At 28.5% G+C, this 67842-nt stretch overlaps 7 protein-coding genes across 7 annotated transcripts; 5 read left to right on the top strand and 2 right to left on the bottom strand.

Moving 5' to 3' along the window:
• The first annotated feature begins 8640 nt into the window (after positions 1 to 8640).
• LOC106758292 (dehydration-responsive element-binding protein 1F-like) lies at positions 8641 to 9526 on the top strand. The gene has a single exon (XM_014641229.2). It carries the CDS (start codon positions 8735 to 8737, stop codon positions 9524 to 9526), a length of 792 nt encoding a protein of 263 aa, XP_014496715.1. The 5' UTR covers positions 8641 to 8734.
• Positions 9527 to 18634: 9108 nt separating this feature from the next.
• LOC106758889 lies at positions 18635 to 20687 on the bottom strand. Its single transcript, XM_014641891.2, has one exon. It carries the CDS (start codon positions 20393 to 20395, stop codon positions 19493 to 19495), a length of 903 nt encoding a protein of 300 aa, XP_014497377.1. The 5' UTR covers positions 20396 to 20687; the 3' UTR covers positions 18635 to 19492.
• A 14983-nt stretch (positions 20688 to 35670) lies between these two features.
• On the bottom strand, positions 35671 to 38799 carry LOC106758798 (probable ribosome biogenesis protein RLP24). Its single transcript, XM_014641786.2, has 5 exons — positions 38650 to 38799; positions 36582 to 36689; positions 36321 to 36434; positions 36106 to 36242; positions 35671 to 36015 (listed from the first exon to the last, which is right to left on the bottom strand). The coding sequence occupies exons 2-5, from the start codon at positions 36660 to 36662 to the stop codon at positions 35847 to 35849; spliced, it is 501 nt and encodes a 166-aa protein (XP_014497272.1). The 5' UTR covers positions 36663 to 36689; positions 38650 to 38799; the 3' UTR covers positions 35671 to 35846.
• Positions 38800 to 40542: 1743 nt separating this feature from the next.
• LOC106759124 lies at positions 40543 to 42185 on the top strand. The gene is made up of 5 exons (XM_014642129.2): positions 40543 to 40781; positions 41019 to 41113; positions 41207 to 41251; positions 41616 to 41756; positions 41847 to 42185. Exons 1-5 carry the CDS (start codon positions 40655 to 40657, stop codon positions 42000 to 42002), a joined length of 564 nt encoding a protein of 187 aa, XP_014497615.2. The 5' UTR covers positions 40543 to 40654; the 3' UTR covers positions 42003 to 42185.
• Positions 42186 to 43521: 1336 nt separating this feature from the next.
• Positions 43522 to 45268, top strand: LOC106758995. The gene is made up of 2 exons (XM_014642008.2): positions 43522 to 43902; positions 44595 to 45268. Exons 1-2 carry the CDS (start codon positions 43634 to 43636, stop codon positions 45136 to 45138), a joined length of 813 nt encoding a protein of 270 aa, XP_014497494.1. The 5' UTR covers positions 43522 to 43633; the 3' UTR covers positions 45139 to 45268.
• A 2521-nt stretch (positions 45269 to 47789) lies between these two features.
• On the top strand, positions 47790 to 54148 carry LOC106759567 (nucleobase-ascorbate transporter 12). The gene is made up of 10 exons (XM_014642792.2): positions 47790 to 48588; positions 48742 to 48839; positions 49142 to 49312; positions 49467 to 49567; positions 50639 to 50774; positions 50868 to 50918; positions 51011 to 51298; positions 51992 to 52226; positions 52646 to 52932; positions 53501 to 54148. The coding sequence occupies exons 1-10, from the start codon at positions 48096 to 48098 to the stop codon at positions 53720 to 53722; spliced, it is 2082 nt and encodes a 693-aa protein (XP_014498278.1). The 5' UTR covers positions 47790 to 48095; the 3' UTR covers positions 53723 to 54148.
• Positions 54149 to 63744: 9596 nt separating this feature from the next.
• Positions 63745 to 65392, top strand: LOC106758099 (arogenate dehydratase/prephenate dehydratase 6, chloroplastic). Its single transcript, XM_014641015.2, has one exon. The coding sequence runs from the start codon at positions 64026 to 64028 to the stop codon at positions 65301 to 65303; it is 1278 nt and encodes a 425-aa protein (XP_014496501.1). The 5' UTR covers positions 63745 to 64025; the 3' UTR covers positions 65304 to 65392.
• The last annotated feature ends 2450 nt before the right edge of the window (positions 65393 to 67842 follow it).

Here is a 67842-nt window from a genome sequence, read left to right as displayed (position 1 = left end):
ATATATATATATATATATATATATATATATATATATATATATATATATATATATATATATATATATATATATATATATATATATATATATTAATACGTTATATTTGTAAATAATATTAACACAAAATTTAACTAAAAAGTCATATTTCTTATTTTTTTTTTACTAAATAGGATTCAATTTAAAAAAAAGTAAAAATTTGATTGAATAAAAAAGTTAAATATAGAAATTAAATTATGGGTTAAACATGTTTTTAGAGCGATTTTGGTTTTACGCTCCGTTCGCATGAACAGATTTTACTGTTCATGCGGATTTGGAAGCGATGAATTCAAACGCCAGCGTTGTTCGCTTTTGTGGATTTGCGACGATGGAATTGAGAAGATTTGCGGGATACCTCCTTTTTGCATCACCCGCTATGTTGAGAAGATTTGCAATGAATTAAAATCAAATGACTTTTTTATCCTTCGAGTTTCAGGTAAGAGAGAAGAAGTGACAAAAGAAAAAGAAAAGTTGGAAGATTACAGAAATGGCGAGAGTAGTTTCTAGAAGCTTCGGGGAGGCACGAAGGTGGCCTTGATCTTAGAAGGTTCGAAGATGAGATGCTGAACGACGTCGTATAAGTTCTCCTTGCTCTCCTATTTCGCTTCTTCTCCTTCTCCGTCTGGTTTCTCCTCCGCCTTCTTTCACCTTCCTGTGGCGGTTGCAATTGAAATGGAACCAAACAAAGCAAAATTTCAGAGTAGTCAGAGGTTACTATTTTCTCTAAATAAAAAATAAGAAAGCGTTCCTCGTTGTAGGCATAGTTTATTATTTTATTAATTTTTGTGATTAATTATGTGGCGATACATAAGACTCTTATTTTTTTAATATTTTTTTAAACCATTTTATTACTTTCACTATTTTTAATTACTACTAAAATAAATTTATTTTATTAAAATAAATTTTTTTCACAATATTAAAAATAATTCTAATAATTAATATTAACTTTTACTCCTTATATACATTTTTTCAATTAAATATAATATTAATAATTATCATTTTATATTACTTTAATAACTAGGGACATTTTGGTAATCTTTTATTTTTAACAATTAAACAAATTTTTTAAATTTATCACATCAATCAAATCTTACACTAATTCTCACAAACTTTACCTTCAAATCTACTCTTAATTACCCACAAATCCACTCAAAAAAACAACAAAAAAATTACCCTCAAATCCACTCAAATCCATTCAAATCATTTCTCCCAAATCATCTCCTTCAAATCCTACCAAGAGAACACAACCTTAGTCTCTCTTTGAAACTAAGGTACAATTTAATCCTTCAACTTTATAAAACTCTGGTTTTAGTCATTTTTACCAATTTTTTTTAACTTTATATGTTGTTTCAAGCATGTTTCATTATAGTATTTGGATTATTTACACTGTTTGACACATTTTTGTTTCAATGTTAACTGAGAAACGTGTTTGAAACAATAAATAAAGTTAAAAAAAATTTGGTAAAAAAAACTAAAACCAGAGTTTTCTAAAATTGAAAGACTAAATTGTACCTTAGTTTGAAAAAGGAACTAAAACCAAAATCATCTCAAATATAGGGATTAAAAACATATTTAACCCTTAAATTATTAATTAAACTTTTTTTGACTGTGCTTTGTCTCTGGACAGATCTCATCATCAACTACGTCTTATTACGTCTTCCAAGACTTTTGTGTAAGATGGGACTAATGTGGTGAAACCCACTTATACTATGGTCGTAAATTCAACGCAATCATAATATTTTTATTCACTTATTGGAATGGTGGAAAAGTTTAGCGAACTAGACTCAATTAATTGACTAAAGTACATACCATTTATAGTAAAACGATAAATTAGTAAATAATTAGTGGAAGATGATATAGATGGAAAGAAAAAAATAATGTAATTACGTCTTAAAACGTCTTCATGCATGGTCTGAGCAATCGCATCAGAATACAGAGAGCCATGAAAGTCAGGGATGAACAACTGATGTCAGAGTAACTTTTGCGAAATACTACTGCTGTGTTCTTTTGTGAAGATTTGGAAAAGATGATTTGAGGGAGATGATTTGAATGGATTTGAGAGTAATTTTTTTGTTGTTTTCTTTAAGTGAATTTGTGGGTAATTGAGAATGAATTTGAGAATAAAATTTATAAGAATAAGTGTAAGATTTGATTGATGTGATAGATATAAAAAATTAGTTTAATTAATAAAAATTAAGATTACCAAAATATCCCTAATTATTTAAGTAATATAAATGTTATTTAATAATAATAATAATAATAATTATTATTATTATTATTATTATTATTAAAATAATAATAATTATTATTATTATTATTATTAATTATTATTATTATTATTATTAATTATTATTATTATTATTAATTATTATTATTATTATTATTATTATTATTATAATAGCACTAACAGAAGGGTGATATTGTAAAATGTATTAATTCCCTGCAAATCTCTTCTATTTGTAGAGATGTGAATAATTACATTATCTCGCAAATCCATCTCTTCAATCACCTGCATTTCATCTCAAAGGAACAAAAAAAATTTCAAATTCCATCCTCTCAAATCTTCTGCTACAGGGAAATATCCTCGTGCGAACAGAGACTACATGTTTTTCTCAGGGTAATTTTATTATTTTATAAAAAATATTCATAAAAGATAAATATATTTTAAATATTACTTTTTATATAAAGCTCATAATTTAGGTTTTTTCTTTTATCATCACATCAACCTTCACTCAAATTATCTGACACAACCACCTCAAGTCAAAAATAATTCTTTTACTTTATCAAAAGTTCTTCTAATAAGCTAACTCAATTTTATATGTTTAATATGTAATTTTGTTAATGTTAAAATGATAGCTGATTTATTAAGAAATTTGTGCATGGTTATACTAATTCAAAGAAGATTAATGATGGTTACATTAATATGTATATTAATATATAGATTTTGTACTAGAAGTTATCTTATCGTTTTAATAATCATCTAATCAAAAGTAAAAAAGGGTGAATATGTAGTGAAAGGAACAAGAGGTAATAATTTAAGAGTTTTACCTTGGCCAAAGATGTTAATGACAACATCTTTCCCCATCCTTTGAAACCCAAAACTCTTATTTTCTAACTCAAACTCTAACACTACATCTCCATATTTAGAGGAAAAAACATTATCTCAAAGGCCTTAACCAATATTCATAAATGTATGCAGGTTAAGTTACCTTTGGATTTGCATTTCTCTATCACTATATAACACTTAGCGCTACCATAAAGACAAGATCATGACAATAATTGTTATAGAGAACAAAACTAAAACCACAACTTTACTCTCCCTCTAACAAATCTAACTTTTCTTTCCTTAAGCCTCCAAAATTAAGAAAGCAAACTATCTTTGATATAATCACGAGTGTGCACCCTTATTACTCTTATCAAAACATTTTTTGTTTTTAATATTTTCAATTACATACACAAATGACATAATACTATATATAAAGTTCTATATTATTAAGAGTAATATTACACCGAGTCAAAAGAGTAATACTATTTTCAAAAAATGTTATAGATCTACTGAAAGATCCTCATCTGCTCACACCATTAAAGTGATCATTGCAAACAAAAAAAGTCAAACTGATAAATAAACAAAGATGAAAAAGTAAGCTAATGTATCATAAAGTCAATCATATAACATTTATAGAGATATCAAAACAAATAACATTCACATCAATAAATCCTAACACATGTAATCATTCATACTAGGCTTGACCATCATGATACACATATTGATATTAGACTCTCGCAAGTTATGCACTTGTGATGACCTATACTACTCTACAAAGCTATTACACATGGGTTTCACCCCACTACACACAAAGTTAGTCTGCTAACGCCTTCAGCCAAGGTAAAATCCCTAAACTAAGACCTCAAGCTCCTCTCACCACATACTCCACCTTCCTCTACTTGAGTTTAGATGGTTATTAGAACGTCAAGATAACTTCCAATAAGAAATGCATACATCAATACATACGTTATTAAAATGCCACCATAGAATCTCCCAAGCTTCTCGTTAAGCGATGTCATTATATCACTCAACGACTTGAAAATAAAGTGGTTTAAACCTACAGTGAAAAGTGATATTCAATGATGCCCAACCACCTCCCAACAATAGATCATTCACAAAATGGTCGCACAACAGTGGGCACTCAACGGTCTAGAGCAAAAATGCTTTCAAACTTGCTCAACCAAGCTTGCACTTAACACCACACTAGTACTGTTCAATGTCATACTGGAAAACAACCAATTCTATTATGTGACTATTAAGTATTAATGATATATTATGATTTAATAATTTATCCTTTATTTCTCATTCGTATAAAAATCTATTATGATTTAATGATTATATTTTATTCATGAAAAGGTATATGTGCCGAAACTAAACCTCAAAGAGATTGTGATAATAGATGTTATTACACTTTTTATAAATGTATATACGTTTTATATATACTATTTTTAAATATGCCTTATATTTTGTAAATTATGTAATGGAAAATACTATAAGAGTATGTATAGGTTTATTTTAGCGGAATGGGTTGATATATATGATCATTATTTTGGTTGTTTTTCTATTGTTTTTTGTTTACTATGAGTTGTTGTGGACTGGAAAATGTTTTATTATACACTGAAACATATAAAAGGTTTTGGAAAGATGAAGATAAACATAAATAAAAATGTATTCTAAAACAATATGCAATTTAAGGAAATTATACTTAGTACATTTGTTGTTGTATCATATTAACACAATTACATGTACCATAAAAGAGTGAGGTGTATGCATAACATTTATATATATTAGGGTTAAATATGTTTTTTCTTTATCTTTTAGTTAAAATTAGAAATAGTTCATTTTTAAAGTTTTGATCTAATTTAATTCTTCAATTTTAGAAATAGGTAGATTTAGTTCTTTTAACTAAATTTTGTTAAATTTATTTGATGTTTCATGATAGTAGTTTAGTTATTCACAAAGTTTAACATATTATTACTTCAATGCTAATTGAGAAAAATATTTGAAACATTAAATAAATTTAACAAAATTTGATTAAAAAGATTAAATCCACGCAATTCTAAATTTTAGAGACTAAATTAGCCCAAAACTTAAAAAATAGATTAATTTCAATTTTTTACCGAAAGTTAATATGGACTAATTAAAAACATACTTAACCCCTATGTATTAAAATAGGTTTTTGGTAAAGCTAGAAGGAATGATATGATTTCACTCCCTTCTACTAGTACTTAGGAGTGATAATATTGAAACAAGGATGAGAAAGGTTTTAGGTTTAATTCTCTCATTACATACAATCTATGTTATTATGAGGTGTGCGGTTTGTTTAAGATTAAAATATATAAAATTATCAAATGAAAGTTTATTCATATAAGTATGATTTATGTTATTTATGTCCCGTAAAGACTCTCATAAACATAATATTAATCATTAACATTTATTGACAAAAATAAATAAATAAAAATAAAAACATACAATTTTTATTGTTATGAAATGTGAAGAGTTTATATAAGATTAAAAAATATAAAATCATCAAATGTAAATTTATTGATAATTTATGTTGTTTGTGAGAACTTTTAGATCTAACAATATTAGACTAATGGGAACAAATAAATGTCAATCATTATCAATTTGAACAAGCTTCTCATTTTGCTTTTAAACATTTATGTTATACACACCTCTTATAATGAATTCGGTTTATCCAAAAACTTTATTATAAAATCAGAATTTTATATAAAGTTTTTGAAACAACCCTAATGTGTATATATTTGTGAGGAATGAGATAAATGAAATCAGATCAGTTTCTCATAAAAAATTTGTCAGAATTTCGGTAAGTTTGTGATAATTTTTAATGAATTTTAAATATAAAAGGGATTTGTAAAGTAATTTTTTGATAAGATAAACAGCTATTTATAAATCTACCTTATTTTCCAATAATAATAAACAGAATATTGATTATAAAAGTCACGCGCTTTTTTTCTTCTTGTTCATTAATTGTTATTTCTGAAATCCCATTCTCATTCCCATATGTAAAACATATTATAATTTTTATATATGTTCATATATACTAGGAATTATAACATTCGAACTTTTCATTGTTTAGTTTGAAATTTTAATTGCAATATTTTATTCTTTTTGACAATAATCTTAAAATTTTATAAATAATTTTGAAATTAAAAAGATAAAATAGTAGATAATACAAAAAATGTTGATTAAATTGATGAAAATATAGTTATCTCGTCCTTATTCAGAAAGCGTGAAGCATGTGTGTGTGTGTTCAAATGCACTTGACCATGATCTTTCGAATACTTCACTATCAGTTTCATGAATCTATATTTTAAAGTCCTCAATATTTTATGGATTCAGTATGCGACGTGACATATTGTTCTTTTTCCTTTTCTTTTTAACTTTTATAATAGTAGAAGAGTGCTATAAGAACTCTCTAAGGAATTGTTTAATATTTTTCATGTGACACTCGAACATTACAAAGGCAGGAACTGATCGTCGGTGTAAAAGGTACAAACAAGGAGTGACTCTAGCATACTTCTAGTAGAAGGAGCACATGGAAGAATTAAACATACACCGGAATAAGAGGGATCTAGAGACTGTATAAGTATGAGACTATACGGTTGAAGAATAACTTAAAAAAAATTAATTTAACTACTCATATTAACAAATACATTTGTTTTAAAAAGGTTAGAAGACAAAATTTATTAAATTATTTTTAAATTTCATTCCACTCAAAACTTATCAGTCAAAGATTAAATTTTATATAGCACATAGAAAGAAAAACTTCCTCTCCTTCCAACTATATAATATATTAAAAATTCATTAAATAAAAGTTTATTAAATCAATTTTCAAAATTAGCGATCAAATTTTTTGTTGATCACTCAAAAGTTTTAGTTGATCTGAATTCAGAGTCTGGTCTAGTTTATAATTATTTTAACATTCTTTAAATTTAATATCATTAATTAAATCTCTAAAATTAGTCTTCAAAAAGATTACATGTTTAGTTTTAAATTAAGAGAAAATTATTTGCTCACAAAAATAAATAAAAAAACACTTGTTTTCCTTTTATAAGGGAAGAAAAAGTAATTTTCATCGCAAATTTAATGTATATTCTTATAAGATCTAACATATAATATACGAGTATTGAGAAGTATAAGTAGAAGTTTCTAGTCTAAGTTTTGTATTAAATAAAAATGAAAAAATATAACATTCTGACTCATTAATTTATTATTTTAAGATTTTTTTATAAAAAGTAGTGTTAATCACTTATATAATACTTATATGATTGGACTTAAGTCTTATTAATCTTATATAACCCCTCCTCTTTGTTAGACCTAAAAGGTTATTAATAGGTTGATGTAAAAATTTTATAATTCCTACTCATTTTTTTTTTTCATTTTTGCGATTCGGTTTTTTCCTTTTCTCGTTTTTAGCAAATGATGCATTGATTGAATCATTTCTTCTTTTATTGGTAAGGAAAATGAAATTTTAACACCATTTTTTGACATTATTTTGACACTGCACACGTGTCAAAATGTGATTGGACGATTTTAAATTAAAAAAGTTGAGGTATGGGTATATTTGGAAAAGAAAAACCAAAGTTTATTTTTTTAATTTGAAATCGTGCAACCATATTTTGACACGTGTGCAGTATCAAAATGATGTCAAAAAATGGTGTTAAAATATCATTTTCCTATTGGTAATCCAAAAGATGTTCTGCTTTCATTTTTGTGAGTGATTTTGAACGAGAGGTTTATGTCCAATTGGTTTTCGTTTGAGTATTATTGATTGAAGTTGGTGATCTAAATCTCTATTATTATTAAATGAAAAGTATTGTTATTATTAAATGTTTAAATTTTTTATTATTGAAGCTGATGATTATAATAGTTCCAAAAACTTCAAACTCGAGCTTGAAGACATAAACAAGTGCCCAAAAGCAATAGTCTTTTGTTGGCACTACGAGGCTTTTGTAAAGAATATTGAAACACAAACATGAACTAAATATTATTATTTTGAAATTTACATTAAATGTCTAGACTTAACATAAATTTATGTCAAAGTTTAGGTACAACATAAATTTACATCATCCACGTACACATTGAAATAAAATTACATGATTTACAAAAAATGATTTAGTAAAATAATTTAATTATTGAAATATGATTCTTTTATTGTTATTTCGACCCTGCGTTATTTCGAAGACTTGTTAAAATTCCTCTCAGTACACAGTACACAGTACAGTTTCTTTATAAAAAAGATGGAAAAGCATAAAGAATGCATCTAATGAGAAAAGTTCATCCTAGCCATTCATTAAAACGTTTTACACACATATTTATATATTACTGCTTTTTTTTTCATCCTTTTAATATCTCTTTTTCCTTAACAAAAGCAAATTCAAAGCACAAAGAACACAATAGATGAATTATTCAAAACATAATGTGAAAATAAAACAAAAAAAAGTAGGTTGAGTCTACTCTTTCTCTATGAAAACGATAGCTCTAGAAATTATTTACAGCACATGCAAACGTCAATGTCAAATCATTGTACCTCCAACACTACACTTTCCTCTTTATAAACCCTTCTCTCCATGAACCCTACCTATCAAATTCTCTTGTTATCACCATCAAAACTCATCACAATCTACCATGAATTTTGAGATCGAATACCCTTTTTCATTTCAATCTTCTTCTGCCATTTTCCAATCATCATCACCCACACCACCTAATAATAATAATAACCCTAACCTACTTTCACATCCTTTAGTTCATGCACAATTTGTAGTTTCACCCAAAAGGAAAGGTGGGAGAAAGAAGTTCAAGGAAACGCGACACCCCATTTATAGGGGTGTCCGACAAAGGAAGGGAAAGTGGGTTTGTGAGCTCAGGGAACCAAAGAAGACCACAAGGATTTGGTTAGGGACATACCCTACACCTGAAATGGCAGCTAGGGCACATGATGTGGGTGCCCTAGCAATTAGGGGCACGTCAGCGATTCTAAACTTTCCAAACTCAGCTTCTTTTCTTCCAATCCTTAACTCCTCTTCACCTAAAGATATTCGAGCAGCCGCAGCAGAAGCTGCTGAGAGTTTCAGACCGATCTCGCTTTCTTCCTTGTCCAATTCTCGTAACAAGAAAACCGGTCGCAAAACTAACTGCAGGAGGGTTTGTAAAAAGGTTTCACCAATGGAGGAAAAGACACCGGAAACAGTGTTGGACACGTCCTTGAATAATAACATGCACAATTTGGATCGTGAAAAATGTGATGTTATCAACAATTGTGATTTATCTTCGACTGTGTTCTTCGATGAGGAGGCATTGTTTAACATGCCTGGTCTCTTGGATAGAATGGCAGAGAGTTTATGTCTTTTTCCATTACCTTCAGTGGATTATTGGGATGATCATGCTTATTTCACAGACTTCAATTTGTGGACTGATTGATCGATTAACCTCTGGGGAATTTCATCAAACACTTTGCAATTGAAGAAGAAAACTAAATATTACAAAAGATAAAAACAGACATATAGGCATGTACTAATGTTTTTTTCACTTCATCATGTCTAGATGCATGTACTAATGTTTTTATCATGGACTTTTTTTACTTCATGTTAATTATTACTTTAAAAAAACATATTCATAATATTTTAACTTTTAAAATAGTACTCTTTAACTCTTATTAAAAGTATAAGATGAAATAGGTAATAAAAGTATTAACATAGAATAAGCATTAACTAGGCTGAATTTCGTTCACTTTTTAATTAAAATAATATTTGATTCAAACACACAAATTATATGTTAAATGACAGTTTAGTTAAATTTGGTTAGTGTTATAGTGTGTTGTTATTTTGGTCTGAACATATATCCATTGAGACTTTTTCGTTCTTTTGTTGTTAGTTTATGTAATTTTTTTCTTTAATGGTTAATGAGAATGCATGGAGATATGTTTAATTGGACTCTGAATAATATTGATGTGTTTCCTTAAAAAAATTTACTCATTTGATATGGAACGTATAGTAAATTTGATTTAATTAAATGAATTATTATCAACTAAAAACTTTAGTTCTTTAAAAATTGTTGTGTCATCGTTTATCTATTATTGTATAGTTTTTACTGACAAAAAAATCGTTTAACTATTATTGTGTAGTTTTTACTGGCAAAAAAATCGTCAGTAATTATTAATAGATATTTATCAACAAATTTTTTTCGATTTATAATTACAGACAAACTTGTAATTGTTTATAATAACTAATAAGATTTTTAATCCATTAGTAAAATTTATCAACAAGTATTATGAATCGATTTTTTATTTTCGTCTCATTAATTTTAATTTATGAACAAATTTTGACATTTATAATAAATTTTTACTATTGATATATAATATCAATTTTTTTTATAATAATTATATACTTTATTTCTAATAATATATTATAATTTTGAAAATATATAACCAATTACCTCTAAACTCATACGTTTTTTATTTCTAATGTGAGCATACCAAAGAATTCAACAATAATCATCACAAAATGTATCATGACTTAACCCTGAAAGCGATATTGGATAATTAATATATATCGTTTTATGTCCTTTTCATTGTAAAAAAAGAAAAAAAATCAATGTTTAGCAACTCTTAAAAATTTCTACGTTACTAAAGGCAAAGCCCCAAAACAAACAGAAGAAACGCAAGCAAAATGACACAAGTTTCTTAAATCACATAATAGATTCAACACATTTTTTTAAAGGATCACGATATTTTAACAATTTTTTTTAATAATTTTTTTACAAAAATAACTTTTCCCTTTTCCAAAACCACAGTTCTTCCATATTTTTATTTTCTATTATTAAAATATTATATTTTAAATTAATTTTATCTCTTATTATAATGTGAGTTTTTTTTTATAGTTGTTTATTTTCAGTTGTCAGAAATCGAAATATATAAACATGAAAAAAATGAGTAGAAGATTTTCTTTTTATAACATGTGGTGTACTTTTACGTAGTTTAAGAATACACGTCACTTTTAACAAATAATAATGTAGTTGAATTTCTCGTACCGTAAAAAAAATTATATTTGACTATATATCATAGATATAAAAATATAAGAGAGATAGTTTAAAAGAATATTTGTAACGTGTGGCGTCCATATTCAATACATAGTTACGATTAATTATCATATATGAGATGAAATATTGTTTAAATGATTTTTGTTTTTAGAAGAGACTTTCAGAATTAAAGAAAGAAGATATATTTAAATTATTATTTATCTTAATTAAGTAAAGTGATATTAGTAAAATAAAGTGAAGCTATATTAGACATATTAGAATAAATAATAATAAAATAAAAATAGATATTCTAAAAATTGTATTATGAATAATATTATAAAATATTATTATAGACTAATCACTAAAAAAATATGTTCATTTCATTTAAGACCGTTATTTTGGTCTTAGAGAAAAAAATTCTGTCGTTACTTATTAATTTCTTTAGTCTATTTTATTGTTTCAAATTTAATTAAGAATATAGACTGACTTTTAGTTTCTAATATGAAAATAACTAGACTTATATGGAATCAAGATTCAGTCCCCAATAGAAATGTAAATATCAGTAAATGTTTACAATAAATAAATAATTTATAAGTAATAGATAGAAATATTTTAAATTTTATTATAATATGATATAAAAAATGTTTTTAATGTAATAAAATAGTGAAATAATATAAAATGAATAACATAAATTTACTTTTTTATTTCCAATGAGAGATGATTATTTTTTTCCTTCAGTTATATCTTTATTCATAAATAAAAATATATAATAATATTAATATAATTGATTAAAAATACTTATTTTATAAAACTGGAAAATTTAAGTAATCATAATATACTAATACGATTCAAGTATAATTTAAATAATTAACATTTATACATATTTTAATAAGTAATGCAAATACATTTTTTTTAACAATTTTAATAAAACTATTTTGATTAGGAGAAACAATCCTACTATCACTCACTAAAAACAAGTCTATCATACTAAAAACAAACCTATCAGCCAAAACAAATTTAAATAATTTTTAAATGAAAATTAGTTATATATATTGCTCAATCAATATTCAAATTCATATTAAGATAAATCCAACTTTGTTGAAAGAATTTTTCGACAACGCTACAAATATCAACACCAACAAGTGATAGAAACATTTATCAAAGTAATCTAAACCACAAACATTATCTCATTAAGAGAAAAAGAAAACACATACTTCAACTTATTAATATCATAACATTTAATAAAAAAAATTATTTTCATTATCGGTCATCAGAAAAAAATATATAAAAAATAACAAAGACTTTAGTCTTATGTAGTGGTCAATAACTTAGTAACTTGTGTAACTAAAATTTAATTTCTCCTTACTTTAGTGATAAATTTATTCATTTAAATACCACCAATTCTGTCTTTAAAAGAAATCTTCCTTATAATAACATTTGTAACAGTATATCAAATCGTTTCAAGTAGTGTAAAAGATAAGTTTAGATTATCGTTTTCTCAAGGAAATTCAGTAACATTATGTGATGAGAATTATTTACCAAAATCAATTTAGTAACAATGGAAATTTGATTCATTTAAATTAGAGTAATGAAATTAACAAAATATTAAAAATTGAAATTGAAAGTTTAAAGCAAGCTTCGTTAGAATTGAATTCATGACTAACATTACAGTAACTTTATGAACAATATTTCACGTTCAAACATTAACACATCACTGTATATTGGTTTAATCCCTTAAAAGAAGTTCTAAAGATATATGTTAAATTATTAATTCCTTAAGTAATCAAACATATCATTTGCATTAAGATTTGACGTTTATAAATTATTAGAAGAATTGAAATTATTCCTATAGTCGTTCATTTTGTTTGCTTTTCTTACGTTCATATTCAAATTTACTTCCCAGTACAAATGAACATATAAAATACATAATACTTCCGTATAATGACAAGTAAATCAAGAAAAACATATGAACGCAAATATATATTGAACAGAAAAATTACATCAACGATCAATCATTACATTCAATTCCAACGAAAAAAAAAGGTTTAGCTCCTAGTAATGTACACATTTTAGCAATTCCTTACATACATGGTGTCTGAATCCCTTGAAGTAGTCTCCTAAAGTCTTCAATCTTTTTCAGTTCTTTGCTCTCTGTCAGAAGTTTTCAATTTTTGTTTATTTCCCACTTTAAAAGCCAATTCAATTTAACTATTTCGCTCAGCAGTTATGTATGCCATGAGCAAATAATCAATTGCAATCCTTTAACAGGCTATAATGAGTTCAACAAGTTGTGCTAGTGTGTTGAAACTCTTTTCAACTGAGCGATTAAAAGTTGGCTTAGCAAGAAACATCTGACAACACTCTACTTAATATATAAATTCTTGTACAATTTACTACACAACTTTCCTATTTCTTATTAAATTTTTTTACAAGGAACACATTAATTCAAGAATAAATAAATGTAATTAATAAATATAAAAACATGTATTTTTCATATTTATCACACAACAACTATCTTGTGTTTTACTTCAAAAGATAAATCTATTTATTTATAGATAAGAGCGATAATTTAATTTAATAATTGATCACATAGATTCGTTTTGAAAAAAGAAAAAAAAAAGTGGTGCAAGTGAGTTACCATTTCTAAAGTGGAATGGTAAATACCAGGTTCCTATCTTCAGTTCTTATTTTATACATAAAATTATCATCATAAAAAAAATGTCAGCATAAAAAATTAATAAAATAAATGAAAATTCTAACCAAATAATAATTTTAGTTTATAATTTATTTACCAAAATGGTGGATATCGGCAATCACGAATTTCTCTACATCAATATTTTTTCCTTAACCTTTGATCGAATTATTGAACATGATGTTAAAATTTGTAATTCTGAGGTGAGAAAACTAAATCATTAGAACACGGAGGAATTTTTCTATTTATGAGGGGGAAATGTACGATATTTTATTAATGAGAAAATCGATGAAGCATGTTGTGCCTTTTATTGTTCAATATATTTTTGCAAAGTCACATTAGTGCAGAAAGCGTTTTAGACGTATGTTATTTTGGACTTTTAACGTCAGTTCCCGATCCGACGTTTTTATGAATAATCTTAATGGGACGTTGGACATTGCACTAACTGACGTCTAAGGGTACTATAAACGTCGGACATGGCACTAACCGACGTCTACTGCTTTCGTTGTGTTATGGTGTAGTTTTGCTCGTGTCTTTGGGTAACCTAGTAGCACCTTATTCCTTTGCTAGTTTCTTCATAAGAAAAACTTACGTCTTTTGGATTTCTTATGACATTTTAACCCAAAACCGAACCTGGGTCTTTGCCCAGTACCATGACAACCGCCAATGAAAAAGAATACGCAATGACATGAGAATTAGGCAAGGACCTAGATTCGATTTTGGGTTGAAATGCCATAAGAGATCCAAAAGACATAGTTTTTCTTACGAGGAAGCTAGCAAAGGAAGAAGGTGCTACTATACTACCCAAATATACGAGTAAAACTGCATAAAAACACAACGAAAACTCATTTTAATCGGTTCAAATAGAAGATAATTCATCAAAGACTAATTTAATCGGAGTAAAAGTAAGTTTAAATGGTTCGAAAGAGATAAAACGCACCTGGAAATGCTATGCAGCGGAGAGAAAAGGCGAGGAGGAAGACGATGAAGTGCGCGTAATCGCAGGTTCGCGGTTTCTGATTTAACGGGAACTGAGACATTGGTGCCCCCAGTGACCGACGTCTATTCTCGACTAGACGTCGGTGGCCTGGCTAATGTGACGTACATTCGAATTAAAAATTATTATTCTCGGAGTATATAAACGTCGGATATATGGGTTGTCGACATCTATAATCGTATATAGATGTCAGAGTGACGGAAACGGACGTCTATACGGCGAAAAAAATGATTTTTCACCTACTTGCCAGGCTAGTAGATGTCGGTTGGGTGGGGTCCGACGTCTATAAAATTATAGACATTGGGGACCCTCCTAATCGACGTCTATATGGCTAGTTATTTATGAAAATATCACAAGTCAATAATTTACGTTGGATATTTTATAGTCCAACGTCTACAGAATGACGTTAAAGGTCAATTCTACACTAGTGTCAATCTATCCAATCACTAATTATTCTGAAAAATAATAATATTTTGGTGAAGGTTAGCAATCATTATCCAAAAGTTTGTTGGAATATAACTCCAATAAATTTAACATTTGTTTATAAATTTAATATACTAAATAATGTATAAGCAAGATAGTAATGATTCAAATTAGTGTGGTACATTGCTATCCAACAAATATATAGTCTTATATTTAATAGATATGTTTAATTTTTAATGTGAAATAATTTGTTGAAAATCTTAAATACACTAGGAATAAGATATATTATAATATTTAAGTGAGTTTAAGTTTTATTTTAAAAATCAATTTTACAATATAAATATTGTTATTATCTTCAATAGTTTTTAAAGACAATTTCAATATTTTTTCTTTCCATTCTGAAAATTTTTTAAACACAAAATCACAAAAAAAAAAAAAATGAGTTTCAATCTTCAAAATCTCATTTCTTTATATTTCAATTTATCTTAAGTTAAATTTGTAAGAAACAAAAAAATTGAATATAAAATAGACATGTGTATTAAAATAATGAGACTGAGTAATTTATATTAAAATAGTCTTATAATATAAATATAAGTTTCTAAAATTCAGTTTATTATCTTAATTTTCTTTATCTTTCTAAAACACTATCTTCTTTGGTTTTTCTCACTTCTCTCTACTTTTTCTCACTCTTGGACCATCTGTTCCACAATCAACAAGTGTATAGACGATCCTGTGTCGAGAGCTACAATTCCTATCAATCAATTTTTTGATTTGAGCTGGTAAGTTTCGTTCCTCTTTTATTAATCTACTATTCAATAAAAAAATTAATACATGTACTATGTGATAATATTATGAAAAAAATATATGTTAACATATTATTAACCATAAATTTTATCTTGTCATGTATTATTATGTTCATTCCTAATTTTAATAAGGAGATGTTCACCTTCATAAATTGATGCCTCGTATTGGGTTTATAGGTTTAAGTTATACTAATATTTTAGTTTTATAAGAAATATTATTTTAATTGTACAAGCTTTTTTACAAATTAGAATATTTCATGTCATTTAAGAGATGTATTATTTTATTGAGTCGCATGGTGCTTAGTAACAATACATAAAGAATAAGAAAATTATAAATATACGTCTTTTTATATTTTTCCAACACCTAAAAAAATACTAATATTTCAATCTTTTTATTTGATTTGTCCGTAATTTATTTTATGATTCAAAATATTTTTTTTATTGATGTTGAATAGATGTAAAGTAGAAAAAATAGTGTTAATGTATGATCACTCTAAATATTATCCTCAAACAATTATACGTACACTAAATTCACTTGTACTTCTGATATTTAGTTGAATTTCTTTCTATACTTCTCTTTTTTTAAATCTTTGTATTGTTCATTCTTTGAAGACCATTACATTTACACTATATCTCGTACCCTATAATAGATACTGCTATAATTTTTAAAAAGGAAAATGACTTACTAGTAATTTAAAAAATAATGGTTATAATTCATCTAACAAATATTATTAACACTTTTCACGTACGTTTACAAATTTTGCCCATCTTTCATTTCAACCCAAAATATCAATATCATATTTATTAAATTTAGTATTGATAAATTATTTAACGAAAATATCAAGATCGTATATGATTTAAACATTTTTTAGGAATAATATTTATCTTTTATAGGAGAAGAATTAATAAGAGTCATGTCGAGAGGGAGAGAATTATAATTGATGAATTGATTTCTTTCTCTTTGACATTGTTGTTATTACCAAAATTTTTAAATCCTTTTAAATTTTATAAATAAAATATTTACAGTAAAAAAGAAAAGGAAAACATCATACTTATTATATTATTATATTAAATTTTTTATTAGGAATGACAAATAAATTTGTTATAATGGATTAACATCAGAGTTAGGTTTTTTTCACTTTAAATTTTGACATGGTTTGTCATGGTTACATCTATTTCATTAGTGTTGTCAAAATGGATTACTTGGTCCGATCCGGTCCAGCTCATTACGAGTTAATTACTTAGTGAGTCAACTCAACCTGTCTCATTTATTAGTAAGTCAGAAAAATTTGAACCCGACTCGACCCATCACAAGTTGGTGGATTAAACGGATTGGCTCACTGCTTAATTACAATTTTTTTAAAAAAAAAAAATTACTAACTTTTTGTAATTCAAATCTAAATAAATTTCACTTCCAACATGATGTTAAACTCAAAAAAAATTCAAAATAATAATAAAAAGGTACAATACAATCCATGTATAGAAACAAGATGGTATTTTTTAAGGTTTTATAAAATAATAAATTAATAAAAATAAAATTAGGTGAGTTGGTAGGACAACCTGACTCACTACGAATACAACCCGGATGAACCGATTTAAATGAACCGGATTAAAAATTGACCCGCATAAAAAAATACATTTTTCTTTAACCTAATTCGGCTCAAACACGTGGTGAGCCATATTAGCCTGCGAATTGTAACCCATTTTGACAACCAAAATTTGATCAAGTGGTGGTCTTTTTTAAATTATCAACTTAAGATATTATGGTAAGTGTTTGAACATAATAAACTTAAAGCCCAATAAGTTTTAAATTCACAAATGAAAGGTTTGGAGCACAGATTAATTGCCCAGGTTAAAGCCCAATAATTTTCCTTTCTTTACTACCTCCATTTCTATCATCTGTTACTTTCTAAAAGTAAAAATTTCCACTTATAAATTTTAAACTTTAAATAGTTTTTTTTATCCAATTATACCTCTATCAGATAGAGAACCAAGATTCTCTATCAAATATCATTTATTGTATTTCTTAAATAACTTTAAATGATAAAAAAACCAACAGAAAATGTTTGTCACATATGTGAAACAGAGCATACAGATACCTTAGGTTTTGAGTTTCCTTCGATTCCTGTTTTCTACAAAGAAATTTGAAAAGACTACTATCGATGTAATGCTCCTTTTATGTTATAAATGTCAGTAATATTAATCCTTATTCTTATTACCACACCAAATAATCTCATATTATTTAGGAATCGAAGTTTCAGTTCTCAAATTTACTCAATATACTCAACCGACTTAGAATCAGAACAGATAAATCAATTATGCAGACAAATTTTGTCAAAAGACTAATGATGATTTTCATGTTTCTGATATGAAGATAAAAATGTCATTGCATTAGTAACGATTTTACAAAATTTGAGCTCATGTACTAGTTTAGTATTAAGTCTGATTTGATAATAAGTTGAATATCTGCAAGTAAATGAATTTGAACATGAGTTGAAATTTTATATGTTGTACAAACTCAGTCAAAGAACATCTGTTATGGTACCCTATATATACTATTGGTATATTCCTAACACATCTTTGCATATGTTGAGAGTAAAGGTGAAAGAAGATGTGCCAGAACAGTAGATCATTGGTTCTACCTAACAAAGCTATTTCTATCTTTTACCATGTTACAGACAATGGTAGCAATCATTGAATTTTGCGTGTAGATTACAGAATTCAGGGACCAAGGACAATAACATCATTTAAAATTGTTAACCTTGGTCTCTATGATTCTGATATGAAAGTGTTAGAAAGTGACTCAACTGAGCCTAAAAGTGGTAGCAGAAGCTTGATTATGTGTAAATTCAAAGGAAGTGGAAGTAAATCATATCCTGTTGAGTACTTGTTTCCAGTTTTTTGAAACTTTACAGTGAACAACGATAAACAGAATTGTAAAGGACAAGGTAGAATAATGTGGCTTCAATTCATTCACAAGATTCTCAACTTTATTCTTCTGTAAAGGGTAAAAGCAGCTCAATTATGCCAACCAAGATCTCATTTTCCTTTTACCAAATCTTCACTGATATTCATGTCTCCCAAATTTGATAGAAATGCGGCACTAGACACTACTCAGAACCAACAGTCAAAGGAAGAAAAAACAGAGAAACAAAAGTCACATGCTCAACCAGCTATTCTGATAATATCACTCAAATTTATTTTCTTTCTGTTTCCTATGATAAAAAATAATTAGTATGTATCCCTTCAACAAGGAAGGGGAAAGAAAAAACAAAGAGTCAAAGCAAGAATTGAAAAAATACACAAGAAATAAAAAAGATGTTAAAAAAAAAAATTAAAAAGGAACATGTTCCTTATCTTAACAAGAAGAAGTCTGCAGAGTTGGAGATTGAATTCTTAGTATACAGTTGTGTTGAATACTGGAACAAGATTGTGTGGTGTGAAAGATGTTTTCCTCATGTGCTCTTACATGCATAGATCAACAAGGAGAATTCAACTCTGTCTTTGTCTTTCTGTGCAATCTTTTCCTCTAACCACAATCTGCTATCCAAGCCACTTCTGGTCCTGAACATGAACACTGCATAACCAGAAGCAGGGTTGAAAAACCAGTTATGAACATCCCAAAGCAAATCCACCAGCAACCCATCAACAAAAATCGTTTGGTTGCCCCTGAAATTCCACTGCAGCCTCTTCACACGGATCACCGTTTTCTTGTCAATGCAAACGGACAAAACAGGAGCTTTCAGGCCCTCATTCTCCCCGCTGCATCGGATCAAAATGTCATGCCAAGTTCCGCTGTCACAGAACTGAGCCTTGGTGGCGTAAACGGCGTTCCCGGAGCAATGTTCACGCCGTGACAAAAGCGAAACTTTGGCCAAAAGGGTTCTCGTTTTGAACTTCTTCACCACATCTTCTTCTCCAAGAACGAGGCCTATCTCAGCATCAACCAGAATCGCCACGTAAAACCCTTCAACAGGTTCGGGACCAGTGTCGTACTTGGCCTTCGACAGGTCCCAGAAGACCTCAACCTTGGAGTCTTGGGATTCTAGGACCTTGCTTCCTTTCTTTTTCCTGAAAAACCGCGAATTTGTGTTGAGCCTGAAAGATGGTTCCAAAGGGTTCTCTTCGCCGAAGCTTATTGTGAGTCCTTGGTTGGAGTGGCTCTTGCACCACGTGACCGTGATCAGAACCTGCTTTTGGTTGGAAAGGGTGGTTTTGTAGACAGAGGTCACCGAGTTCTGCGTTGAAGGTGTAACACTGGGAGATATGCAGGCGTTGTTTGAGTAGCTAGAACACGAAGAGTGTGACACATTCACTGCGTTCTCATTGAAGCAAGATATTATATCTGCCATATTCATTTTTGCATAATCAGAGCACCCAGAAGTTGAGATCTGAGGTTTTGAACTAAAGCAGTGGTGGGTGCTTTTTCTTTTTCAGAATCTGAGCAGAATTCGTGAACTCAGAAGAACGGATTTGAAGTGTGTTTGTGCTGAAGGGGAAGAAAAGTGAAGAAGGAAAATCAACAAAAAGGGGAAGGAAGACAAGAGAAAGAGAAAGAGAACGAGAAAGAGAAGACAATGTTGTTCTTGAAAAGGACCATTACCATTTAATTTCCATTAACATGACTTTCTCTTCTCTCTTACCTTAAACTATGTGCCTATGTACCTATAAATAATCATAATAGCAATGTGTTTGATTAATTAACATGAACAAAAGAATAGAAGAATGAAACACAAACCTAGGTGGGGTGCTTTTTTAATTACCAGTTAATAGCTCCAAATATTTTGAAAGTTGGAAAAAGATGAAAAAAAAGGGTTACCAAAAAGTTTATCTTTTTCTACCCTATCCTTCTTTTTCAAGTACTTTCTTTGACATCATCATGCTATGCTTTACAACATAATTACAAATATTTTTATGACAAGACAGAGAGAAATAAAAGAGTGTCCTAGAATACATACACTATGAAACTACTTAGTTACCCATGAATTATTACTCTGTTCTTTAATGCTGCATTATTCTGCACCTCGGATTTCACATTAATTAAGAATGGAACTGGGTTAGCAGTAGTTATCAGTATCAGTAGTTTACAACTTACGAGGGACCAATATCATTGATAAATTATGAAAATTTCACATTACTTTTCCAAAATTTTTAAAGTCTTAATACCTCCTTTGATTCTCGTATTTATGTGAAAATCTCAATTCGGTCTTCAAGTTTTGAACTATTTCAATTGGGTTATAATTTTTGTAAAAATACACATATTTTATCCCAACCGTTAACTAATCTCAAACGGCATTAAGTTTAACGTGGTATGCTGACGTATTGGCTTAATCCCTTCTTGGTCCTCGTATTTGTGTAAAAACTCAGTTCGGTCATCAAGTTTTGAACTGTCTTAATTGGATCATAATTTTTGTAAAAATACACACATTTTACCCCAATCGTTAACTAATCTCAAACGGCGTTAAGTTTAGCTGACGTGATAGCCAGAGGACATGCTGACGTGTATTATTTAATTATATGAATTATTTTTTAAAATAAGCAGTGTTTCACGTGGCACAATGCCTATTATTTAGTTTATTTGAATTAGGGATTTTATTCATCTCTGTGAGAATTAGGGATTTTACACAAATTATCTCGTCGGCTCAAAAAATAAAGTCACCGGAAAACTCGCGAACCAGTGCAATCAGTCTCAACTTTTTCTGAAAATGAACCAACTTGATACCCTATAGGTTCATCACCAGCTTTTAAGCTATTTATTCCACTGATAGCAGGAGATAACTGTTGCACAATGAGATCAGTTAGCGATTGGAGTAAAATGTGTGCATTTTTACAAAAATTATGACCCAATTGAGACAATTTAAAACTTGAGGACCGAACTGAGATTTTCACACAAATACGAGGACCAATAAGGGATTAAGCCAACACGTCAGCATACCACGTCAGCTAAACTTAACACCGTTTGAGATCAATTAACGGTTGGGGTAAAATGTGTGCATTTTTACAAAAATTATGACTCAATTGAGACAGTTCAAAACTTGAGAACCGAACTGAGATTTTTATACAAATACGAGGATCAAGGGAGATATTAAACCAATTTTAAAATACTAAGACCATTTATAACTACCAACTATAAAAAGTTAATGAATTTATCTTTCTTCTGTTGTGTTTTTGGTTTTTCAATTTTTAACTGGTTCTATTCTAATTTGGATAATGATATTAGATAATGTTTTTTATTAATATTTTAACATTATTTACGTATTATTTTGTAATTGGTTCGAAATTACTTCACAATCAATAATAATAATTATAAACATTATCATAGATTAATCACAAAATAATATATAGACAATGTTTAAATGTTATAAAAAAATGTTATCTAAGTATCATTATCATTCTAATTTCTATCATTTACAATTAACCAATTTTATGCATGATTAATTTTTATATTAAATTTCTTCATAGCTTTTAGTTGGATTTCCTTGATTATACTTCATGGTTTTGTTTAAAGGTTTTTCAATAAATCAAAAAAAATATTTCATTTTTATTTTTGAATATAATCTTCAATAAGTTACATGTGATTTCTTTCATTTTTTTTATTTATTTTAATGTGTGTTATTATATTTTATCTTTATATTAATTATCATAACTAGTTGTTTTTATATTAATTAAATTAAGAATATAATTAGAAAAAAATGTTATCTTAAATTATTAAAAATATCAAATAAAAGTATTAATATCTTTTATTCATAAACAACTATTAGTATATTCAGCTAGATTTCTTCTCATTACAATACATTTGTAAGACTTTGTGTGAAAAGAAATTAAATTCAGCGATAGTCACTTGGAAGAATGGTCAATAATAACCAAACAGTTTAATTCAATTCGATAAAATTAATTTTTACTTATAAAATATGTGAATTTAAAAATAGGTTTTTAGTATTTGTTAAAACTTGTATCTTCAAATCAATATCAATCCTTCTTTATATTTAAAATTAACAGCAATAACAATTTTTTATTCTTCAATTATTAAAATTTAAGAACTAATTTATCAAGTTGAAAATACAGAAACAAAGCAACAGTTTGCATAAAAGCATAAACTATAAAGTTTTTCATTACTATAATGATAGAAGAATATTGCTATTAAAGTATATATTTTTCTTTAAATGTGTAAAATATGATCTTTCTTTAATGGAAAACCCTAGTTGGACTTAGGTAACTTTGGTACAATGTTGGTTGATTCTACTAATTAAAGTTATACTATCTATCAAACATTTATTTATCAAACATTTGTCATGATCCTAAAATTGTTACTACAAAATCTTTACCTAATATTGATAACCTTTTAATTTAAGTCTCACTATCAACCCTATTTTTTTTCAGCAAGAGTTGGTAAAGCATCTTGAAAACTCTTGAAGCATATAATAAGGGATAGGTAAGCTAAATTTTCCATTTTCCACACACCCATTAACCAAAATCAAAACCCCAAAATTAGGTAAAGATTTGGAAACAAATAGAATTTCTGATACAACATAATTTTTTTTTAAATAATTGTATCATAATACACTTTTATATTCATTTGACACATAATATAAAAATAAAATAGTTACATTTTTTACTTTTTTAATAAAAAAGAAAATAAAAAAATAAATAAAGATAATATCAAATGAATGTAAAAAATTTAAGTGTATCAAATAATTTTTTTAATTTTTTTTTTTACTTTTTTATTTTATTTTTTGGCTCAAACTTTTTACCTTTTTTTTGTGATAACCAAAAACATGAAAGTGCTAGTGGGGAAACTATGAATAAATATTGGCCCACAAAATAAATTTGGCCTGAAGACACACCAACTCCTACTCCCTATACACCTATGGTTAAAAGCACACTTGCTACAAGACAAAAATTTCTAATTTTTTCAATTTTTTATTTCCATTTATTTATTATTATTTACTCTCATGGATAATAAAATCGAGAATAAAATATTTAATGTCATTATAATGGGTGGAACTACTTGTTTTTAATTAGTGCTCCTCCTCTACTTGTTGTACCTGAGAAAGAAAGACATTTCAATATGAATTATTGAAAGTCAATGATTATTAAATAATAATTATAAAAAAATCTTCTAATACTTTCTTAATGTTCTGTACATTTGTTTAATGAAGAAAGTATTGAATGTTTCTAACGTTTTTTAATTACTGAATGAATTTATTCTTTTGATAAGTGATTCCTTTACAAAATATTTTAGTGATAAATACATTCCACACTAAACTTAAAAAATTTATTTTGTATTTGCTACTAAAATAATTAAATGGAAAAACTAAAAGGAAAACTTGGCTTAATTAATAAACTTAATAATTATTTATAAATGGTCAAATTTGACCTTTTCATCTCATTTAAAAATAAAATAGGAGAAGTTGGCATGATTAGTAGAATAAGATGGATGAGGCTTAATTGAAAATGGCAGAAAGAGTTTTTAAAGAGTATTTGGCAACAACTTTTATTAAATAATTAATTGATTTTTTTGAATTAAATTATAGCATTAATAGAAAGAAAACGTTGAATAAGTTAGTGTAACTGAATGTACTATGTTTGGATTTATAAGAATGTGATGAGATAAGAGTGGAAATAAATGAGGAATGGAAAAAGAATGGGGAATCTGTCACACAGAACATAAAACAGGGACATCATTATTTTGGTTCGTGTATTGAGGTACAAGTGTGAAGCCATGAGTATTGTGTTTATGGACCCCATACCCACTATTCTCATTAAATATCAACTATTTTTTTCTTTATAGTGCTTTTAAAATGAGCTAACGATCCATTCCGATTAATTATACAGTCAATCAAACTAACTCGGTTTATTTATTAGTGAATTAAAAAATTTTAAATTCAGAATAGATTACGGATTGGTAAATTAAATAAGTTGATTCATTACTTAATTATAATTTTTTTAAAATAAAAAAATTACAAATTCTTTTAAAATAAAAAAATTAAATTTTTTTATAATTCAAATCTAAATGATTCTCACTCTCAAAATAATGTTAAACTCAAAAAAATTCAAAATAACAAGAAAACACAATAAAATCTAAGCTAGATGATATTTTTTAGGATTTCATAAGATAATAAATTAATAAAATAAAATTTAGTAGGATGGTGAGTCAACTTGACTTAATGCGGATTCAACCCAAAGAAACTAAATTTAAATAAACCGTGTTAAAAATTGACTCACATAAAAAAAAATACATTTTTCTCAAACCTAACTCAGCTCAAACATGTGGTAATCAGAATTAGTCTGCGAGTTGTAACTCATTTTGACAGCTTTAATTTTTTATACGAATTACTTATCATCAACCTAAGTATTAACAAGCACTTGGTGAATCTCATTTTCTTCTTCTGGGTTAAATTCTGGATTCAAATAGAAAAACAATAACGAAATTACTAGCTTAAATGATTTTAACAAAATTGTTTGAAAGGTGAAGATTTATTTATTTATATAATGCAAATTAATGTTATTGTTTTTTTGTGTAGATCTCCAATATATTATTCCAGTTTATGTGGATCTTTACCATATTATAGTTTATGTGAATTTTCAACGCATTCTTTTACTCAGATATGTGTATATAGTGTGTGCAACTAGATATTTATAGATGAATTTGAATTTGTCTCTTTTTGGAGTAAAATTTTAGATTTAGAATTTATGAATAGAAAAACAAATACATTAAAAAAGACTAATTGATTTTGTAAAATAGGTTTGTAATATGAAAATTGTTTTTATTTATATAGGATAAATTGATTTTATTTTCTCTTATGTGTAAATCTCTAACACATATTTTTTATATAAAGAATTGCATTTAAGATTATATCTCTAATACATCTCCTTTATATGGAGATATGGTTAAAAATTCAAGTATGAGTTTATATCTTACATTAAATAAAAATAACGAAGAGAGGAAATTGATTTAGAAAGAGAAAAAAGTTTGATCCCACTGTTTTTCTTTTTCTTTTTTTCATGTTAATTTAACAATTGAATGAAGATTCCAAAAGGGTGATATAAAACTAAACGTGAAGGTGACAATTCAAAAGGGATAAAGAATCCTACTGAAAAGAAAATTATAGTGTCTTGGCCTTATGTAAATACCAAAAAATTCTCTTCAGAAAGATGTCTACCAAGGCATCTTTTACCACAACAACAACAAAAATTGCATTTATTTATGTTTATATATCAAATTATAGGTAACATATATATCAAGATATTTTTCAGTATGTAATCATTATTAATCATAGTGCATTTTGTAAACCTAATTTTTTATGGAATAAACTACTATACTGCAATGAAATTAAGGTCATATATCTATTTCACTTCTTAATTTTCTTACTTGTATAATCTTTTTTGATAATTTATTAATTGATCCTATAATGATTTTTATGGTCGAAGTTATACATATTTAAGTTCTTATATTTAAAATAAAAGAGTTAATGAAATATAAGTATAGTATCGTACAAAGATTGGTCGAAAAGTTGTAGACATGTGATAATCCATTAGCACCTAATAGTAAATAAAGAAATATCTTCTTTTAAAGACAATTTTTAGCTAAAATACGTCTAAATATTAAATATGAACAGTTTTTTAATGGGAGTTTGTACTTATTCTGAATTAAAAAATGAATAAAGTTGTATTATGAGGAATTAATTATTCTGGTCATACAAGTTAAAGTGGAGATTGGAAAAAAAAGGAAAAGACAATGTTAAACTTGTTCCAAAAGCAACATTAAAAACTGCATCTGCATGTTAACAAGTTGCAACCGATGCGAATGATAAAGAAAGAGCAAAGACAATCTATCATAGCCAATTCATTCTCTTGAGTGAATACAAGGTGCAAAACGAATGACAGCTTGGTTTCTGACATGAGAATTTTTATTATCTTAATCTAGAAAACTTTTTCGACCAAAAAAAGTTAGAAAAGTCTTTGTCAAGCTTAGTTTATTTAAAAGTTAAAATCCAAAAACATCATCTTCTTACAACAAAATCCATTCAACAATATGCACAAAGTAAAGTACTCTCTTTTTCTATGTTGTTTGTCCTGAGTTCGGCTAATCTTATTAAAAAAATGTTTTAGAAATATTTTATTTTTAATTTAATTGAGTCAAAGTCTATTTCTTATTTTTAAGATTTAGTTAATTTTTAATTATGGGTTGGACTAGTAAATTAAAATTAGGATAAAAATGTTAGTGGGTAGTTATTTTTTTAAGTTTTAAATATGACAATGTTTTTCATTATTTCACAATCAATAATATAGAAGCATTTTAGTTTCAAGCGTACTACTGTTTTGATCCTAAAAACCAACAATTGGTATCAGAGCCTTATTTTCTTAAGGGATCTATGAGTCTTTGTCATGGATGTTGAAGCAAGTCTTAATCTCTCTTCAATTTCTCCATCGGTGTTTGATAGCGAAAACTACCAAATTTGGACAGTTCGTATGGAGGCATATATGGAAGTTGTGGATATTTGGGAAGCAGTTGAAAAGGATTATGAAATTCCTACTCTCCCAGAAAATCCTACCATGGTGCAAATCAAATTGCACAAGGAGAAGAAGACCAAGAAATCTAAGGGAAAGGCCTGCTTGTTCACTGTAGTTTCATCTTCTATCTTCACTCGGATTATGACTCTGAAGTTGTTGTATGAGATATGGAGTTATCTCAAGACAGAGTATGAAGGAAATGCAAGAATCAAAGGAATGTGTGTGCTAAACTTGATTCGAGAATTCGAGCTGCAGAAGATGAAGGAAACATAATCAATTAAAGAGTATTCTGATAGGTTATTAGACATTGCAAACCAAACTAGATTGCTTGGTTCCGCATTCACTAGACTCAAGAATTATTGTAAAAGTTCTTGTAACAGAGCCTGAAAAATTTGAGGCATCTATTTTAGTCTTGGAAAATACCAAGGATCTTAATCAAATCACTCTTGCAGAACTTCTCAATGCTTTGCATGCACAAGAGAAAAGAAGAGCCATGAGGCAAGAAGGTGTCACTGAAGGAAGCTAAACATCATGAGAATGCACGAAACAACAAGAAAAAATTTTATAAGAAGAATCAAAATCCTACTGGAGAATCTTCACCCAACAACAAAACAGGAGTGAAGATGGGATCCTACCCTCCATGCCAACATTGCAATAAAATGGGTCATCCTCCATTCAAGTGTTGGAGAAGGCCTGACGCTAAATGCACCAAGTGCAATCAACTTGGGCATGAAGTTGTCATATGCAAGAACCAAACTCAGCAGCAGGAAGAAAATGCTCAAATTGCAAATGAAGAGGAGGAAGATCAACTTTTTGTTGCAACCTGTTTTTCAACCAATGCTTCAAGTGAATCTTGGCTAATTGATAGTGGTTATACTAACCACATGACCTTTGACAAGGCACTCTTTAAAGATATGAGACAAACTGACGTCACCAAAGTTAGAATAGGCAATGGTGATTATATCTCAGTCAAAGGCAAGGGACAGTTGCAATTACAAGTTGTGCAGGCACAAAATTTATTCCATAAGTTCTTTTTGTTCCTGAAATTGACCAAAATTTGTTAAGTGTTGGTCAACTGATTGAAAGAGGATTTAGAGTTATTTTTGAAGACAAAAATTGCTTAATTAAAGATATAGCTGATCAAGATATGTTCAAGGTGAAAATGAAAGTGAAAAACTTTGCTTTAAAACCATTGGAGGAGGAGCAAACAGTTTTCTCACTACAAGAAAATGTGACAAAAATTTGGCACAAGAAGCTAAGACATCCTCATCATATGTTGGGTGCAAAGAATTTATCTTATTTTGTAGCAATGGCTACAACATTAGTTTTGATCCTTCTCAATGTGGTTATAGTTTGTCAAGAAAGCAAAACAAATTTTGTCATTAGAAAGGTCGATAGGGCTGAAGACATGCGCCTTCAAAATGATGTAATTGTTGCCCCTTCTAGCTACTATGCTCCTCCAGGTTCATGTAATAATAGGTAACCATGTGGGAAGGGCCATGATTGTATCATGAGTGACCATATGGACGAACCAGGAAACAGTTTAGTACATTATTAAAACGAGACGTACGAGGAGGATCTTCTTAACTATGAAGAAGGAGAAGAGAATGAGCCTAAAGGTGCTAATAAAATCAACGTTGAAACTATCAAGAAGGGTTATGATAATTCACAATTCAGGATTTAGTGACTTTTTACTAAAGTCAGATTAACCTTTCATGAACTTTTGCATCTCCTAAAGTATAGAGGAATGTTAAGAAAATACTTTAGAAGTATTTTAATTTTAATTTAATTGAGTGGAAGTTTGTTTAGGATTTAGTTAACTTTTAATTATGGGTTGGAGGAGTAGATTAAAATTAAGATAAAAATGTAGGTGGATAATTACTCTTTTTAAGTTTTAAATATTATAACGTTTTTCATTATTTCACAATTAATAATACAGAAGTATTTTAGCTTAGTACTACTGTTTTGATTTTAAAAACTAACAAATCTAACATTTTTCTCTCCAAGCATCTATCACCTCTGTGATATGTTCTGCAAAATATTGTTTTAGATTAGATTAATCTACAGTGATAATTTTTTGGTTATATTATAATCTCCTCTAAAATTATTGAAAATCCTATTTTTTGAAAAGATTAAATTGATCGACCCTAAATAAATACAAATATTATTTTAAAAATGGAATGTTTAATATAGTTCTAATAGTCTATTTTACTAAGTTTTGATAATTTTATTAGGTTGAAAGTTCCGTTGACTAACGTTGTGTTTGGATGTAAGTATTTTACTATTGAAGAGATTTACCAAAGACCGATTAGCAATAATATGGTATTCGATTTGAGACATTTGGGAGTGATATTAGGCAATCATTTTCAAGATGGACAACTTTTTGAATAATTGGTAATTACTCAGATTTACAGTGATTTAAGACTAAATTTCATATTTACTCTTATTCAATTTCTGTAATTTCAATTTTAAATACATGAATCAGTGTAATAGATTCCACATAGTATATATTTGATTTCATGTTTTGGTTCAATTAATATACTTAATATTAGAAGAGTGAAGATAATAAAAGAGTAGATTAGTTTAATTAATAAATATAAAGGTAAGAAAAATTGTAAAAGTGGTATAAAAATGAACTTGGCAGTTGGGTCTCATAAAAGAAAGGAAGGTGTTTGCATGTGAGGCTGGGCTCATGTGGCAGTACCCATAATTGCGCGCAATTTTAAGTACAAGAATCATTCATAAACATAAAAACTTTGTTACAAAAAGAAATCGAAATAAAAGTAGTAGTTTTTTTAAAATATGTTTTTGTCCCAATATCTAGAACAATCTGTGTTATAAAAATGATTAGGGCAAAAAGCTGTTTGGTTGACTGTACTATAATGTTGTGAATAAGATGCAATTTTGGGGTGTGTGTTATAACACTATGGTCGTTGAAGTACTAAACAAAACTTTGGTTATTAATGTTCCACCACGTGGACTTTATGGTGAGCTAATTTATGTGAACACTTCATATTCAATGCCAATGGCTGTTACTAAGGGCCACTGTCTTTTACAGGAAACAAAACAGGTTAATGCCAAAAATCTTAAATTTCCAAACAATATTATATCAATCTAAGTGTTCGAATCATATATATAATTTTTCACAACACTTTTGGCAATAATTCTAAGTGTTTTCTGCAAAACAGTTGCCACCATGGCTTAAGCTATACGTTTCTCAGAAGCATATTACCAACATGGTTTGGGAACTAACTATGATTTATGATGGTGGAACAAGAATTCATAAATAAATAACGAAAAAACAAAAGAAAGAATTCACCAATAAAACTGATTAACAAAACAAAACTTTTTTTTTCCTTTTGTGAAATGACATTTTTTTTAAGATTTAAATGTAAATCTAAGTCTCATTTTAAATAAAAGTAAAAATATAAGCATAGTGAGATTTATATATTTTTTTGGCTTGTAAAGTGTTGGAAGTCTCATATCGACTAAAGATAAGACTGATTGATAATATATAAGTGGGTGAAAACCTCTGTACTGATAATATATAAGTGGGTGAAAACCTCATTTTAAAAGTTTTTGTAGGTGTACTGATAATATATAAGTGAGTGAAAATTTCATTTTAAAAGTTTGTTTTGTAAGTGTACTATATGTTACGGTGAAGCATTGACCTCATATCCATATTCAACATAAATAATAGGAATGAACTATACTTAAATCCACTTTATATTGTATAAAGACTGACAAAATCTTTTTTTTTTTTCCGTTGAAGCACTTAAGAAAATGAATTTGAACGTTGTTAACAAGATACTTATATATTTTAAATTGACTTTCGTAGACTTTTAAACCTAACTTAATCTTTCAAAATCGATTTATAAAGTGAGATATAAAACTTTCTACTGTAATAATATTAATTTTTTATGTGATTGAAATCAGATATCATTAAGTGTTGTGTTATTTAGTAAAACTTTTCTCTCAATAAAACCTTATAATTTACCTTTTCTTTTCCTTGAAGATTATAACTTGATAGCGAAGATCTGTAAATGATGGTGGGTCCTGAGAGGTTCATTAAATATATTGCATGTGGAAGAAAAAGATTAGTCTTGCAAGCTAATCTCCTCCAAAGAAGAGTAAAAAATGGGAGGCAGAATCAAAATAATAAATGCCTTGTTTTGAAAGGCAATTTTGTTAGGATTTTTGTTCTTTCTTTGAAGTTTGGTGAAGAGTCATTTTTCTTCTTAACGAGACCTATATTTGATTTAATTCATGAAAATGACACTTACAAATTCCAATGCTTCCTTAAGCATAAAACTAAATCTTTGTTTTACATCATAATGTCGGCAAGAAAAAAAATTAAAAATCAACATCAACCAACAAGTTTTGTATGATTGGACAGATAATACAGAATACCTTAAGTTATAAAAAAAAAAAGTTCTTAATAGAAGACAATCCATTGTTCAACTTATTAAAGCTCTATTAAAATTAAATAATCACCATGAATTTTCCTATATTTTAGCTATAAACTCACCACGATTCTCCTCAAATAATTTAGAATTAATTATTTTGTTCAATATCTCAACTAAAATTTAAGGATATATATCAAATAAATAAATAAAATAGATATTACTACATATTGATACAAATTTAAGAAAAATATAAGGCATATTTAGTACTCCGATTTTCAATTCTCTTAATATTATGCAATAGAGTGTATTTGTTTCCCGTAAATCTTTTGGACAAAGGATGGAAATAAAAAATTTATAAAAGAAAAACGGAAATTGATATAATGCTTCAACATCTAAAATATGAATGGAAATAACGTAATGGATTACTTGGTTTAATTTTGTTTTAGTAACAATATACTAATTAAAAAATATTTTTATTATATTATTTGATATATTTGAAGAAACCTTGACTTGTGTAATAATTAAAAGTAGTGAAAATTTTATTAACTGTGAACCTATTCTATAAGGGCATTTCCTCTGTATCTCCCTGAAATCATATTTTCCAATTTATCCTTATAAGTTGATGTAAAATATAAAATATAAAATATGAAAAGGTAACCTTGTATATATAAATACATAAATCTTTTCTGACAACTTTTAATTCCATAAGACAATTTTAAAAATGAAAATGAAAATAAAATATAGAAAATTAAAACTAAATAAATACATAATTATAATTAATAACAATAATATCATATATTTCTTAAAAAATCTCGACATTCTCTGTCAAACTTATAATGCAATTCTTATTTAGATATTGTGTTTGATTATTTATTGTGTGTTTGAATTTATTCACAAATCATAGAAAGAATCTTTGATAGAACTACTTTTTCCTTCCAATTAATGTTGAAAAAGCTTCACCTTCTTTGGTCACTCCTCTGTAACAGCAGTGTCCAAATTGATTCTTTTTCCATAGCATATGTTATATATGTATATATTACTAAAGATAAGTATTATTTTGTTATTCGTGAATTTAACCTATAAAACCTTAATAAATATTTATTCGACGATGTGATTCTTCATTTTAATTTGTTTTTGGGAAATTTGGATGGCCACCAGGTGTCTTTATTATCTGCATTTATTAGAAAAAATAATTGCAGTTTTATATGTATTTATTTTATTATTCAATTAAAAATAATCATTGAACTCTAATTGTAAAATACAACTATTACTAATTTTGAAATAAAGCTAAGTAAAGTTCATATTTTATTATGAAACAAGCTATCAAAATTTCAGATTTAAAATAAAGCAATCTGATTTAACGATCAAACAAATTCCATACATCAATATATCTTCTTTCGTATAAGATTAAAATTTATTTTTTCTATATCCAAAAATAATGATCCTTAAACCCTCACAAGATGTTTAATTCTTTTAGCATAAACTCAGTTATTCAGATTCTTAAACTTATTTCCATGTGACCTTAAGAATCTTTTAATTCCTTAAAAGAAAAGAAATCATCGTAACATTTACATAAATAAAACATCATTCCACAAATTGTAAAACCATTTTAACATTTACATTCAATAAATATATATATATATATATATATATATATATATATATATATATATATATATATATATCATTAAATATATTACGATCATTATATTTTATTAGTTGGTTATAAAGTGATGTAATTAAATAAAAGTGATTAATGATATTTATGTCATGAAAAATTAATTGTATAAAGACATGTAATAATTTAAGTTATTCCAGAACACGTTCATTATTCCTATTCTTTTATTTCTATCCATATAAAGAGAGAAAATAAAAAAATGAACCTAATGCGCTCTAACATTATAGATCAATCTAAATTGATTCATTAATTATTCTCCATGGTTAGTTCTTCAAGTATGTTTCTACTTTTTTGTTCAAGTAAGGAATTGAGAACTGTCCCATTTGGAATACTTTATTACTTATGATTATTATTAATATGTATGAATTATAAATCTAACAGTATTCAGATTATGTTTATGCTTCTTCTCCCTAAATTTGATTAATTTCTTTGAAAACGTTCTCAATACTAATTAAGGGTTCGTATTTGATATCTTGAAGCATTCTATCAATTTCCATTTTTTTCTTATAAATCATGTTAGACATCTTTATTTCCCATCCTTTACTAAATATGTCTTATCTTTTACTTTTATAAATTATGTTGTTAAATATGTCTTATCTTTTGTTATAGATATAACTAAAACAAAGTTAAAAACAAAATACATGAAATAACTATGAGATTTTAATTTTAATACTAATAGTTTTGTAATGAAATTCTATCACATATAATTACATTTAATTCATGAAATTTTCTAAAATTCAATTATCATAAATAAATTTTTATTCAAATTATATTTTAAAGTGATATCATAAAAGTTTTTGTAAACTTGTAATATTTCTTATAGAAAAGTATTTGGAATGAATTTCTTATTTGATCATTGGATTGTAATAGTATAAATATACAAATTGATAACCTAATGAGAAAGAGTTAAAAGAGAATAAACTCCACCAATTTATTATCAATTATTATAATATCAATTATAATAATTGATATTTAACACTAATAATTAAATTAAATAAAGAGAAAATAAATATACAAGAATTAGTTAATAAAAACTAATTATTCTAATTTAAAACTAATTATTATAATTGATATTCGTATTACATTAAAAATATAATCAGTAAAAGAGATGGTCATCTTAAACTTTTAAAATATCAAATAAAAAATAATATTTTTATTAAAAACCAACTAGTGAAAAACTACAGCAAGAGTGTTTAGCAAAACTTCTCTCACTTTTTTTTTTCACCAAACTCTTGCCTGTAAGATTTTATTTGAAGAAATTTAATTCGATAGAATTCATTTTAATTTATTAAATATAATTGACCCATATTAATTTAAAATTAGGTATTTGGTATTTATTATTTTAACTCCATCGTCAAAACTAATATCAATATCTCTTTATATTTAAAATTTAAAAATGAAGTATGTGTTGTTTAGTATCTAAATTTTCATATAAAATTAGATTTTGTTTTCTTCTTAAACTTTAAAAGTTAAATAATATTCATCACCAAATGACCTGCCAATAAAAATGTGTCTATATGTATATTCATGTTATCTTGTCATACATTTAGTATAATAACAAAATTCAATTTCACAAATTTAAAAAACTAAAAATATATTTAACTTTTTTTAAAAAATTATAAACATTTTAATTTTTAAAGTACATAAAAAAAATAACTTGTCTTATCTTTTCAAAACAATTATAAAAAATTAATCCAATGAACTCAATTTAAATTTAAATATCTTAAATAATAGTTAAAACACAAATAAAATAATAAACAATACATATATTAATATGTAAAAATAATAAAAAATATTACAAAAGTAAAATTATAATTCAATCAATAATATATATATTTCTAACCGTAAGTATGAAGCATTAAAATTATGTTTCCAATCTCCTAAGTGGATAGTTAAATTTGAAACACAAAATGCCATCAGCGTCTTGTCCATAAAATTTACCAACTTCATTTTTCACTGAAGATAGATTGTTCCGCAATTAACTAATTTTACATTAAAAAAAAGTTTTTCAGTGGACATTCAATATTGGCTTATGTTTTGAGTAAGAAAAATGAGAAAAATACTTAATTTTCCATCTTAATAAAAAACGTTATCTCATAATACCTTCGTCTTAAGACCCACACCATAACTTTATAAAAAACATGTACCAAAATCACAAGGAAACTGTTAATCAGGACCTTGTGGGGGAACTAATCTAACAACACATTAAAACTACTCTTCCATGGCATGATTCTCCTCTGATTGCGGTTGAGAAACCTTGATCTTTGGCAAGGTAAGAGACGGATCCTGTTGAAGCACTGAAGGAGCTTTGACCAAACTGATGCCTTGCTCCAACTCTCTCACTGCCTCCTTCAGCAGCTTTTCCTTTTTGCCTTTCATCCTATTCAAGTTTTTACACAATATCAACAAAAGACCAAAGAAAATACTTTGTAAGCCTTTCCAATATAAATAAATAGGAATCAAAGAGGACCTATTCTTATGGTGTCTTTCCTCCCTGGTGACTCTGATCTTATCAATCTTTGGAATAGCCTTAAGGACATTCTCAGCAACATTCCTGTCATATCTTTCAGGCCTGTTTCGCTTTCTCTCAAACTCAAAGGTCGAGTCCTAAAACAAAACCCAACAGCTGTTAAGTTTTTCTATAACAAAGCAATTAAATTAAAAGGTACCTATGCAGATAATTACCTGTGTCATATCCTTTCCATGGACTCTACGGTATGCCTTGGTCCATTTTACCTTACGGGGATTTCTCTTCATTTTAAAGTTTTTATGACATTTCGACCTACAAAATCGAAAAATCTGCAAAACAGAAACAGTTAATCTCATCTAATCAAACAATAAGATATAAAATACTGTTGCACAAGAGAATGAATAAACAAGAGTAGAATACTCTTAAGTTCTACTCTTAAAAGTCAGATCCTAAATAAAGAGTGGTCTTCATTTTACCTTTGCATCATTCCGAACAAATTGGATTCCATGTCCAGGGTATACAGTTGAAGAGCAAAACCAGCATTTTTCCAATCTCATTGTGTCTCAGAATAAAGGTGCACTTCACTAGAAAAAAAAAGTAAACCACCAAGATCAGAAACAATAAGATTATATTAAATACTGTTGCACACAGCTAAAGATACTGCTGAGAATAATTGGTATATAATGTGGCATTAAATTATTCTCTCTAGCAAGTTTGCATCTCTGTGCTGAAGTGTATTCTTTGGAGATTTGTATTTTCATTTTTAGGCACCTTAGCTCAATGTTGTTGTTGTAACTTTTCTTTTTAAGTCAAACAAATAACAAACGATTTATACTCATTTGTACCGCCATCTTATGGTTTCTTCTTTAATTAGAGTGTGAAAGGGAATTATCTTGTTGATGAATCTGTGTCAGGTTCAATATGCCGGCCCAGACCATCACCCCTGAGCTACAAAAAGATTTGAAATTGTTGAAGGTGATATTGACTCTAACATCTTTACCTTTTTATTACGTTTCGTTCTATACGGTGATGTGTGATGCATTGTAAAATTAGCTTGGACTGAGCTAATAATGATATACACTAGTGATAATTAATATATATGGTGATTTGTGTGATATTATTCAAATTAATGAAGTTACTTATACATAAAGTAGATGATTTTTCTTTTTCGTGTGATTTGGTATTAGAGGTACAAGTCGGATTTAGCATTCTTTATTACATATGGAATTTGGGTGGGATAGATGAAAGAAACAGAGAGGGGTAGCAAGAAATAGAAAGACAGGGAAAGAGGAGGGGAAGGGTGGACAAAACAGAATGGGAAGGTTTAAGAGAAAGAGGAGACATGTGTGGTCAAAGAATATGTGCACTGAACTTCTGTAATTAGAATTCGATCTAGATTCAGCTGCCTAGAATACAACAACCTACCTTATTTATGGACAACTACCAAACAGTTATGAACTAACTGTAGCTAACTTAGGACATCCTTGTTTCATTTATATTTACATATGATATTGTGCAATGAAAATTTAGGACCTTTATCCATTTAAAACCATGAAATCATTGTGACTCTTACAGGTAAAAAATGGGCCTGTTGAGGGAGATGGCCCCAAAGGCATTGAAGGTTTATGTCAGAAGAAAAAAATAAAGTTGATCTATTTGTATTGCAACATAGACATTAACAAAATTATAAATTATGTTTTATGAATAAGTTATCTTTTACATGCAGCAGTTACTATCAATAGGTGGCAGTTATTGTTTGGCATTACATGGCATATGTTGTTTAGGAAGTTATCAGAGGGAAAGCTGTGTTTCGTTGAAAAAGGAGACTCCTGTTAGCGGAAACCCTGTGTGTACTCAGATTTGGTCTCAAACCAGATTAATTAGTCATAAAAATTCCAGTATTATGTGTAATCATTCTTGAGTCTAAGAGAGTTCTGATCTGTAATTATTTCATGTTATGGTGTTAACTTCCCCAGATGGGATGTTGAGATATATATTGTTAGCCCCTATTAATATCATCACAGAAAACTCACCAGTTAAATAGAGCCAATAAGACATGCAACAAAATCAACTTATATTAAACCACTACATATACAATAGAAACTATCATCACAGAAAACTCACCAGTTAAATAGAGCCAACAAGATATGCAACAAAATCAACATATATTAAACCACTACATATACAATAGAAACTATCAGTCGGTAAACAAACATCACCCAATAAATCCAATCCCAAAAATACTATTTTTTAGAATAACCGTAAAAACCCGCATAAATTGCCGGCACCAGTAGCAAAGTATTGCTTTTCATATTACTCGGTAATAGAGAAAAAATATCTACGTTCACACAGTATACATATAACCGTATTATCCTACTAATCATCGTCCTAATCTCAATTATAGCATTCGAAAATGTTTAAACATACAATGATTATAGCATCAAAGGAAATCGACACAACATCGTTCTAAATATTTACCCTAACAATAATATCGACACGAGTGGAATTGAAACATCAAAGTTGAAGTTATGGCTTTGCACTTACATGACTGCTGCTATGGTTGCTCCGATTCTGTCCAAGCCTCGCGGTGGCGCTGGCGCTGGCGCTGGCGGTGGATTCAGAAGATAAAACTAGTAAAGCCCTAATTCTAAAATCTTTTCATTCTTATTAACGAATTATTGCGGGTAACCCGAATGAATTTGAACCCGTTTCTGATAATGGCCCTTTTTAAGTCCAATACACATGACAAGGCCCAAACTAAATATGTTCCACTGTTCAGTCAGTCCATGGATACCCCCAATTACATGAAACAATTTTTTCAGGGGCGTTACTCCCTACACCTCCCCCACCCCCCCAATTTTCTATTTTTTTATTTTATTATAAAAATATCTTTTGTTATTTACTTTTTTAACCTTTTTATTTTTTTATTTTTCCTCCCTCCACCTTTCCCTATCACGACAGCACATAAGTTTTATCTCTGATATTTTTTGACTTCTAACANTTGAAAAATAATTGTAGTTAAATTATGATGGAGCGAAGATGAAATATAACACTAAATTAATTATAGCAAAAAGAGAAAAAAGCAAAAATTATTCGAATTCACGTTGAGTTTTGTTAAAGGTCTGGAACTGTAACAACTTTTGTCTCCATAGGAACCCCTGAAAGATGAACTAGTTTGAATGCATTGCNGGGAGAGATATGAAAACTTAAACTTTTTCCAATTTTCTTTATTCTNGCAAATTTACTGATACACAGTTTATACTTTTGTGCTAGTTCAACTATGGCGACATGTTAGGATAGAGAAACTTTTTGAAGGAGGATATTTTTGTAATAAAAAGAAAAAGCAAATAATTGGGGAGGTGCTGGAGAGGTAGAGGAAGAAAATGGGGAGGTGGAGGGAGCAGCGCCCTTTTTTCAGTCATTTGAGGTCAATTATGTTAATTTCCATATATTAAAATTATATATTTATCTCTGATATATTTTTAATTTAAATATTAATCAATGTAAAAATGTATTGGTTTAAACTTGAATAACTTTATAATAATTTAATTAAGAGTCAAATGTAATTTTAGCCTCTTAATTTTCACTAAATGTTGAAATTAGTTAATTTTTGAATCTTTAATTTAATTCACTTTGGAAATTTTAAAAATGTGTTAATTTAATTTTTTAAAATAATTTATTTTAATTTACTTAATGTTTTAAATATATTTTATGATATTAAATATAACGGACCCAAAATATATTTATGATTGATTGAAAAACAACTTATCTGAAAAAAAAAAATATTATAACATGTAACTAAAAATCTTATTTAAGTAAACGGTGGACCTAAGTATAAAACAACGTATATGCATTATTTTGAACCTTAAAATGGTCTCATGCTATATGTTTCTTATTACCAATATTATTTCATCTGCATAACTTTTTGTAGGTGACAAACTTTCTAGAAACATGATTTACTTCAAATTTTTAAATAGTTTTTTTTAATTTCAACTACGCACAAGATAAGAATAAAGTAAAGATAGTAATTAAATGTATTAAATATAAAGGTTAATAATTAAATAAGTTAAAAATTATATTATAATTAAATTAGAAATTACAAAATAGGAATGAAAGAAGATTAAATAAATTATAAATTACAAACTAAACTAACGAAAATAATTATAAATTACCATTATTTTTCTTATTGTTTATTTTCAATTTATGCGCAACTAGCATCCAAATAACTAGTTTTTTTTATCAATAATTATTATACAATGTAAACTTATATAAATGTATAATATTTTATAACTTTTTATTTAAAGTTGGTCATATTTCCAATAAAATTTCTTTTATTGGTTTTTTTCTAATAAAAAAAAAGATTTAACTTCCTAAGCACGTTTGAGGAAGTATAACTATTGCAGTGTCAGAAGCTATAGGAATCTGAAAAGTTATTGCAGCATCAGAAGCTATAGGAATCTGAAAAGTTTTTGGGAATCTGAGAAGTTCTGGAATTAAATTTGAAACTGTTGCTCTCTATTTGCTCTATCACTGTCACTGAGTCCTTCAAATGAAGTCTTCAATGGTGAACTCAAAACTCTTCTTCTTCACTCTACTTATCTCCTTCTTGTTCATCATGTTTGCACTGCACAAACAACGCCAGCTAGAACAACTCAAGTCGAGGGTTTCACTATTAGGTGATTGAGATTTTTATAAGATTATTTCATTTCAAATATGTAATTTTGGTTTAGCTTTAGTTACATGATGACATTTTAGGTCCTACAATTAAGGATTCCATACAAAGTGATTGTGGTCCTTTGTTCCTTGAGAATGTTACTTTTGTTAATATTGAAGCTCCAATGAAAAATTATGTGAATGGATGCTTATTTGTGTCTGTGATTCTGATAACTAATCTTCGTTTTACAATGAGAAAGAATCCAACATTGAGAACAGGGAGCATGAATTGCGAAATAAGGAGACTTTTGAAAAAGAAATTGCATCTTTGAAGGATAGGGTTGACTCTATTCGGGTAAGCCTTCTTTGTTTTTCACTATAGTTATTCAATTGTTATTTTCGGTAATCATCTATAGTTACATTATCAAAGCCTTCTTCCATTGTATAGTTGCAGGACAAGTCTGATATAGGCCAGTGTGGCACCAATGATCAGGTATAAATTCTGATATCTTTTGTTCATATGTAGTTTCAATGATGGAAAAGAAAATAATGTGTATAATTTGAATAATGATTTTGACAAAACTTAGTTGCATTTATCTATGTTCTTTTAGTGTTGTTTTTCTATCAGATTTTGAGTTCCATCATAGTAATCCATGTTGATTTTTAGAAGCAAACTTTTATGATGCCGATTACCTGTATGATGAAATTCTATTTTTTAGTGAAAAAAAAATTGGGCATTTAAGTTAACATTTTGTAACCAGGACTTGTTTGTGATTGTTTTGTATGTTTTAACTTTTAGCTAAAGTTCATTGTTTTTAGCATCTAAGTTCATTGCTTTTGTCTTCTGCTTCTTTTAGCTGAAGGAGGAAAGGATACCAAATGTAAAGCCTCTCTTTGATTTTCTAACTTCTAGAACTCTTGAGGCCTACCATGTGTGCAAGAAAACTTTATTATCACTTCTTGTCAAATTCCTAAAATCTGCAATACCATTCATGCAGGTAAAAGTGAACCTACCTTACATCCTTTTAGTTTATTTTCATTATTACCTGTTGGTATTTCATAAATCTATCTTCACATCGTTTTTACAGAAATTGTACCTTTCTGCCATGCCATGTTTTGATCAAACTGTATCAGTGGTAAAGATTTTCCTTGCTTACTCAAGAAAAATAATTACCTTCTTATTCAACATACTCAATGAGCGACTGAACGATTTACTTCAAGAAAATGTGGAGGGAGCAGCTTAGCAAGGATTGTAAAGGACTCACATGCAACATCATTAGTGTGTAATTTATGATACTGTAGGATCTTGGTTGAACTGTTGAACTATTAACTTTTGCTTTATGTTGAAAGATGCTTTCTTATTCGTTTTCTCATCGTCATAAACTCTCCATATAGTTAATATTAAAAGCATCAAAATATTGGTATAGCAAAACCAACATGTAATTCAGAATTCAGAATGAAAAATGATTATTTGACACACCTAAAATTTTTACATTATTCATTTGATACTATTCTTTCTTATTTTTTACTTTCTTTTTTTCTCGAACAAATATAAAAATTTACATTTTTATTATTATTTTACCTTTCTACGGTATCAAATGATACCGCCACACCATGTAAAAAAATATATGATACCGCCACACTTTAAGAATAGGTTGAAAACTCTCTTAGCAATGTTTTGAAGTGATTTGAATGGAATAAAAATAGTCTTACAATTTTTTAAAGTGATTTACTGAGTTCGCGTACAATAATTAATATATATATATATATATATATATATATATATATATATATATATATATATATATATATATATATATATATATATTACTTCAAACCATGGTGGACTTATATTCAACCCATTTTTATGAGTCTATAGGGTTTCTTTGACCAATATTTTGATGCCTAAGATCACCAAATTATAATGTTCAGTACAGCCAGAGAAGATATACTATTTCAGTTAATAGATAAGCATAATTATTCGGAGATAATAAAAATTATTAACAAGGGGCAAAATGTGCGAATTGAAATGAATTATTATTAAATTTAATTTTAAAATTAAATTTAATTTTAAAAGCTGTTTGAGAGGACTGAAATTGAATTAACATAAATTATATGAATTTTTTAAAATTTGTAGATGATGAATTTCTTATTTTGAAGCGTATGTATTTTTATTTTATCATACACCATTTTATTCTAAATGATTATATCTAGAATAGTCATTTTAAAAAAAAAATTAATATAATGCAATTTTTGAAAGAAATTCAGATTTTCTTTAATAGAATCAATATCATATACCAAATAGAATATTTTCTTAAATATATAACTTATTTAACTCTTAATTTAAATACGCTATTTATTACATCATGATAAAAACGAAAACAATTGTCTCAGTCTCTCCTAAAATATTGGTTTCTAAAAATTACTTTCTAGAATGAAAATTTTTAACACTCCAAAAAGTAGTTTTGAGATACTTTTTGAACGTGTTAAAAAATTTACGCATTTAAAAATATTTTATAATATAAAATTAAAATATATCAATAAAGTTCGAGGTTAAATAGAATTTGTGCAATAATTGTGTCTCCGAATCCACCAAAATTGGGCTTGTAAAGGAGTAGAAAACAATTTTGGGCCTCAGTACTGTTAACCCAACTGAAAGATTCAAATTGGCGGAGGAAACTATTTAATAATAATAAATAATAATAATAATAATAATAAAAAAAAAAAAAAACTCTGCACCAGACGCTATTTAACTTCAGGTCAATGCAGCTTCTTTTAAATAGGTTGGAATCAGAGTATCATATTATATTTTGTGCGAGTTTGTTTGTGCATAGCAGGTGTTTGAAGAAATTCCCCACAACCATAAACGAAACTCATGGGCAAGAAAGGAGGGGCAAAAAAACTGGAGTCTGTGTCTCATGCTCCAATATCATTGAGGGAAGAAGCCTCTGGGAAAATACAAACCAAGGCAACCACTAACACCAAGTCCAAATTGAGATTTGATCACTTAAAGAACCTAGCCGTATGGGCCTCCACCAACGACCCTCTCATACCGTCTTTGGGTGCCTTCTACGGACACCAATTCGCCAACTTTGGAGAAGCCAACGGGATTCCTCCTGATTCTTCTCTAATAACTTGCCAAAGGTCTGATTTGCTCAGTCCCTATTTCAATTTTGCTTACTTTTTATCTTTGCCCTTCTATTTAGTTTCGGTTCAGAAGTTCTCTCTTCAATAAGTAAATTTAATGGGTTGAACCACTAGTGGGGTACTGAATTTGTTGAATTAATCTTGCTGCTATACATTGAATAATAATTCTGAACAATGTGGTCAATTTATTATTTATTATCTGATCAAAAATAGCAAAGTGTTATACCTATTAGCCACTTTCATATGTTATATCACCAATTCTAACTGGTGAATAGTAACAGTGTTCCATAAATAACATGCTTCAACTTTCTTATTAACTGTCTAATTTGTGAGAACTATGTAATGGTTGCAGAGAGTTTTTTATGTACTTCTTTATTTTGTTTTGTTCGTCAGAAGTTTTAATGCGGTTTAGGATATATAGTGTTCTGCTGCTTACTTACCTTATCTGTGTGGTATATTGTTGAAGAATTTAGTCATCTTTCATTAATAATAATTGAATTTGAGAAAATTAAAAAAGAATGAGATAGTTCCAAACTGCTAAAAGATTTTGAAGTTACATTTATTTGAGATTGTTTGAATATCTGATCAGATTCGTGTTATATATTTAAGTAGTTTATGCTTGGAAATTGTACAATATTCTTGTGTGAACATGTGTTTATCAACCCCAACAATCGTTCACTGCTCTGCAGATGCGAAACTGTTCTTGAACCTGGCTTTAATTCAACTGTAAGAATTGAGAAGAATAAATCGAAGGTCAGGCATAAGAACAAGAAGTCTGGTAGCATCACTCAAAACAACGTAGTGTACAAATGTCATTTCTGTTTGCATCAGAATCTGAAGAGAGGGACTCCCAAGGGACACATAAAAGGAATCTATCCATCAAAAGATAAATCAAGGTTAGAGACAATACCTCCATCAAAATTCATCACAAGTGAGACTTCTGAATTAGAGAAAGACACTGTAAGTAATGGTGAAATCAATAATGAGATAAATGTGTTTCCTTCAAGTACAAATACAGTATCTTTGACAGAAGGAAGGAAGAGAAAGCAAGATAGTTTCTTGTCCAAGAATACCATTAAAACTACCAACATGTCTTCAAAAGAAGTAGCAAAATCTGCAGGTACGTCCAGCAAAAGACGAAGAAAATCTTGGACTAGTTTAAAGGAAATTGCACAAAAGAACGAGCAAAACAGTCAAATTGCTAACTTCACAATCCCATTCATTTTAAAGTAGGAAGATTTTCTGTGTATGGTTAATTGATTTTTTTTTCTTACATAGTGTCTGCAGACTCTTTGCTTTATCACTTGTTGCACTTTCAAGTAATTTTGAGGTTCTGATGAAGAAGTTCTGTTTTGATCGTGCATATCAATTTTTTTTTATATAATTTTGACATAAAAAATGTGCAGTGAAACATGTTGTAGTATTGGGGAAAAAAGGTTTGAAAATAGAATGGAAGTAAGAGAGAAAAGGTAAATGAAAAGAGAATAAAATAAGAATATCAAGTTATTTTTATTTATTTATTTATTTAACTTTTTTATTTTGTTCTAAGTTGTGTGTGAATTTTTAAGTTTGAAAGCCACCAATTGCTTGATTACCATGAAATTAAGAATATATGAATTTGTAGGAAGATGAAAAGTTGAATACCAAAAATTTAAGCTTTTGTAGAAATATCTGCAATGTATGAATTATTGAGAATTTTTGGACAGTAAAAAAGAGACAACTGAGATGAGTCGTTCTCATCCTCAAACGGCTAGTTGCTTTCTTCTTTATGTACTTTCCACCTACTATTTTCCTTCTCTTTCCTATCTTCACTCTCTATTCTTATTTTTTTCCTTTTCAAAGCATTCATCTTTCAACTCCACTCTTTACCATTGCTTCTTTTTCTTCTTACAATTCTCAACCTTAAGAATATTTTTTTTATTCTTCACTATTTAAAATTATTATGAAAATTTTAATTTATTTAATATTTTATTTTAAAAATTATATGATCATAGTTTTAGTATTATTATTTATCATTGAAGAGAATAAAATGTATCTTCTTTTGTCTTCAAATTACTTTTACTTTTGTAAACAAAGCTATTTAATAAATACTTAAATAGATACATGCAATATTCAATAAAGCTAAGAAAGAGACTCAAATTTTATATTTATTAATATGAAAATAAAAATATATTTTTATTGTGTATATAAAAATAAATATAAGTACATTAGCACATGTTCACATCAAAAAGAAATTTATTATTTTCTTTTTAAACAATAATACACATAAAAAAAGTTTATTTATGAATTAAATAACAATTCAAAATATTACAACAATTTCATCTTCACTTCAAAGTTTAGAGAACCAATTTCCAACAAAATAGATGATCATTCTTTCATTACAGCTAACTCAGTTATTAACATGGCTCTCGTAACTTTTGTCTAATGAGGTTTAAAATTTGGATTTTGCAAAAGCATCTTAATGAATTATATTACATAAGATTTAAGACTATTAGTCTTAAATAACAACATTGACTTTAAAAAAAATGGTCTTAAAAATATTAGCAATTAAATAAACATTAATTAAAGGGTAAGTATTGTATAAGTTTCTTATGCAATATCTTCCTTTGAGATTCTAGATACAATGATTTTTCTTAAAAGATTTATTAAAATAGTAAGATTAAATGTAATTTTATTTCTAAATTTTAATGTAAAATTAAAATTCATTATTAAAAACTTGATAGTCTTCATATTTTAAAAACTAATAAATATTATTATTATAAAAAACTATTTAAAAAAATAAGTTAATGTCATTAATTAAAAAGAGCTATATTATTTGTTATTTTTTATTTTAAAGATTAAAATATATCAAAATATAAAATAAGTGTGAATTCTATTTAAGTTGACAAACTAAAAACATAATTAATTCATAAAATTATAACATATATTAATTTTTTCATATTAATAATTTTTATATATATTTTAAAACATTAAATTCAATGTATTTTAATATACCAAAAAAAAAATCAAATTACAAAAGAATGTTAGATTGCCTTAGTTTCACACAAAGCTTTTTGATTATTTTTGTGTGTTGAAAGCTTTAAAACAAACTTTTTGTCTTGTACTGGCTTTATCGAACAAAAAACCAGATTCCACTTTCGAATAATATTGTGAAATTTCTGAACACATAAAGTAGTCCAAGTTATCTTTTAATGATGGCATATTTTCTAATATTTTAATAATTTTTTTTATAACATTTTATTATTATCTGTCATTATGTAATTGATTTATGATAATTTTTGTAATTATTATTATTAATTGAATAATTTTAAACTGATAACATATATGATAATAAAATATTATTAAAAATATTGTTAAAGTATTATTATCGTATTCTTTGAATGGAAAATTTAAAGATAATATGTGGAAATTAAATCAAATTCATACACATATATAAAACAAGTTACAATGCGATTAAAAATGTCACTGTACAAAGTGTTACACCCCACAAAATATGAAAACAAATGAAGATACTTAAGATGGTTAAATTTATACAATTTTAGCTGAATTAGTTGGCAGTCCAATTGTTGAACTGCTCCTTATGTCAGAATGAAAGTATTGACGAGGGAAAAGGACCAATCACGTTTTAATAAAAATTTATATTTTATGCTAATTAAGAAAGAATATCTATCTGAAAATATTAATTAATTAAGGAATAATAAACAGAAAGTTTAAGCTAAAAGTTGCATTTATATTCATAGAAAAAAAATGAAAAGGAATTTTCCATTATGTGATGAGTGGGGTGGAGGCGTTAGAAAATCTTGGTGTTTTGTTTTGTTGGCATTGAATTTGAAAGCGCAATCCAAACGCGAGTGACGTAAGGGACACCGGTTATTTCGGGAGAGAAGAAGAGAAAGGAGGGAAAGAAGAAAGACAAAATCAGAAACAAAACAAAACTACGAAAGTAAATAATAAAAAAGTGATTCTAAAACGCGGTTTTAGTTCAGTTTTAGCTTCTTCTCTTCTCATTTCACTTCACTTCACTCACTCACTGCACGTTTTTTTTTCTCACACTTTCTTTCTCTTTCATGCCGGAGTTTCATCTCTCTCATTTCCGGACAAACTACAAAAACCCTAAACCTTCGCTTCACCACTCTGCTCTTCAGATCTACACTTCAACTTCTTACTGAAGCCATTATGTGCTGCTAGCGATGCCCGATTCCGATCCCAAAGCGCCACAGCGTCCGGGGCCGTGGCCACCGGCGCCGTTGCCGGATGCCAAGGCAATGCCGCCTTCTACCTGGGCCAAGAAAACGGGCTTCAGGCCCAAGTTTTCGGGCGAGGCCAATGCCAGCGACTCGGGTCAGATAAGCCTCCAGCCCAAGCCCAAGGAGCCTGACACTAACGTGGATCTCGAAGCAGGTCGGGCCCCGGCCACGGCCCCGACGCCGGCCAACGGCGTGGCTCACCGCGACAAGGTCCCGCCGCTTCCTCCTCCCAAGGATCATGTCGTGAAGAAGCGCAGAGACTCCGACGGAGTCCCCAAGAGTTCCGTTTCCAGCATCAATGGCCAGGCGCCGCCGCCTCCGCCACCTCCTCCGCCGGGGCGGCGGGCTGCGAGTCACGAGGACATTGTGGACGACGATGGTTTCGTGTCGAGGAATTCGCATATGAAGTATGAGCTCAGAGATTCACCTGGTTTAGGTGAGAGTAGGAATAATTAAAAGCAAAAATTATTGTACATGTTTGTGCTGTTAGTTATATTATACTTACTTTGAGGTTGATAATTTTGATGCTATAAAGTTTAATTTATGTGCTAATGGTTCCTTTTTTTTTTCGTGGATATGCTTTTTTTAGTTCCCATTGGGGTGTACGGCATTCAGCATTACGTTTCGATATTGGGTTCGTTGATTCTCATTCCGCTTGTTATGGTTCCGGCAATGGGAGGCTCTCGCGTGAGTGATTTCCAGCTTTTTACCAAGTTTCTTGTGTAAATCATAAACTTTAAGAAAACAAGAATTTTAAATGAATTAAGTTTCTTCCACAACTTTATATTAACTTGTATGCCTTTGCTTATGGAGAAGTTAGATGTTATAACTTCAATAAAAGCTAAGCTTATGCGTTTATTTTAAATTATGGGAGAACTCGATTTGTATTATTGCTTTCTTCTTCTATAAATTATGGACTAATTAACTGTATTACCTTTTTACATGTATTTATTATAGGGTTGTGTTTTCTGATGTGTTTGTGGGTGTAGGAGGATACTTCTGCTGTGGTGTCGACGGTGCTCTTTGTGTCAGGAATGACTACACTGTTGCATACAAATTTTGGGTCGAGGTTGCCCTTGATACAGGGGCCTTCTTTTGTATATCTGGCTCCGGCCTTAGCGATCATCAACTCCTCCGAGTTTCAAGGATTAAATGAAAATGTATGTTTTTCTTCCCTTTTCTTTGTGTTTCAGATTATGTTTCTGCTGTTGGTTGTTTGTGAGATGTCATGGGCTTTTGAATTTGTGTATTGTGAGCCTTTTGGTAGAGTAACTGAAACTAAGACTGCTGAGGAATTACTGTGTCAATTTTCAGAAATTCAAACATATAATGAAGGAGCTGCAGGGGGCTATAATCATTGGATCGGCTTTTCAAACATTCCTTGGATATACCGGACTTATGTCACTGTTAGTAAGGTATGATTGTGGAATTTTTTATGCACCAATATTGTCTTGTTTTTTAGTACGTAATTTATTGTTTTATCATACGGTATTTATTCTTGTTGATTGAGGCTATTTAAAGTGTAGTGCCAACTGCTGAAGTTTGAGAAATACTGGTAGATTATCCGCGGGAGACAATGAAGGAAAGAATAATGAGAATAGAAACAATAGGGAAATTTAGTTCGCATAAATGCTAGTGCTTTAAAGTTTAAATGTTGTGTATATGGGCATTCTTTGCATGACCATTTCAAAGTATTATATGATTCTCTTTCACTATTTATTGAAGCTAATCCATAATAATTAATACCCACAATAATTGGTCGTTTAATGCATGCATAGCTTTACGTTAGCAATTTAATTTTAACAAATTGAGAATATTCTTACATGAAAATGTTTTGTTTTAAATTATTAAACATTGTGTTTTGAAGTATAATTTTTCCTCACCTTTTCTCATGGTTCCATCCTTCCTGTCATGTGTATAATTCCTCTTATTTTTTTTTTTTTTTGAAGAGCACATAGCCAGTTCTTAGGCTTCCATTCATTCTATTATGTGTTGTGGGCAACCATTTCTTTTTCTTTTCATTGATGATGTAGTTATTGATTAATGAGTTATATTGAATTCTTTTGCAAAATTAATTGCTTGTAAATAACCCTCTATTTATGGGAGTTTGAGTCCTGTCCACAGCCACTCCTATAAGTTTCTTCCTAACACAGTTAGCAATCTTCCATTCCTCTCAATCAATTCTGCCTGCATTTGAAGCATCTCATTGTCAATAGGATTTTGAAATGAAATAAGCTGTATTTGCCTCCTATTTTGGCAAGTTTCAGCTAGCCTGCTGTAATAAGTGTGTCTAATGGTAGCAGGTGAGAGATGAGAGATCATATTCTTTTTAACTTCAGTGGGTATTTTTCTCTTGTGGATTGCAGTATGATGATATTAACCTGTCAGTACCACAGACTTATTTCCTTTACCTTTCCTCATGATTAAATGACTAGTGTTAGAGTTGTCTGAAATGAAAGTACTAAGGGTCGTATCTGAATTTTCAGGTTAATCAATCCTGTGGTTGTATCCCCAACTATTGCCGCAGTTGGACTTTCATTTTACAGTTATGGTTTTCCGATAGTTGGCACGTGTCTGGAGATTGGTGCAGTGCAGATATTAGTGGTTATTGTGTTTTCTCTTGTAAGTGTGTTGAATTAACGTTCGTACTGTGTATGGTTGGATCACTACAATTTGCTAACATTCTTGATCTATCCCTTTTCTTGCTTTCTGCAGTATCTTCGTAAAATATCTGTTTTTGGGCACCGCATATTTCTAATATATGCAGTAAGTTTAACACGACAATATCCTTCTGAGTTACTAGCTAACATAATCGATTTCTGTTAAATGTGATTTTTTTTGCTTCACCTTACTGCCAGGTTCCTTTGGGTCTCGCAATCACATGGGCAGTTGCTTTCTTGCTGACTGAAGCTGGAGTCTACAACTATAATGGGTGTGACATAAATATACCCTCCTCAAATATGGTTTCTGAGCACTGCAGAAAGCATGTCTCAAAAATGAAGCATTGTCGAGTTGATACTTCTTATGCATTGGAATCATCCCCATGGTTTAGATTTCCGTATCCATTACAATGGGGTACTCCTGTCTTCCATTGGAAAATGGCTCTTGTGATGTGCGTGGTTTCCTTGATCTCATCTGTTGATTCGGTTAGCTTCTCTTTATTATTTTTCCTTTTTGTTTCCTGGAATGTATTTATTTATCTAGGCTCTGAATGTGTTGATACTCTTGCCTTCTTAATGTGCTAGCAATATTATGTGAAAAGCTGTTCTTGCATGATATAAGCACTAATAGAAATAGTAATTTTTCCTAACAAAGCTATGTGTTCAATATATCACGGCTTGACTATGCTGATGTAGGAAACTTGAATATAATATTCAATGCATTAGTTTTGTCATTTGATTTTTATTATTACCCTCGACATCAAAAGGTACTCAAGAGACTGCAGGTTGTAATAGTTTTATGATCTCTAAAGTTAAGATCAATGGTTTAACTTGTTTTGTTGTTTTCACCTGGTGACATCTGTAATTTTCCCCCCTAACAAATGTTCACATTAAGTAGACACCATCTCTAAGGGTAATGCAGCATAGGTTCTGCCTCAGTTTAGGAAATCAAAGCATTGATGTCACTGATTTTGTAATCACTAAAGTAAAATTTCAACACTGCAAATGCCATTATGGGATTTTATTTATTTTGAAGATGCTTTCAGGATAAGTAAAAATAGCATTTATCTGAGATTAACAATCTAATACGTCAAAATTGGATTCATGATTTTTTTTTCTATATGCAGGATACATCACCTTCTGTTGTTGATGATAGTCATTTTATTTTAAATTTTGTAGGTTGGTTCATATCATGCATCTTCTTTATTGGTAGCATCTCGTCCCCCGACTCCTGGAGTTCTTAGTCGAGGAATTGGTTTGGAGGGTCTTTCTAGTGTCTTGGCTGGTCTTTGGGGAACTGGAACAGGGTCTACTACCTTAACTGAAAATGTTCATACCATTGCCGTCACTAAAATGGGAAGCCGCAGAGCAGTTCAATTGGGTGCATGCTTCCTGATACTGTTGTCGCTTGTGGGTAAGTGTACAGCGTCTTTCTTTTCTTGCATCCTAATTTATCAGTCTACTTGTGATTAACAGCCACTGATCAAAAAGTAGATTTACTACGACAACTTTTAGATGAAATGTCATTTGTAATATATCTTGGTTTTTCCCTTTTAGAAGTTTAGAACAGCTAGCAAAATGTATGATGCTTATAACATCATCTCTAGTACTGAGCCTTTCTGAAGAATAAGTAGTAGTCCAAATTGTTTTCATCAATTTCATTCGTGGTGTGCTAGTGAATCATTTTTTTGAGTATTGTGCATAGTGATTTAATTACAATGTTTTTAGTGGTATATTTGGGCGGGGATATAGAGGCTTTTCTTATGTCTATTGCAATTTGTACTCAATTTTAGAATTTTTCTTTGCAAATATAACTTTACTTGCATTGAACAGGTAAGGTGGGAGGGTTCATTGCTTCAATTCCTGAAGTCATGGTCGCTGGTCTCTTATGCTTTATGTGGGCAATGCTTACAGCTTTGGGCTTGTCAAATCTACGCTATAGTGAGGCTGGAAGCTCTCGCAACATCATCATAATTGGGTTATCACTGTTTTTCTCTCTTTCCGTACCTGCCTACTTTCAACAATACGGCATCTCCCCACATTCCAACTCGTCAGTGCCCAGTTACTTTCAACCTTACATTGTGGCTTCTCATGGGCCTTTCCGCACCCAATATGGAGGGGTATGCGCTTGTGTCAGATCCTTTCCTTTTGTGAATAATATACTTGTTTTTCATACAGTTATTTTCTCTGATCAAAATTTGTTGGTATAAGACTTAACTGAAAGATTGAAGCAAATAAAATGAAAAGACTATTTCCGTCTGTCGGGTGAATGAATAGAAACTACCTTCATTTTATTCCATGGTGACATAAGAAGTTTGCCTGTACAAATAATCTTTAACAACTGTTTGTCTTACTACCTAGTTTTAATAAGATTTCTGCTCGTGTGCAGCATCTTTTTTGACTGAATCCTGCATGTTATTTCATGGTTGCAAACTGGTAAATGTAGCAGTGGTTGTCATTAATTTCTATAATACTATATGGCATAAATTCATGATGCAGGGAACTAACTCACAATAAATACACTAGTATTGGAAAGTCATCATAATGTGGTTTACTTTTGGTTTCTTTTTAAACTTTAGCAATTGAAGCTGGTTAAAATATAATGTACTCTTTTAGGGAAAATTTAATTGCCGTTGGCTTACATGTCAGGTTTTCCTAGTACAATAATGAATCTGTTTTCTTTTGCAGTTAAACTATTTCCTGAACACAACCTTTTCACTACACATGGTAGTAGCTTTTCTTGTTGCTGTCATCTTGGATAATACCGTGCCTGGCAGTAAGCAAGAACGTGGAGTATACGTCTGGTCGGAAACTGAAGTTGCTAGAAGGGAGCCTGCTGTTGCTAATGACTACGAGTTACCTTTGAGAGTTGGTCGGATCTTCAGATGGGTGAAGTGGGTTGGCCTGTAAATGATAAGTGTTTTCTTGGTTCAACATTTTCAGTTTATTGGATGTTATCAACCAACCAAGAAACTGCTCCAAATCTGCATTCACATCTTCTTAGATTCAATCATGGTTAGTATAGTTGGGTGATGTTACAGAGTTAAATTGTGTAAATTGAAGTTCCGGAGGCGATCTATTTGTGTTATAATTATATCAGGGTCTATTTATTTCAAAATTTATTAGAGTAGCATGTATCTAGTTTTGATTCATTCAAAATCTCCACATGGAGTTTCTTCTTCCTTGCTTTAAAGGCTGCTTTTGACAAATCATATCGGTTATATGTATATATTATATATCAACACATTGTACCTTCTCAATCGGGACTTTAAAGTTTTTGTTTAATATATTTATTCCGATCCACCTATTACCTTTGGCACGTAGCTGTTGTATCTTAGTTGCATTTTTGGAATCTTCTTTTTGTTTTGACATAAAAGAAAATTAAGACACAGATCTATCAGTGCCTTGTTGTCGTAGCAATTACTGTATCATAGAGAACCCGCTTCTACACCAGTTTTCTGAGAGGATTTATTACAATTAATTAATGTGTAGGGTTTTCAGCATTGAAGAAGTAATTTAGGCACTGAAAGGGATTTGGTACCAATTCCTTTGGAGGACATGTTTTTACCACAAACCTGAAATTAGTTGTTTTTTACTTGTTTAAAGTTTTATATTTTAACACATTTATAGATAGTGAACCTGTTTCCATTCCAATCCTTTATTTGTTGCAATCCATTATTATCAAAAACACTTTTATTTTATTTAGTAATATAAAATTGTTATTCATTATTAGTTTTAAGTTACATATTTAATTATTTTTACTTTATTTTAAAATTATTTTTATTTTTATTCAATTGTTATAATTATTTAATTTTTACTTTAACATTATCAAAATACTTATAAACTTATTAAAAGTATGAAAAAAATTATTTATTATTCTAACTTATATTATTAATTGAGTGCATGTCAAGAATAACTATGCATGTTTCCTTGAAAAAGGTATAATATTAACATAAATTATAACAAATCTCAGTGCATTGCACAAGTGCAAAAAATTAGTAAATAAATCTTTGTGAGTTAATATATATACATCATAAAGGAGAAAATAAAAGCAACTCATTGAAGTGGTCACTAAGAAATGAATGACAATCAAGAATGTCACTTCAAAGTCATGAAAGGAAGAAATATAGTGTTAAGGAGTTTGACAACAAAATGAAACATTGAAAAGTTAAATGGAACATTTGGATTAGAGGACATGCCCTATGGAGCATTTGGAATTGAATAATTATATCCCATAAAAAAAATAAAAATAAACTTATTTACTTGTTCTGTAGAGAAAAACATCAAATTATATTGACTCAAATATATCATTGAAAATTCAACCTAAAATTGTAAGAAGATCTTTTCTTTTAGAACATTTTTTATTTAATGAAAAAAAAAAACTATCGTTACAAATTAAGATGTCATTTTTAACTTGTTCATAAGTTAATGTTGCTGTGGACTTTTAAATATTTGGGCCTACACTCAAAATCAAAGGAGTGTTGCTCCCTCCACCTCCCCATATATTCCTTCTACCTCCCTAACTTTCTGAAATATTTTTTAATTACAAAATTAACCTTTTTTCTAAACTTTTTTACTTTTTTATTTTTATTTTTATTTACCAAACCCTATATACTTCATTTTTATTCTCTGGTCACATTTCCACCTTCAAAAGCTTTCTTAGTTTTGAGATTCGTCTTTTCTTTCTCACCTCCGTCACACTCTTCTCTCTCGGTGAGACTTTTCATCCAAACTTTACCTTTGTTCTGAATCGTGGTGCGATGGTGGTTCTCTTGTATTAGTGGTACGTAGTGTTCGTTCGTCTACTAAGTATTTTGTTGTGTTGTCTTTTATGTGTAGGAAGACGATAACCGCTCACTGCTCAGGCCAGAACGGATGTCACATATCTGTTTGGCACTTTTCAAGGCCAAACGGATATGAGACATCCATTTTGATTTTGAGTGGTTTTTTTTTTAATTTATTAATTTTTTTTATTTGAAATGTATATATAAATTTATTTAAATTTAGTTTTTATTTTAATTTGTTAGTAGAATTTTTATTTTAATTTAATTATTCAATTATTATTTATTTAATTATTTTAATAAAAAAATAAAATTGATAATATGTAATTAAACGGATGTGTCACGTCTATTAACGGATATACCATATATGCCATGTCCGTGAAGATTGTTAACTTTTTTTTTAGTTTTTAGATTATTAACTTAAGAGTATCTTTTCATTGGTTGATGCACTCTGGGACATCTGCAAACCAGGAACAGGGTTTTTTTTCATTATAAAAATTGCATGTATATATAGGTATTATATGTACACCTCTAATTATAAGTGTGTTTAATGTGCCTCACGGAGGCACCACATATTTGGCTTAGGTTGGTAGAGCAATTTAAAATATATTTTAAAATTACATAATATATACTTATATTATAAATTATACACTTTAAAATATATTTTAGATCACAAAATCTAAAAATATGTTTTATGTAATACAATGATAATACATTTTCGAATTATGTTTTTCAAAAATAATTTTTAGATTCTGCTATCTGAATTACATTTTAAGAGGTACAATCCAAAATATATTTTTAAATTATAAATATTTTGATTTAAAATAAATTTTTAGATCATATAATTCACAATGTTTTCGAATTATAACTAATTTAAATTTTTTCATGTTCATAAAAAATGGAGGAAAAAATTTTGAAGTTACTGAAAGAAAATACTTTTAAGTTGTACCCAAAGTAAAGAAATCAAATTTATAAAATGACCATTAACAAAAAAAAGGTAAAAAAAAAAACTCATTATGAATGATAAATACTTATATTAAATATTTATAAAAACAACGTGTTCCTACCAAGTTCAACTTAAAATTCCGATTTTATTCTTAAAAACACATTATAAAATAAAAGAAATATTTAAGTTATCTTAAATTCCAACTTTTAAATAATAAATTATACAAAAGAACACAACTATTTATGTAGCCGTAATATAACTTTGAAATCGACAATTGAAGAGTTTTTTTATTATGATAGCTGGAAAAGTATAATTTGACTGGTATAAAAATAAAATAGGGAAACTCAATATAAAATTAAGTAAATCCAAGATTACATGAATTTGATAATATCGACAAATGAAAATAATAAAGAAATGTGGTCATCACTTGTCAACTAATTGCAATTGGCGCAACTGCTAGCAGCAGCCACGCACGTGTTCAACCCTTGACTTCAAATACATTATCATAAAAAAGACATTTTTTTCATCAATATTTGCACATGCAATTTTCAAAGTATATTAATATGCACTTTACATCTATTATACAAATATTATATTCTATATATAAGACTTAGCTCATTTTATGACATCACCATCTTTCTACATTCCTAGATGATGTATTCATGCATCTCACTAAAATATTTTCTTTATTTAACTTATATATTTTCTTTCCATAATACTTTTGTCTAACTATAATCCAAAATAAACTTGTCTAGAAAAGTAATCACAATTTATATTTAAAAGATATTTCCATAAAAATATAAAAAGCATTTATCTCATCTTAATGAAAGTATCAAGGATAATAAAAATATAAATTTTTAATCAAAATTTAAGGAAAATAACTTAATATTTAAAGGATAGAATATTAATTTTATTATCCTTTTCAAAGTGGAAAGTTGGGATATTAATGAATCTTAAATTTAACTGGTATAATTATGGTCAACCAACATACATTCGAAGTAATATTTATTTTTAATTCTTTTTCGTCGTTAAAGACATTTAAAAATGAAATGAAAAATAAAATATTCAAAATCTTCTTAAATTCTGATTTTTATAATATGTTGGATTATTAAATATTATTGAAGTAAAAGTTACTTAAAATTTGAGTACAATAATCAATATCGCTTAAATTATATTTGTTGTATTCTAATTAAATTATTTGTTTAAATATAAATATATATATATATATATATATATATATATATATATATATATATATATATATATATATATATTGTGTGTGTATGTATGAATGTAATATCATATTTATAGATACACGTATTCGTTTCCTTTTCGTATAAGACTTCTCAATGAGCAAAGAGAAGGTTATGTTTATTTAATTATTTAAATAACAAAGTAGTAAAAAAACGGCTCATATCTATGACGTTGTAATTTTTGTTTGGTCGTATAATTAAACACGAAATACACGTATAATATACACGTGGAACGAAGCAGAAACTGCCACATGTCAATGAAGTGAGTTAGGAGTCTCCCTACGTTTGCTGCATTTTTTAAATATTAAGGACCACTTTAATGCAAATTATAGTTTAAATTAATCTACACTTGTATTGAATGGTTTACAAACACTTTTGTTCATTCTTTAGTCGAACTCAAAAATAATTTTCATTTTTTTACATAATGTTTGCATGAACATTATTATATGATGAATCAAATATATTTAATGATTACGAATCTTAGAAATATTTGTAGACATCATAAACTTGAAGTATTGAAAAATTATCTTGAAAAGTGTAATGTTTTAATTATTTTCTTAAGTTTCTTCTTTCTGTCTTTTCATTATATAGGCACTTATTCTATGATATTAAATTAAAGTTCTACAAGTTACACTGATATTTCATTTGTGATATGTAATTTAGTAAGCACTGCTTTAAAATACAATAACTTGATTTTACTTTGTAATGATTTTACTTTTATTCTTTCCCACACGTAAATAATAATAATAATAAAAAAAAAAAAAAACAGAACTCAATCTTAAACTTACAAGTTAAGGTTAAGATGTTTGTCATAGAAAACCAGTCTTAGAAGAAAAACAGTTCGAATCTATCTAAGTCATAACAATAATTTAAAATCCTTCTCTAATAGCTTTTGAATAAATCATCTTCCATGTTACGTAAAAAAATATTGGGTTTGTTTACATGTTGAAAACATGAATATATATATATATATATATATATATATATATATATATATATATATATATATATATATATTATTTAGGGTTTTTGTTAAGACTTTCTACAACTTCCCTAAAACTCATTATAAATCTAAATAATTCATAATACTTAAATTAATTCAAATAAAGCGTATTAGGTATTCATAATTTCGTGAACTTTAATAAATCATTTCGACGATATAATAATATTAATATTATTTTAATATTTAATGAGAAATAGGAATTATAATTGATTGTTATTTAATATGCATTAAGTAACTAAAATAAACAGGAAAAAAAATCATAATTACAGATAGCAAATTATTGTTGGTTTGATTTTAAAATTGCAAACTCTTAATTTATGTGACCAAGACAAATTTTATCCCACTCTTAATTTATGTGAGTAATTTATGAAAATTAAATGTTTTTAAGATGAATTCCTCGTAAATATAATATATTCTTTTTATCTTGTATAAATAAGTCTATGTATATGAATTATAATGAGAGTTAGAGACAGCATTAAATGAATATCTACTTATAAATTATGCCGTCATCCTTAATTTATTAAATAAAAAAAAACATATTAATATTAAGGTGTTGAAATGTATCTAATTAAATACAATCAATTATATATTTAATCATATAATAACTAATTAAATACAATAATTGGCATCTTAAAATCTTTTTATAACAATTATATAATTAATACATATATATTAGGATAATTACATTATATAATTAACATAATATAGGGATAAAGACAAAAAAAAATTAAGAGGAAAAAGTGAAAGAAAAGTGAATAAGATGTGCAAAATACGCTGTCAAAGGCGCGTGAGACTTCCATGAGGTCAATAACGGCGGTCTATTTTCAACTTTAAGACCCTGAAAATATATTTTTCATTTAAAAGAGAGTCTACTTGTATTTTTAAAATTTGAAATAAGTTTTCGTTTCTCAATTTAAAGAAGGTTTTTAATCAGTGAAAATAGAAAATAAATATTGTTTAAATCTCATATATGAAATTTGAAGATTAAAGAAATTATTAAATTTAATGCTTTGAAGCTAAAACTATACTCTCTTTTTTCATTTTGGATAGAAGAAAATAAAAGAGAAAAGAGTGACTGAAAGATGATATTGTTTGAATTGAATAAAAAATAATAAAATACGAAAAGATAGTTGTTAATTTGATTGATGTTATAAAAAATATGAATGAAACCAAATCAATAAAAATTCTTAAAATTTTAATAAATAAAAAAATATATTTAAAAATTAAAATATTTTTAAATAAATAAATTTATAACATATAAAAATTTAAATAAACAAAATTTATTTTTTTAATTATTTTAATTATTTATTTTATTATAAAAATTATTATAATTATTTAAAAAATAATAGATTATAAATATAATCTATAACATTAAAAAAACATAAGAGATTATATATATATTTTTCCCTTCAAATATTTTTTGAGAGAAAGTTTCCAATATCACTTCTTATTTTAATATTAGTTCTCTCGTTTTTTCTAATTTTAAGTACAGTATTCTCCGCCGGGAAAACAATTTACTACAAGGTTAAAAATGTAATTAAACTTTGAAAAATTATATTATAATTTTATTTTTTCATTTAATCTCTAGATTTAAAATTTAGTAATATTAATCCAATTTTAAAATTAATCTTTTATAATAATTTAAATAAAAATATTATATTAAGTTACTTGAAATTGCAGGTTTTAAAAATAAAATTTAAGGCCTAAAATTTCAAAATATAAAAATGGGAAGAACAAAAGTACCGACCAAACATTAAAATTAATCCAAATAACAATTTTGTTTTATTAAAAATGACAATTTATTCTCATATAATATGAATGCTTATATATAATTAAAATTTACAAATATATTATAGCTAAATTTGTTATAAAAATGTAATGTGAAATTTACATTTTAAATTTGGGATAAATACTTTATAAGATGGTATCATTTTTAGCTATTTATAATTTATTAGAACATAATTTACTTTAAAAATGCTAAACATGGACTTGAACTAGACAAAATGTTATTTTTAAAATGTTTTGCAAAAAACTTTCATTATGTATGAAAAAGAAACTTTGAATATTCTTTTCTCATTTGCCCCTTCGAGATATATTACAAGAGCAAAACCATGATTGATAAAATTTTAAAATGAATAATATATAGTGATTGAATACTCGACTAACTTTGAGATTAGAACAAGATAATTTAAAATTTACTAAATAAAAAAATTACTTCATTTACGGCAAAAAAAAAAACAAAGAAAAATTATTTAAAACAAACTTTACCAAAAATACATTAGATTATAAAATCAATCCATTCTTCTTTAAAGTGATTTTTTTTTTCTAGTTTTAAGAAGCCTTAAATATTGTTTACCCTTATGAGATAAAGTTTAAGCATCTATATAATTCATTTGCATATAATTTGGACAACCTATTTTACTTGACAATTTTCCATGTTTTCTGTTAAAGTTTTTTCACTACTTGCCAATTATTTAAAGGATTTGTTATACTTTTAAAAAATAGCAGCTTAATTTATTTAATAATAGGTTGAAAAATAGCACCTTAATTTATTTAATAATAATGTTTTGTTATAATGAGAGGAGGATGATTATTGGATAGTACTTCTGTCTAGCCGAACGTTTTGTTTTGTGACGATTTGAGGAAGTGACTTATAAAAGATGTTCCGACTATCAAGTCATAATTAAGTAATTTAATTATAAAAAAAGTGAATTTACTTCTAATACCGTAAGTTTAAAATGATATAATTAATTAATTTATTTTTTAATGATAATTAATATCAATCTTAACCACTTATCAATATTAATTACACTCTAACTCTGATCAACTGCTTTTGTGACCATCGACTACAAGTTCTTTTGTCGATCCATTTGACTCAGCACACTATTATACGTACAGTAACAAATATGTTCCTCTGATATAATTTTAAGATGCATTAGGTCATGAGTCACTGTACCAAACTTTTAAGATACTTTTATCCCTATGCACCATTAGGATTTAATCAAGCACATTATAATCAATGAATGAATGGAAAATAAAATAATTAATTTTAATATAGCATTTTAGATGCATGTGACGTCAACTTGGGTATTTAAAATAATGTTTAGGTTTATTTGTGTTAAAAAATCACGTTAGTCATTATTTCACGAAGCTACTTACATTCATAAATGCGACACGAACTAATTGCTTGTTTAATATCATATTTGGGTTTGAGTTCTCAAATCACATTCATCATTATTTCCTAAATCGATAACATATGTTACTTAAAACTCATTTTATTTTCTTAATGAAAAATTGGAGACTGCAATGCAGTAGTTTTTGTTGGTTCATTTTGTATAATTGTTAGTCCGAAAATTTACGGATTAATCTTCATAAACAAAAAATTTAAAACAACTATGTACAAATTTTGTAATAATAATTTTGGTTTAAAGTCGCACCCTCTTAATTATATTATTTACAATAAAATTGAAATAAACTAAATATTTACATCAAATAAATATGTTAAACTTTAACATTTTATAAAAAAAAACATAAAATAAATTATCATTTAAACCACTAAAAGATTATAAAAATTTTATATGTAAGTAAGAGAACTTGAACATGAAATGAAAAAAAAAATAACAAAATAAAAGAATTATACGGCCAAAAAATTAAAATATAATGAATTTTCTATTACAAATTATGTATACTAATTAGTATGTCTGCTGTGTCATCAGCTCTTGCCAATTAATATTGCATGAATATAAATATATCAAAAAGTTAAAATATTCAATTCCCCTAACATTTTATTAATTTACATGTTTTAATTCGCATTACCTTCCCTATAAAAAAAAATAGTTTAGTTACCTGGTAGAGCTAATTTGATCACCAATAAAATAAGTGCTTATTTTTCGAAATTCACCAATTTTATTTTTTTGAATTCGGAAATTAAGTGCTAATTTTATCAAAAAAACTTTAACAAATAGTTTATTTATTTTTTGTTCAAATTCACCATTTTTTTTTTTCACTTTCTGTTTTTCCTTATATTCATAGAAAAAAAATTCCAATGAATTTTTAAATTACGTATTTAAAAGTTCTAAAGTAACTATTTTGTATATTTCCCAGCATGCGGAAGACATAATAAAGAGTAATGTATGTATATCCTACAAGTAAAGAGTGTAATGTTATAGTTTTTACATTATTTTTCAAATTCTCATCCTGTAATCATAACAAAATATTAAATAAAAACAAACTCCTTAAATATTATAAACGTACTATATTGATTTGCCAATATAAAACAAATGAGATAAAATTTGATCAAGAATCATTCTTTAAGAAGTATAGATTTTTGTTCATTTTTTGGATCTTAATGTTAAAAACAAGTGATTAAGTTATTTCTTAATTGAATCTTAAATCATCTTTAAGGGTTTACCATAGTGAAAATGAATTTATTTTCTTCTACACTATTTTTTTTTTAAATTTTGTTTTCTAGTACTTAAAGGTCAAGTTTTAAATTCAATAGCTTCATAAGACATAACAATTTGAAAATTTTCCTTTTGACATAATACAGCAATTCACTAAGAAATATAGTTTTTTATTTTAATTTAATTCACTAAGAAACATTCTGTTTTCATTGTATTATAGAATAATAATTTTCATACCTAAACTTGATCCAGACTTATGCTTGATAAAGAGAATTTAGACATTACCTACCCGTGATTTCACCAGCTTCATCACAGACCTAAACTCGTTCAAATAATTCCTGTATCTAACCGCCCTAACTATTTCATATATGGACCCATTACATTGTCCATTGACTCTTCTCTTTGCTTTTGCAGAAAAAGGAATAGATAATTAATTTATATTGATTTGGAAATTATATATTTATTTTTGTAAAAAATGTCCAGAGAGAAAGGAACACGTGGGAAAATGAGACGTATAAAAAAAAAAAAAAAAGTAAAAGTGAGAATAGGATGGAAATGAGGGTAGGTGTGAGATTGACCGAACCACCACAAATACCATCCATCCATGAACCCATCCTATCCCATCATCATCATCATCATCATCATCACATGACATGTTATACAGCTTCACCTTACAAACACCCACTAATAAAAATATATAAAGAGCATAACCACCCTTTTTCTCTCTCAGCTTGAGGTTCCCTTCTCCAAAGAGAACACCAAGCTTCACCTAATCCACTCCAATACTTCTCATTCTAACTCTTTTCTCTAGTCACACCCTCATCGATATGCAGACTCTTTCGCCCCCAACTTCCAACGCGCTTAACCTCAACCACGTTGTACGCACGCGCCGCCTCCTACCAACCCGACTCTCCGTCAAATGCGCTTACGCGTTCGAACCGGCGAGCTACGGGGTCGGCTCGAGCCGAGCCGATTGGCAGAGCTCTTGCGCCATCTTAGCAAGCAAGGTCGTTTCTCAGGAACAAACCTCCTCAGCTGACAAGAACGGTGGCACTGCCGACCATGTCGCCGCCGTTAACGGCCACAAGGCAGCCGTCGGCGACTTCCAACTCGTTCCCATAGGAAACCTTGCCGAGGCCAACAACAAGCCGCTCCCGCCGAAGCCGCTTACAATCTCTGACCTATCCCCTGCGCCGATGCACGGCTCGAAGCTCAGAGTCGCTTACCAGGGCGTTCCCGGCGCGTACTCTGAGGCTGCAGCAGGGAAAGCCTATCCGAACTGCGAGGCCATCCCGTGCGACCAGTTCGAGGTGGCGTTCCAGGCTGTGGAGCTTTGGATCGCCGATCGAGCGGTTTTACCGGTGGAAAACTCCCTCGGAGGCTCGATCCACCGCAACTACGACCTCCTACTTCGCCACCGCCTCCATATCGTCGGCGAGGTCCAGCTCCCGGTCCACCACTGCCTCCTCGCCCTCCCCGGCGTTCGCAAGGAATTCCTCACGCGCGTAATCTCGCATCCGCAGGCGCTCTCTCAGTGCGAGCACACGCTCACCAAACTCGGCCTCAACGTGGCGCGCGAGGCCGTCGACGATACCGCCGGCGCCGCCGAGTTCGTAGCCGCAAACAACCTCCGCGACACCGCCGCCATCGCGAGCTCGCGGGCGGCGGAGCTCTACGGCCTGAACGTGATGGCAGACGGCATCCAGGACGATCCAAGCAACGTGACGCGCTTCGTGATGCTGGCCAGAGAGCCTATCATCCCCCGCACCGACCGTCCTTTCAAGACGAGCATTGTTTTCGCGCATGACAAAGGCACCTCCGTGCTTTTCAAAGTGCTTTCCGCATTTGCTTTTCGCAACATCAGCTTGACGAAGATCGAGTCGCGGCCGCACCGTAACCGTCCCATTCGGCTTGTCGATGACGCTAACGTGGGAACCGCAAAGCACTTCGAGTACTTGTTCTACGTTGATTTTGAGGCTTCCATGGCTGAAGTTAGGGCTCAAAACGCGCTTGCAGAAGTTCAGGAATTCACCTCCTTCTTGCGAGTGCTCGGAAGTTACCCTATGGACATGACTCCCTGGACCCCTTCCTCCCCACCACATTGATCTCCATTGTTTCCTCTTTCTGATTTTTGTGAATAAAAAACAAAACAAAAACCTCATTATTTTTATCACACACCATACATTTTCGTTCATCTTCTCTCTTTCTTTACTCGCCTGCTTTTCCTTTTTTTAATCTTTTTTATTTAACTTAATACAATACGTGGTGCTGGAGCTTCCAGCACCTTTTAAACACATAATTGTACCTACACTCCATTGCTCACTATACTTCGATGTGGGATTCGTCGTCTTCTTTTTTTATTGTCCTTTTCACTTTTCCTTCTCTACCAACTACTTTTAGGAGAAATCGCTCCTTGAATGGATGAAAAGCTACCCTATCAGTAATTACCACTTCTAAATAGTTATTTATAAAATATGTATATTATAAATATTTCAAATTAAATTTAATAAGACAACGTCGAGTATAATAGGCATGAAAATTATTTTTTTTCTTTTTCAAAGGATTGTCCCTCCTTAGATACTTTAATTAAGTTACAAATAATTTCGCCCTATTTTTTTGGAGGTAAAAAGAGTGGGGAACGACAGAGTATTTCGAAATTTGAATTAGAAAAAGTAAAAAAAAAAAAGATATATTGTATTTCTATAAGCAGTTTCTTACCTGAAAAATTACGAAGTTGCAAAGGCAACAACCATTATTGAACCCTTTTGAGTAAAAGTAACTCTATAAAATATACAAGTTGAAAGTTACGGCATTTATCAGTTTTGTTTTATACAAAATTAGGCACGTGCACGACTATGATTGATATTTTCTTTTTGTATTTTTTTTCTTTTTTATAATGGTATCATAATCTTACATTTATTTAATACGAAAATAAAAGTAAAATTGTTATAAAAATATAAATTTTTTTTATTTTTTAAATGAGAAGATAAGATAAATAAATATAAAAGATTTAGGTGTGTTAAATAATCATTTTCTTTTCTTTTTATTTATTATGCGTTTTTTAATTTTAAGACAGCAAATATATCTTAAATGTGTTATTTTATAAAACAAACAAAAAAATTTGTAAGAAGGCTAATTTATTTCTTTACAATTTTTTTTTTTTTTGTCGTTGTCTTTATACTAAAAATATGACATGGGAATCTAAACACATAAGAGGGCGTAGATGATTTTACAAGAACATATAAAAAATTCCCATATAGACACTGTAGCCTTTGTTATAATAAGGATTCAAAAGTAAAAGTAACAAGTGGAAAGACGATTATTGGGGTGGGTCATGTCATCAACTACAAGACAATTTCCTCAGATGAGAGGCTTTTTTTTTTTCTTTTTTTAGTCGCTGAGTATATACATAATAAATAAATTATGATTTGAATTCGTCACTTGGGATTCGTCTCTATCGTTCCAAGTTTATGGATCGAACGATTGAGGAATTATTTTGAAAAGACATAATCAGACGGTTTATGACAGATAGCCAGTCAAAATCTGCGATTTACGGGATTAAGGTAAGATGTGATTATAATCATTGGCATAAAATTAGGTCCTGATTAAGATTCCACTAACCTCAAGCCCATGACAGAAACAAGTCAAAGGTGTAAGGTAAGCGGTTCATATCTATTGTACATTTATTATTATTCTGAATTTACTTTAAAGAACTGTATACTAACTTGAGCTTCGGAGAACTTTTAACAGGTATCTGCTCGCTCGGCTTGCAGGACGGGAAGATCTGAGAGTGTTACCGGACGGTGATTGAAAGATATCGCAGGAGATTGAAAAGCAGAACTAGACGGCCTTGAAAGACAAATTTTGAAGGTATTGCTAATAACTTGACCTCGCAACCGAAACACTTATTTTATTGAAAATAATGAAAACGCTTATAAGTTGTTTTTATTCATATATTATTCATTTATTCAATGTAAAATTTTTTAACTTGGTTTAAATTTCTAACATTTATATTATATCGGCTTCTTCTGTTAATAAGTGGTTTAATTTGGACTCCAAGCGTTATTTTTCTAAAACGTCCAAATATTTAATATTTAAGTTAGTCGTAGAACTTCATTAAGTCAAATGGATGATAAATTATCACCCAAAAGCACAAGTATAAACTTCAAATAAAAATAAATTATATATCACATTTTGATATTTATTATGAAAATAAAACTACCCATTTACATTTAAATCTCACAACCAACCTTTTTTCATTCTAGTGACTAGAAAAACAAAGAGGACATTACAATTATTTTTGGTTGGCCCACGTGATTTGTGAGCATAATTTGCAAATATTATTCCTTTTAAACATGTTTGTGCATCAAAAGCAGTGGGGCACACGCACCACACAACTTGCAAGCATGAAAAGGAAGTGTTGAATATTACTCCCAGCGTGGTAGGTTTTAGTTATTATAATACATAAATTAATGCATAATTAAGCTTCAAAATGAAGGCTAAGGATGTCATATTCATTATCTTTGTTTGATCTTCACGTTTTCATATTTTTTATTTAAAATTAAATATGTTTTTAGTGTTTAAATTTATTTATAAAATTAAAATATATTCATATTATAATTTTTAATATAATTTAATCTTTAC

Source organism: Vigna radiata, chromosome 4, assembly GCF_000741045.1.
Source record: "Vigna radiata var. radiata cultivar VC1973A chromosome 4, Vradiata_ver6, whole genome shotgun sequence".
NCBI classification, from domain to species: domain Eukaryota; kingdom Viridiplantae; phylum Streptophyta; class Magnoliopsida; order Fabales; family Fabaceae; genus Vigna; species Vigna radiata.
Note: the sequence above shows the minus strand (reverse complement) of the source record. Positions and strands in the feature narration are given on the sequence as shown.

Coding starts and splice junctions, on each gene's coding strand:
- LOC106759567 (XM_014642792.2), top strand. CDS start 48,096: ATGCCCGATTCCGATCCCAAAGCGCCACAGCGTCCGGGGCCGTGGCCA. Junction 49,568..50,638: donor CTTATGTCACTGTTAGTAAG/GTATGATTGTGG, acceptor CTGAATTTTCAG/GTTAATCAATCCTGTGGTTG. Junction 50,775..50,867: donor TGGTTATTGTGTTTTCTCTT/GTAAGTGTGTTG, acceptor TGCTTTCTGCAG/TATCTTCGTAAAATATCTGT.
- LOC106758798 (XM_014641786.2), bottom strand. CDS start 36,662: ATGAGATTGGAAAAATGCTGGTTTTGCTCTTCAACTGTATACCCTGGA. Junction 36,435..36,581: donor TTGTTCGGAATGATGCAAAG/GTAAAATGAAGA, acceptor TCTGTTTTGCAG/ATTTTTCGATTTTGTAGGTC. Junction 36,243..36,320: donor ATGGAAAGGATATGACACAG/GTAATTATCTGC, acceptor GTTTTGTTTTAG/GACTCGACCTTTGAGTTTGA.
- LOC106758889 (XM_014641891.2), bottom strand. CDS start 20,395: ATGAATATGGCAGATATAATATCTTGCTTCAATGAGAACGCAGTGAAT.
- LOC106758099 (XM_014641015.2), top strand. CDS start 64,026: ATGCAGACTCTTTCGCCCCCAACTTCCAACGCGCTTAACCTCAACCAC.
- LOC106758292 (XM_014641229.2), top strand. CDS start 8,735: ATGAATTTTGAGATCGAATACCCTTTTTCATTTCAATCTTCTTCTGCC.
- LOC106758995 (XM_014642008.2), top strand. CDS start 43,634: ATGGGCAAGAAAGGAGGGGCAAAAAAACTGGAGTCTGTGTCTCATGCT. Junction 43,903..44,594: donor TCTCTAATAACTTGCCAAAG/GTCTGATTTGCT, acceptor ACTGCTCTGCAG/ATGCGAAACTGTTCTTGAAC.
- LOC106759124 (XM_014642129.2), top strand. CDS start 40,655: ATGAAGTCTTCAATGGTGAACTCAAAACTCTTCTTCTTCACTCTACTT. Junction 41,114..41,206: donor ATAGGGTTGACTCTATTCGG/GTAAGCCTTCTT, acceptor TCCATTGTATAG/TTGCAGGACAAGTCTGATAT. Junction 41,252..41,615: donor AGTGTGGCACCAATGATCAG/GTATAAATTCTG, acceptor TGCTTCTTTTAG/CTGAAGGAGGAAAGGATACC.